The sequence below is a fragment of the Alosa alosa genome, chromosome 8 (assembly GCF_017589495.1).
Source record: "Alosa alosa isolate M-15738 ecotype Scorff River chromosome 8, AALO_Geno_1.1, whole genome shotgun sequence".
NCBI lineage: Eukaryota > Metazoa > Chordata > Actinopteri > Clupeiformes > Clupeidae > Alosa > Alosa alosa.
Genome location: NC_063196.1, coordinates 30,338,012 through 30,409,135, shown reverse-complemented (window position 1 = coordinate 30,409,135; position 71,124 = coordinate 30,338,012). Strand labels below are relative to the sequence as shown.

At 43.6% G+C, this 71,124-nt stretch overlaps 3 protein-coding genes across 6 annotated transcripts in view; 2 read left to right on the top strand and 1 right to left on the bottom strand.

Moving 5' to 3' along the window:
* The first annotated feature begins 16,199 nt into the window (after positions 1 to 16,199).
* On the top strand, positions 16,200 to 42,478 carry rnf144ab (ring finger protein 144ab). Its single transcript, XM_048251078.1, has 8 exons — positions 16,200 to 16,536; positions 32,786 to 32,972; positions 34,553 to 34,657; positions 35,094 to 35,154; positions 38,534 to 38,753; positions 39,013 to 39,160; positions 39,519 to 39,608; positions 40,241 to 42,478. Exons 2-8 carry the CDS (start codon positions 32,808 to 32,810, stop codon positions 40,370 to 40,372), a joined length of 921 nt encoding a protein of 306 aa, XP_048107035.1. The 5' UTR covers positions 16,200 to 16,536; positions 32,786 to 32,807; the 3' UTR covers positions 40,373 to 42,478.
* A 3,300-nt stretch (positions 42,479 to 45,778) lies between these two features.
* Positions 45,779 to 68,070, top strand: fbxo25 (F-box protein 25). Of its 4 annotated transcripts, XM_048251125.1 has the most exons (12): positions 45,966 to 45,984; positions 46,331 to 46,468; positions 54,487 to 54,590; positions 55,061 to 55,110; positions 55,561 to 55,653; positions 56,031 to 56,124; positions 59,639 to 59,823; positions 60,062 to 60,244; positions 61,152 to 61,295; positions 66,264 to 66,290; positions 66,488 to 66,518; positions 66,985 to 68,070. In XM_048251125.1, the coding sequence occupies exons 2-12, from the start codon at positions 46,338 to 46,340 to the stop codon at positions 67,011 to 67,013; spliced, it is 1,071 nt and encodes a 356-aa protein (XP_048107082.1). In that variant the 5' UTR covers positions 45,966 to 45,984; positions 46,331 to 46,337; the 3' UTR covers positions 67,014 to 68,070. The 4 variants fall into 4 exon arrangements, with proteins under 4 accessions (XP_048107080.1, XP_048107082.1, XP_048107079.1 ...); XM_048251123.1 differs by lacking the exons at positions 45,966 to 45,984; positions 66,488 to 66,518 and adding an exon at positions 45,779 to 45,863; XM_048251122.1 differs by lacking the exon at positions 66,488 to 66,518.
* A 977-nt stretch (positions 68,071 to 69,047) lies between these two features.
* The window catches only part of si:ch211-225h24.2 (uncharacterized protein LOC564539 homolog), a 23,769-nt gene continuing 21,692 nt past the window's right edge, over positions 69,048 to 71,124 (bottom strand). Inside the window, exon 4 of the mRNA XM_048251366.1 lies at positions 69,048 to 71,021. Within this exon, the coding sequence (XP_048107323.1) occupies positions 70,478 to 71,021 (544 nt within the window). The 3' untranslated portion in view covers positions 69,048 to 70,477. The remainder of the gene's footprint in view (positions 71,022 to 71,124) is intronic.

The window sequence follows — 71,124 nt, the reverse complement described above, 5'->3', positions numbered from 1 at the left end:
GTGAGGTGAAGCACACACTAATCCCGGCGCAGTGAGCTGCCTGCATCAATAGCGGCGCTCGGGGAGCAGTGAGGGGTTAGGTGCCTTGCTCAAGGGCACTTCAGCCGTGCCTACTGGTCGAGGTTCGAACTGGCAACCCTCCGGTTACAGGAACGAAGTGCTAACCAGTAGGCCACGGCTGCCCCTGGCAAAAGTGAAAGCCCCGGTAAGAACCAAACCAGATTTTGTTCAAATCTACACACATATGGCTACTGAAAAATGTAAATTTAATTTATCAAATGTTATTTTGAAGTATTAAAAGCATCGTTATAAAACACCAGAATAAACTTGGACATTTCTTAATTCTTGAGATCCCAAAACACACATAAGATGCCACTGAAGGATATTTTTTAGCAATATGTGTATGTTTTGTCATATTTGCAATATAGGCATTTGCTGTGTAAACAGTATGTTTTCTTTAGTTATTCCATGTTGATGTCACTAAAACTTGTCTATGTGTTCATCTTTAATGCATAAAATCCTGAGATAAGCTTTCTCTCAAAAGGCATCAGTATGACAGGATATGCTTTACTGGATGCACACAACATCCAGGACTGTAACATGTTGCGATAGAACATTTCATGTACATCTGCGCAAAACTGTGCATTTCGACCCACAATGTCAAAACAAGGTTGTTGAGTCCTTCTTATAGCATGTCTTCAGGAGGAGGTTTATATATGGGATCTGTGCATGTGGGTTCCTGTCTTCTCCTGTTGTGTCACCATCTCCATCCCAGAATTCCCTGACCTCCTCACACACGCGAACCCTCTCTCCACAATCTGGAAATAGGATCTATCAATAATTTACTTCCTGAATTGTGTTAATGCAACTGGGAGGGGAGTCCAATCCATATCATTATGTGCTCACTGAACCATCTGTTTGAACCCAGGAGTGGCTTTATGCTTTATTCCTATACGAAATGAGCACCTTTACTGTTGATGTTGCTCAGTCATGCTCAGATGTGAATTTCCACTTAGTGGATCCATTAAAATGTTAATAGGAATCAGAGCAGTTGGAAATTGTTCGGCACATTTTACTTTGCTGCTAGTTCTAGGCACCTCACATTTTTTGCATGCTACAGAATTCCTGGAAGTGATATGCAGATTATGAAAATAATTGAGCATATTTTCACAATCAGTTGAGTTATTTTTCTGTCTGTCTGGCAACACAGTCAACACTTTCTTTCTGTATGTAAGTGTTCCTTCCTTCATGTCTGTCTGAAATATGTAATGAAGAAAGATTATCACACATCTCATAGTTGGATTGTGTACTTCTCACTACACCACACTCCCAACCGTAGTCTGTAGATTAGATTTAGTTTTGCTGTCTTGATACAACCCCAAATGTACAAGAATGATGTGGCTATAACAACATATGTACATGGCTATAACTATATGCAAATCCATAGTTATAATCAGAGTTATTCAATGAATTCTACTTCTATTGCTAGAACCACATGTAAGAAGTATGCCCATTTTCATACAATCTCTAAATGAGGACATGCTTAAGTTTTTTACTCATGTAGATGTATTAACCTACGTTTACTTCTTCCTCGGAGAAGCCAACTGAGTCTACTGGTATGTGAAAGCACGCCCTCACTGTGAAAATAAAGACCATGCTGGAGTTGTAGATAGATAGATAGATACTTTATTGATCCCCAAGGGGAGATTCAAGAAGTAGTGAATTTTGAAATTTGAGTAGTGAATATTGTAGTGAATCCCAATTAGCTTCTATCCTCAGAAAACAGCACAGACCTCTTATTATTGCCTGTGCGAGTCTCACATCATACTGATGTAGTTGAATAGAGCAGCGGAGGAGAGCTGAGCTCAGGTCAGCTAGCGGCTGGCTGAGCGGACTGTGGCCCAGAGCTGGCCTGGATCTGGAATAGAGTCGGCTGCCATCTGAACTGAATCCATTTGCCCTAGTCCAGCCCACCACAGGTGATGGAGTGGGCCATTTGCAACACAGAGGTCAAAGGTTGTCGCTGGCAATGAACTAATGGAGATGCATACAGCACAAGGTAGCTTTTGGTCAGAACATCTAGCTGTGTGGCTGTGCAGTGGACACATAGCGTACATAGATTATGCAGGTATGTATAGATATTGTGCTGTGTGTGTGTATGTGTGTGTGTGTGTCTGTGATAGTTTGGGTAAAGGGCCCCTGATCCACATCAAGTAACGGCATAAATGTATGTCTGTGTGTGTGTGTGTGTGTGTGTGTGTGCAGGGGCGCCTTAATACTACCTGAGGCCCCTGGGCTATATGTATATATATAAGCCCCCCCAAACCGCAAATACTAATTATGATACCCGGCCCGCGATCTGACCCGCCTATTTACATAACGTGCGCTTTTGGTTGATATAGCCTAACATGCAGTGTAGCCTATCATTATTGAGCCTATGTAAAACATTTACATAAACAGGAACAGAAAGCCCTTAATCACGTCAGCCTACCCATGACATCGCTTATCAAAAAGGTTAGCCTACTGCACGAAAACAACAGCGTTGAACTTTTACAACACTATAGGCTAAGTTAAAAGATGGGTTACACATATGGACGTTTCAAGCTTTTCAAAAGTGCATGTGTTTGTCGTGTCGGGGGGTTCCCCAGGAGGTTTTTTGACATTCTGTCTACTTAACACACCATTCTAACACAGATTGGGAGGGACAGAAATACTTTTAGCCTACAGAACAAGCAGCTGGCTCATGTGATGTGAACATTGGCTACCTTATGCATTATCACTACACTTCCCAACATGGAGACATATCTCACGTTAACAATCAGAAAACATATAGGCTATTATTTATGCGAATATGGGTTAGCACAAACTTAGCTTTTGGTGAACGGAGATGCAGATCACTAATTCATTTCTTTGCGCAACAGCCCATGTTCTGCGTTCACTCCAGTGAGACAAGTGAAATAGGCCTACATGTTTTCCGTTTCATTGCCAGTCTATTTGCTACGATATACCTGCTATGCCTTCTGTTTTCATGGACAGTTACAGTTGACAGTTCCACGTCATTCGTTTATCGTTGCTTCAATCCAACCCACGTTATCTCCAGAGTTTGTAAATTTGTCAGTCAGTTTCAGCCTCTCCTCTAGCTCCTCTACTTTGGGATTTATTAAGTTTTGTTACATTTTGTTACACTTTAGAAGAGAAGACAAAGGGGGCCTCTGCATCGATGTCATTGTAGATCAGTGCAATGTGCTCAATTATGTAGGCTAGCTCCAGAGTAGGCTAATGACTGGCCTTGTAATCTGGGACCACGACCGTTTATTATTATTGATAATCATTATTATTATTAGGAGGCCCCTCATTGGTCGAGGCCCCTGAGCTTCAACCCAGGTAAGCCCCTGCATTAAGGCGCCAGTGTGTGTGTGTGTGTGGCATTTGGGCCGCTGATCTAAAAGGCTGCTGTCTGCTCCCTGAGGCGTGGTCTCTCTAATGGAGCACTCGGCCTCCTGCATTAATATTACAGCGGCGAGACGGGAGCCCAACCCGCATCCCTGGACATCAAATCACCTGGAGGCGGTCGCCGTGACGACAGGCGCAGAGGCCTGGGGAGCATGGAGGGGGGCAGCACCCAGCCAGCCTGACACAAACCCACATACACACACACACACACACATATCCACCTTTACCAAGCACGCAAAGCCTAAGTCTCCCGTCAGGCTCTCTGGATGCTCAGTGACACCCTGACACCACTGGCCCTGATGTCTATTGTCAGACGCGTGTGTGTGTGTGTACATGTGTGTGTGTTTGCATATGCGTGCCAGGGGACTCACAGACCATGCTTTACCTGAGGGAGTTTTGTACCCCCACCCACACACACACACACACACACACACACACCCAACCTCCATCACCACCACCACCCCCCCACACACACACACACACACACACTCCCACCCACCCTCCACCCACCCTCCACCCCCCTCGCTCTGCACACAAACCCCCGCTGGTGAACACGGCGAGGGACACGCGACCCCGTCAAGGCGGGGGGTCACGGATGGGCCATCAGCAGGGCGTATGAATAATGTAGGTTAACTGTCACATGCTGTAACTGCAGGCCCCGACTCTGAGCGGCCTGATGTGATGGGTGAGAGCAGGCCGTGGAGGGGTGGGGGCGCTTTTGAAGTCTCGTTGGGGGTTAGATGACTCGGAGGCGTGGTGGTGGTGGTGGTGGTGGATGTGTGGTGGTGGTGGTGGGGGTCTCTGATCCAGTTCAATTACTAGCTGCTTGGAGCGCTGCTGGAAATGGCGCAGGCTTAGCTGTTAGCGCGGGATGGTGTGTCGCCTGGCGAGGCACAAACTGCTCCCCCTGAGACAGACGCCTGTCTGATTTTGTAGATTGCTGTCCATATCACCCCACCCTCCTCTCCTCTCCTCTCTTCTCCTCATCCCCACTGGCATCTCCATCATGTTGGATGGATCCCTGTGTTGTGTGTGTGTGTGTGTGTGTGTGTGTGTGTGTGTGTGTGTGTGTGTGTGTGTGTGTGCAGTAAATAACTACATAAGTAAGTCAGTGGTAATTTATAAAATGCATTTTCATGCACATACACAAAGTGCAACACAAAGCACTTTACACACATAAATGAATACATAACAATCAAGTAAAACTAGTAATGTCCATGGCCAATGATGGTGATTCTTATGTGAAAGTGTATTATAATATTTGTTTTGTGTATGTGTGGGTGTGTGTTTGTGCATAGGCTACTTTTTGGAACAATGTTTGTTTGTTTCTGTATGTGTGTGTGGTTTGTGTATGTATGCATACTTTTGTGTACTATAGGTGTGTACTATATGCATCTGTTTGTGTGTGTATGTGCATTTGAGTGTGTACTGTCTATGTGATGCATGTGGGTGTGTGTGTGTGTGTGTGTGTGTGTGTTTGGCTGTGCAGTGCGTGCTTGCCTGTGTGTGTGTGTGTGTGTGTGTGTGTGTGTGTGTGTGTGTGTGTGTTTGGCTGTGCAGTGCGTGCTTGCCTGTGTGTGTGTGTGTGTGTGTGGGTGTGTGTGTGTGTGTGTGTGTGTGTGTGTGTGTTTGGCTGTGCAGTGCGTGCTTGCCTGTGTGTGTGTACTGACAGCATCAGGCTGGCATCTGCCTGAGGGTAACAGAGCAAGCTGACAGACTGGATCCAGCACTCACAGATCTGGAAGTGACACATACACGCGCACGCACATACACACACACACACACACACACACACACACAGGTGATAGGCCCCTGTTTGGCCGTCTTCATCTCTGTCTCTGTCCTCCACAGCGGGCAGGTCTGTCTCCTGCCCATCATTCTCCAGTGGCATGACCGCATTTGCAGCAATGATTCAAAAGCAATCAAGTCATTAGCAAAGAAAAGGTTATGAAGGCACACAAACAGCTTGAAGCAATGTTAGCATTCATAAATATATGAAGCAATGTTAGCATTCATAAACGAATGAAGCATTGACTGTAATTGCTAATTATAGATAGATGTTAAACAGATGAATACAAACTCAAGCTACATATGCTAGCCATTTTCATCATAGGTTTTTTGTATGTGTTGTTAGGTGGGAATCACGGCTGACCAGCTGTTCTTAGGGTTCTGACCATAGACTGTAAAAAATGAATGTCAGTGCCCTGTAGGTCGAGTCCATGCGCTAAAGGACCTCGTCGGAGCAACCCAGATGTGCCCGACTAAAATAGACATGGCCATTTAGGTGAGGCAGATATCTGACAGTTCAATTCAGTTGTGTCGTTTGACTAATCTGACATGGTATAGGCGATTGTTTGTTGTTATTGTTGTGGTAGTTTTGTTTTTGTTTGTTTACCTTTTTGATTTTTTTGTGCCCTCTCCACCTCGGCCCACACAAGTCGCAGGGGTCTCATCTGGCTGGATCCTCCATCCTGTCACTGCCACACCTACAGGGTGAAGCACAGCACTAACGCTAGCCTAGCGCGCCAAACAGGGGCTATATTTGGACCAAAGCAATGCACACACACACTTAGCCTTAACACTTATTGTCAGTGCCTAGACTGTCACTGCAGTGATAGCATTACAACAGTATTTGTCAGCTATTGACCTGCGAGTGTGTGTGTGTGTGTGTGTGTGTATGTGTGTGTGTGTGTGTGTGTGTGTGTGTGTGTGTGTGTGTGTGTGTGTGTGTGTGTGTGTGTGTGTGTGTGGAGGGGGATGAATACTCCTGGGTGACGTGACTGTCATTGCCACTGAAAGATGATGGGGAGCGATGGGAACTGACAATGTGGAAAACCTCACAGGACGTGACAGACAGCGGAGGTGAGTTTAGTCGTTTATATTATTAACAAGGTGATGGGACGACACTGGCAGCAATGGATGGGACTGTGTGATTATTCGTGGTTAATTGTGTGCTGGTATTAAAAAATAACTGAAGCCATTAAGTGAATCATTTGTTTGGCAAGCTAGCAACTGGTGATTGGTTATCTACCGCAGTGGGTAATCAGCTACTGTTCTCTCTGTCTATTTATCTTTCTCTTTTTCTCTCGGTCACTCTCTCTCTCTCTCTCTCCACTCCACAGTTTATCTGTAAATTTGCCTCACCATTTCCAATGTCTCTCTTTCCACAATTCCACAGGTATTTAGTCTTGAGCCCAGACCTCTCTCCAGACTCCCAACACACACACACACACAAACCACATCCCATCCTGCCTTTTTCTGAGCACCTGGTCCTCTCTCCAGCTGTGTAACTAGACCCGTCTCCCAGGTCTTTGACAGGGCTGCTGTGGCCGTCTCACAGCCCAGAAGTGTCAGCCAGGGGGGTCCTGTTAATGGGGCCTGTCGGGGGATAATGGAGAAGCCAAGGCTGGACAATGACCAACTTCCTGCCTCCCCGGCGAAGGGAAGAAAAGGCCCTGGCCTCTCCCTCGCCCGCAGAGGGGGTGGAGAAGGGGGATTCGATTCACCTACCTGCTTGCCTGCTTGTCTGCCCCACTCTGGGGGTAACAGAACTGGATTAGATGGGCTCGTGACGTGAGGGAGGGAGAGACAAGAACTGGGCCCCCATGCTGGCATGTCTGTAGGCCAGCTTTTCAACTCTCCCTTTCAACATCATTGTTTTTTTTACAGCGGTCAAATATAAGAAATATTAGACCTCGAATTTTGGAAAGATCCAGTCAGTGGAACTTTCAGCAGCATTCTGAAGAGCCGTAAAATAAGTAAGGGATAATGTATTGTCCTCCTGTCATTTATTGGAAAATAAGTCCTGACAGGGCACACAGGACCCCGACGCAAAGCAGAGAAATTGAAATAATGAATTTGATAAAAATACAATAGTCTCCAGTCTCTCTGGAGGCGTGGGTTCTAATCCCCCTTCTGGCAGCATCTTTACTGCATTTCGTTGTCTCTGTACTTGTACTGTACTGTACTCTGCACAATGATAAACGATAAAGTAAAATGTAATCTAATCTAAAGTATATATTTTGGACACCCAGAAAAATAACGGGTATCTTACGTCACCTATGTCATTATGAGTGACGGCTCTAGTGAATCCAGCCGGTGCTGCAGTTGACGTCTATGCGTTCTGGTGGAATTCACATCACGTAATCTGCAGAGGGAGCCAGCCTCAGCCCCAGCGGGTGGACGGGCCCGTGGCAGGGGAGCCCAGAGGGCACCTACGGGGCGCCGCAGGCCCTGCATGATGCAAGTGGGAGAAAACTGAAGAGGGGTGTCATGTCTCTGTCAGTGTGAGTATGTCAGGTCTCAGCTGTAGCCATAGCAGGTAGAGTCTTGTATGGCTGTTGATGAACAAAGATCAAAAGATTTCACCATTTCATAAAACATCAAAGACTACCGCGGTAAAATTTGTTTAATGTTTAACATTCATTTACATTCAAAATGAAAACCATTGTACAGAATGGAGACTACCTTCGCTCATATGGTAGCCTTCAACGCTTTATTTGTACATCCAACTTTTCCCTTTTTTTTGATTTTCTAGGATTTAAAAAAATATATATAAATCCATTACGCTCCCTGACTAATGTCCCTTGCATGCCACAAGGCTCGGTTTTCAAAATCACCTCTATATGTGTATGTATGTATGTACAGTTATAGAATGCGCAATGCTTTTTTTTCAACAGAATTAAACACTTGAATGTTCTGTTGACATTGCACAGAGAAAGGTCAAATACAGGCTACTTCTCAGATTCACAGAGAGCTGACTTTTAATAAGTATTCTGAACATGAGTCTATTTTTTTCGAACTACGTGCCGCTATCACGTCTGGTGTAGCTACTTCCATTAGCGGAAGCTAATTGTTGCAGCAGACGCAACACGAATGGCACGCTTTAGTTACATGCCTGATGTACCTTAGCCCTTACTGTAGGTATGTTTCTATTTTCTCTGTTTGATAAGGACGCACTGTGGGACCACCGCACTCCACCCCAGAACCCAGGCCAATGTCATGTCCTAATTTAAAAAGTAACCGCCTCTCAACTTTACACCAGCACTTCAGATAAAAATGGCTGATACATGAGCAAGTCAACCACAGGTTGTTCTACAGGACGCAAATGGAGAACAACAACAACCACCACCGTCATTTATAGACAGACACAGTGTAAATTTAAGTTAGAAGCTTAGAATCACTTAGGTCTATAGAGATTCCTATCACAAGCTCTATACATAACAGCATATAAAGACATACAAATTTAAAATAATCAACATAACTTTATGATGGTTATAGTGAAATAACCATTACGTCAGTCACATTTTCACATCCGTGAAGGAAGTAGCAGTTCTATGCATGTGGTATGTAAGTCTATGTGTGTATCCTGTAAATTCCTGTTCTCAGCTGCATGCCATGCATTGTATACAATGGCGTATAATAACAGTTCTAGCATGAACAGTACCAGCAACTTGGGGAACCAGATTGGCAGTGGTGTAATGAGTCTGTGTTTTGCATTGGGCATTCCTGGAAATATAATGACTGTTGTTTTCATATTGCGCCACTTCAAGGACAACTTCTCTCTGCATCTCATGCTAAATCTGGCAGCCTCAGACATTTTGTTTCTAATGACTCTACCAGTGTGGATCTACTATCTCCTGAATGGCTGGATATTTGGCTCTGCCTTCTGTAAGGTCCTCTTCACTCTGGGCACCATCTCCATGAACACCAGCGTGTTTACTGTAACTTTGATGAGCGTCCAGAGGTACGTGGTGGTTCTGCACCGAGACCATTGGGCCAAGCTGGGAAGGACAGGAGAGAGGGCTCTTCTGCTGTGCGTTTGGGTGCTGGCGTGTGTTCTATCAATCCCGAGTGCACTTACCGCAGACACCAGGGAAAAGGAGTCCAAACTGAAATGCCGTCGGTGGTCCAAGTCAGATGAGGAGAGACTAACAATTCTTTTATTTAAGTTTCTTTTAGGGTTTATTGTTCCATTTTCTATTTTGGTGACCTCTTACTGTCGTCTTCACACAAAAGTCAACAAGAGTGTCTTCTTCAGGAAACCGCGACTGACCAAGCTGATTACCAGAATCATGCTGGCTTTCTTCATTTTTTCATTTCCAGTGTATCTTCTGTTTCTAGTGGAGATCTTGGCACTTGCCCTCAAACCATTTCACCTCCATGTCTCTGAGAAAATAATGGCCTTCAAAGGGGCATGTGCCAACATCGCCATCAGCCTTATTTTCATCAACAGTTGTGTGAACCTTTCTCTTTATGCCTTTGCATTCAAGAATCTTTTTGCAGGTGAGAAGCCAAAAAGTAGTGACAATACTGTGTCTGTGTGTGACTGATGGTAACATAATAGGGTCATAGTTGATATGAAATTCAGTTGTGATACAAACCTATTGATACATATGTGGTGGGAAGTTATTCTTCTCTAATGTTTGTGAATATAGTGTATGGTGCATTCCTTCCAATGGTGATTACAGAGCTCAGTGCATTAGATGGACTGTTTAGTGATGTAACAATTGATCATAATGTAATAATATCAAGAATGTGTGTGGATGGTCTATTTAAGCTGTGACTGTGATGAGAACTGAAAACACAGCGACGTAGAATGTGGTTTGGACAATAGCAGAAAGTTTGTCAGAAAGAATGTCTTGAGCCGTCCTTACACCAGATTTGGGAAAGATTCTTGAAATATTGTAGCCTAGTCTTTTGAGTAAAGCATGAATGGCGCTCATTAGTTAAAAGACTCCAATCTTTCAAGAAACTGTCCCAAATCTTGTCATTCTTCTTATGTATGGGTAGCATTAGTTGACCAGAGAGAGATTTTTCTATTACTGTGCTAGTGTATAACCCACAACCTCACAGTGTGCTGTAATGCTAAGGAATGGAATGTGTGCACCACGGCTTTGCACTGATTTAATATGATGGGTTGGCATTGCCTTTATTCAGTTATTCCACTGTCAACCAAATCAGCTGTAATTTGTTGTCATTCGCCATGAAAACAAATTGCACAAACAACTGTGCAGAGAAAATATCTACCTGCCAGATTATGTGACCCTCCAATCAGACGTGGCTCCCAAGACGTTGTTGTACACCTGCCCTGCAGCCTTTAAGGAGTGTCACAGACAGTCTGAGTCATTCGCCAGGACAGCTTCAGCGCTGCTAGCGTTTATGTGCGTGAGGGCCTCGACAGCATCAGCTGGTTTAGCTGAGTGCACAGGGCTTCTTGAAAGTCATCTGGGTTTATTGGCCTGAACGTGATGAGCCATGATGTGGGTTTATGCGTGTGGTAAGCATTGACCTGCTCTGCTCTCAACATTTCACCAAGCTAATATGATGCAGAGTTAATGCTACACAGCATAGGGACTGAGATGAAGTCAAAATACTAGATGTCATCTTCAAGAAATGGTCCATTTAAAAAGGCTTTTTAAACAAGCATTAAATATGCATCTTGACTAAAATGTGGATCTTATCTTATGATACTGTTCGGACTCTACATTTGATTAATTTATGTTAAAACAACAAAACAAAGTATACATTGTGAACCTCAAATACATGTTTAGTATATATGACATTTTACAATAAAATATGATATATATTTCAGTGTACTTTGGTCGCACACCTTTTCACTAGAGGCCTAATATATCCCTCCCCTCTATGTGTGTTTTCCACTCAACTTCTTATCAACATGCAGCTGTGGCTCCCTAATAGGAGCCAGCGGTGACCTTTCACGACCCCAAATGTTTGTCTGAAAACCCCTAAAGGTCAACGTTATCAGCGACCTGAGCCAAGCACACTGCTGAAAATACATAGGTCTAATAGCCACTGGTGGCAATGGCAAACACCAGGCAAATGCAAAACACATACTCAATGCACATCGCATACTTAATGATCACCACTGTGATCACTGTGGATTATTCTCAATTTTCAAGAGGGAAATGAATATGACATTTTTTCTTGTTTCATTTATTGAATTTATTGAATTGTTTATTTTAAAAGGTCTCGATGCAGATTTAAATCACTGGCAAAGGTTTCTCAGTGTCTATAGCTCTGGTGGGAATGAAGAGGCTTGAAAAGCAAGCACCACATCCTGAAAACAAGAGTGATAGAGCTAGGAAGTAACACACACACACACACACAAAGAGACACACAGACACACACACACACACACACACACAAAAGAGACACACAGACACACACACACACACGCGCACACACACACACACACACACACACACACAAAGAGACACACACACACACACACACAGACACACACACACACACACACACACACACACACACACACACACACACACACACATGCACAGACATCCTCCCCCATCCGTAGCTTCAGGTGACGGAAACAGGCCTGCGGACTTGTCTGGACACTCTCCGCTGACAGGTCTGAACCCAGGCTCACCTCTGACCCTGAGCTTGGTGGACGCATTCGTCCAAGACCCTGATAGATGGGGAGATGAGGGGCTGGACGCGGAATGGAGGTCCAGGAAGGGCAGGGAGTGGAGGGGGAGGAGGGGGTATGGACAGATGGTGGCCCAGCGACAGGCCCTCTGTGATGGATAGCAGAGAGAGGTGTCTGGGCCTCTGTCTCCAGTAGCTGGAGGGTCAGGATCTGCAGCCAGCCCCCAGGCTTATGAGGAAGCTCCCAAACACTGGTGACGTCTTTTTTTCCCTTCATCTCTCTCTGATCTATTTATTTCCTCCTCTCTCCTTTTCTTCCCTCTCTCTCTCTCTCTCTCTTCATCTTTTTCTCTGCGATTTCTCTCTCTTTCTCTCTTTCTCATTCTCTCTCACAGGCTTTACCGATGTGTCGGAGAGTTAAACGGAGTGACTCTCTCACTCCACATGGCAGTGCTGCAAAAAATAAACACTCATCCATCACATTCCAAGAAGCCCAGATTCCCCCCTCAGCTACTCCAACATTACCCATTCAGACGCTTCCCCTATAGCACAACAGTCTGGACACTTTGTAGTGAAGTGGTCCTAGATGGCATGTGTCATTTGCACCTTCATGTCCAATGCAAGTGGGATCTTTTCTGAGCATAGGGTTTTTGTGTGGACTTTTGTTTGCAAGTGTGTGTGTGGTCATACTGTAAATGATCTTCAATTCTTTTGTATACAAACAAGTGGGGGTCAAAAAGGTCAACCCAGACCTTCTCTAATATTTTCAGAATGGATAAGGTTCTTTTTTGCTTTTCATTTCTCTTTCTTTCTGCCTTGCTTTCTTGCTTTCTATTTGCTTATATTATTGACTAATTTCTCTTTTTTTAGCTTGATCTCTGTCTCTCTTTTTTATTGAACTAAAACTATCCACATTCAACATCCCTCCCCCTGTGTGTAAAGACTGGAAAGCCATCTCTGTGTGGACCGTGTTATGCTAATAAAGCATCTCTCCTCCCCACTTCTCACAGATTCATTTCTGGCCAGAGCGCTCCTCTGGCACAACAAATAAGCACTCCTGTTGCAAAGCTGTACACACACACGTGAGAGGCAATAAACAAGCAGCGCACAATATTTCTCGGGTCCTTTCAACAATATTATTGAACCATCAAATAAAAATAAAAACTTCCACAGAATGTCTCCGTGCTGCTCGGAGAATCTTGTGGCAGTGTGTGGTTCTCGGGAGGTTTGGAGGCTTCCACTGAACCGACGTTCCAGGAATATTCAGAAGTCTTCCCTGAAGTCCCCAAAGAGAGTGTGTGTGTTTGTTGTGTCATTCCGTTCTCAATGGAATATTGTCTTGTCATGAAAACTAACAGCCCAGAATCTGCGCTGCTCCCCCTGGACTGTCATAGGAAATAACAGGAAGTTAGTGAGTTTGGGTACCCCTGCTGTAATGTTCCAATTCCAGCCATTTAGTCTCAGGGTTGGCTCGTATACTTCAGGCAAAACGGCTCTGTTCAGCTGGGGCTCAATTAAGTCAGTATATCATGACCTCTGCAGTGGCTGCCTTGACTTTCCCACACAGCTTTTCCATCCCTGTTGACCAGATGAGACGAAACAACCTCACTTTCTTCAGCGCAATTGACCACAAAGTATCACTTCTCCCACGACTCAAGTTGTGCTCAGGATTGGATTACCATGCAGAGCCCAGGGCAAAAACCCATACCCCCAAGGTGTGCCAATGACTTCCCATCTCTCTCTCTCTCTCTCTCCCTCACTCTCTCTCTCTTACTCCATTTGAGAAGGAGGCCTTGGAGAGACAGGCCCTGTCACTTGAGCTTTGAGGGGAGGTGACAGGCGCACAGCTGAAGCCTGAAACGTGCTAATGGCTTGGCATGAGTGAGGAGAGTGATGGCATCGAGAAAGTCTGGTCTCTCTCTCTCTCTCTCTCTCTCTCTCTGTCCCTCTCTCCCTCTCTCTCTCTCTCTCTCTCTCTATGTCCCTCTCTTCCACTCCACCACAACAGCACACAGTGTGTCACTGCACGCGACCACGACTGAGAACTTGACTGCTTTAAACCAGAGACTTTCTAATGAGGAGACACAGCACTCAAAAAATCCTCCACAGAAATGGAAGCTTAGCGTTAAATTCTGTCAGGAAGACTCAATGCATGCGTCACTCATTCATTCATTACTTCCGACCAATCACCAGTCTGCATCAGCCTTTATAATCACTTTACTTTGCACCTGCCCGTTGCTTTCAGGTGCCGATTTTCGATGTTCCCACCCTCCCTCCCTAACCACCACCAGTTTGGCCTTGTCCCTGCCGTCTCATACCGGCAGGATCTGAAAGGGTCGGCACACTCGGTGACCTGGACCGAGGACGGGGCCTATGCCAAAGACTGTCTTATTGTTGCTTATGCCTTTTGTATATCCTTTGATGGATTAAAACGTGTGTTAACTTTCATTGTACCTCCCTGAGTCTTTCTGATAGAAATGCAAAAAAGTAGACATGTGAATACATTGTGTCAACCATGTGGTGTGTTGTTAATACATCGTGCCAATCATGTGTTGCAATCTCGCCGCTGGAGCAAGGTTGGTGTCGTGAAGCCTTGCGCACACGACCAAAAGGCCCAAAAAGCATTACAATATGGCCACCGAGTGGAGGGACATGCCTAAAGGGGCTTTCTTTAAACCCAGTGTGAAGTGTGAAGTGTGTGTGTGTGTGTGTGTGTGTGTGTGTGTGTGTGTGTGTGTGTGTGAGTATGTGTGTGTGTGTGTGTGTGTGTGTGTGTGTGTGTGTGTGTGTGTGTGTGTGTGTGTGTGTGTTTTCATGAGTGTAAGATTGGCAGACTCCTGTACTTCTGTGTGGGGCCTGTATATCTGATTGTGTGTATGGGGTGGCAGGGATTTTACACGGTGCATTTGTGTGCATATCTGTCAGTGAACTTGTATTGTGCTGCTCTCTAGTGGTTATATTAAATAATACACACTTGGGATGGGAAAGATATTGATTACATCTGCCCTCAGAAGACCTGCCTCACTGCAACTATTCATTATGCGCCTTTTCAAATCTGCTTTATTTTCTCATGTCTGCAGATTATTGATTCTTGTCTGTGCTTTGCAGTGTTGTGTATCTTCCAGGCAACAGTGGATGTGGGCAGGTCCTGTTACTGACATATCTCCTCTGAGATTTCCTCTCTCTTTCTATCCCTCTCTCTCTCTCTCTCACACACACACACTCACTCTCTCTCTCACACACACACACACACACACACACACACACACACACACACACACACACACACACACACACACACGCACATTCTCTCTCTCACACACACACACACACACTCACATTCTCTCTCGTTCATTATGCACACATCTTCCCTTCTCTCCCTGACAGACCCTCCCTCTCTCTAGCCGTTCAGGCTAAGCATGCAGGTTGTATCCCCAATGGGGCTGTACAAGTTGTGTGAGGGCTGTGAAGGAAAGAGTGCGAGAGAGAGAGAGAGACAGAGAGAGAGAGAGAGAGAGAGGGCACTGATCCACATCTCCATGCCCCCTCTTCCCCTCTGATTTATCAGCCTCTGCTGTCAGCTCTGAAAGGCTTTGCCTCTGGTGATGAGGGGAATCAATGCTACTTAGTTTCAGAAGACAAACACTGGAGGTCATCCATCAACGCCATTGCAAACACACACCTGTTCTGCTGACACCTTGACAGAGGTCACGCAGGCGGTGCACAAACACTGTGCTGAAAAGAAGTCATAAATATTAAACACAGCCTTCTGTTTTTTTTTTTTAGTGTTTGAGGCTCAGTGTGAGAGGAATAACTGATTATAATAGACAAGAACACTGTCTACAATGGGGGCAGCCGTGGCCTACTGGTTAGCGCTTCGGACTTGTAACCGGAGGGTTGCCGGTTCGAACTCCGACCAGTAGGCACGGCTGAAGTGTCCTTGAGCAAGGCACCTGTTGTTGCAGGCAGCTCACTGCGCAGGGATTAGTGTGTGCTTCACCTCAATGTGTGTTCACTGTGTGCAGTGTGTTTCACGGATTGGGATAAATGCAGAGACCAAATTTCCCTCACGGGATCAAAAGAGTATACTTATACTATATACAAGACATTGTTGCCTATTGATTTTTCTGAATTAGAAAGTAGGCTACACAATATGTTTTGAAGCATGCAGGCCTGATAGTTTTCAAAGAAACAAACAAACAAAGAACAAGATTTTCTCTTTCGGATAGCCTACTGATGTACCAGGAGGTGGCAGCACTGTCACTTCCTCTTGACGGGGCTGTTTGGTTCCTCGTTTGGTCTCCTGGCCCCGTGAGGTTTCACACAGACCGCGGAGTTATTTCGCCTTCAGGAAGCACCACACATTTGACATTAGCCAGCAGAGGGCGTTCACTGACATCTGACGAAAAACAAAAATCGGTCGCGTCTCTTGAGTTCCTCTCACATCCTCACATCCAGCGCAATCTAATGGCGTTGGTCCAACCCTTCGTGCCGAGCGGTTGGTTTTAGGAAGTGCAGAGGGTCTTTCAATTTTGTTACGCACTCAAGACACCCCGGAATAACCAGTCATGTCAACGCGCTGCTGCTGCGCCCTTCTTCTGTAGTGCACAGAGAGGGTAGCCTACACTCATGTTGGTGTCATAACAGGCTGACAGCCGATACCTTCGTTTCAAGGTAAGACTGCTTGTTTAGTCTCCACACGTTCTCTGTGCCTTTGTGGACATTCATGAGATCATCTGGAATTTGTTTCCCCATGTCGACCTACTGATTTCTTGTCGTAAAGGGCTGGTAAACCAAGCCAGTGTTTCTGTCTGTTTTAGTGTGTTTCTATGAGTTCAGTTGATCTTCATGAGGAAAGACAACATGCGTTTTGTTCTCTGCATATGGGATTGGTGCCTGCCAGTTTGGCAGCATAGCCTAATGCTATTGTGAATACATAATTAACGTGTGACAGAACTGAACGTTTACTTGTCAGTTCCCCGCATAGCCTACTGCATGTTGTAATCGGATTTAGCGTTACAGTTTCTCTATTTAGTCGAACCGAACCTCATTTCCATTTCCATAGCCTACAATATGAGGGCCCGCCCCCTATTTGCTGTCAACTGTTCATTGTAGTCTTTCTGACTATTTGTAGCCTACATAATACCCGGTGGTGTGTAGATAATCTAAGATGATGTCTGGTGATGTGAAAGCATAGGCTATGGAAAAAAGTGGTTTGTTGCAGCTCTCTGCCTCTCTGATGTCACCGTGTTAGCATTTGTCAACCTACTGCAGTTCTCTCACTGCAGGTTCAGATCAAAGTATTGCATTGTAGCGTAGTGTCATCCTGAAACATTGTACATCAGCCATAAGCCGTTTAACTCACCTTTATAATGTAGGCTATTGATTTGACACTGGAGTCTCAAGGGAGGCAGACGCACTGAAATGACTGCAGTTCCGTACACGAGTGGTTTTAGTGCACAAAATGAAAGAGAGTGAGCTCAGCTAAAAGGGTCCTAGGCAGAACAAATTATGTAAACTCCTAGGTCATAGCCGACTCATCTAGGGTTCGCTCATTGCCAAGAGAGTTGTTGAGCTTGGCTTTTCTGTCTCAGCATATTAAATGCCTTTAGCTTGCACTGTGCTGAACTGTTGGGTCATCATACCTTTTTATGCTGAACCACTGGGAAAGAATGTCTCATGTACAATCCACAAGGTTCTTTGCTGTGCTTATTGGACCCATAGAATTAGTACTTTCTAAAACCCTAGATGTTTTTCCTCTTTTTCATCTTTATATCAGTCTAAATTGTGCATCCGTTTTTTTTAGTGTCTAATGATTTCAGCATCATCCTACAATGTGAAGATGTGAAGACTCTAATGAACTCTATGAATTATGATCTCTGATGAATTCCCTATACCCAAACAGTAGAGCAGATCTGTGTTCAGTTTGGAAAGAGTCTGTTGGATGGTGATGTTTGGGTGGGGCTCCTCTTCAACATGAACCACAAGAGCTGGAAAACCTGTTGGCTTACAGACCCTCTTTAGAGATTCAGGTGCAAGGTGAAGCTGATTGGTCTACTGCTAATGACCTAGATTAGTCTATAACTGACTGTAAAGACAGTTCTCTCTCTCTTTCACTCCCCTATCTATCTATCTATCTATCTATCTATCTTTTCTCTTTCTTCATTCTCTTTTTTTTTACTTCAAATTCTGTCAAAATGGAGTCAGTTCAGCTCAGTGGAGGAGGTATTTGTATGTGATTGTGTCTAGGAGTTTGCTTTGTGTTGTGGAAGCTAAAACGGCCACTTGAATTCTCAGCAGGCTTAATTGTTTACCCCTACTTCTTTGTCTGGATCCCACCACTTCTTCAAAGCCAGTGGCCAGGGACTCTCACCTTTCTGTGGGTGTGAACATTGTGTGAATAATGAAGATAGGGAGAGAGTGATGCTTACATCTACGTCTGAAAGATATAGAGATATAGAGTCCAAATGTACAGTCAAGCAGAAGCATGTATTGTGTTCTTGCTTACACACACACACACACACACACACACACACATACACATGCCTCAGCCTGTTACTGTGCAGCCTAATGTGACTAAATGGAGGAGAATGTTTCTTTCATGAGTGTTGCTGGGATGGTCCAGCGTCCGGAACATTCTGTACCTGCCAACTCCTCTTCTTCCTGTTCCTCTCCTGCTCTCTGTCTCTCGATCTGTCTTCTAAACACATTCCCTCCCCTCCCTCTCCCCTTTCTTCACACTTCTCTCTCTCTCTTTTCCATAGATGTATCCTTCCTCTCATGCTGTCTTCTGTCTCCTGGTCTCCTTCTCTGTCTCCATGTTACATTCTATTATTTAATTTCTCATTCATTCTCTCTCTCCCTCTCTCTCTCTCTCTCTCTCTCTCACACACACACACACACACACACACACACACACACACACACACACACACACACACACACACACACACACACTGCCTTTTCAGGTGCTCTTTATCTGTTTAAGTAAGATTGAGATAAGTAGTGGCAGCATTGGGAGGATACCTGTTCCCAACACTTTGGCAGCTTAACAACTTATGGACAGCCATCCACTCAATATAGGCAAATATAAGACTGACAGACACATATGTATGGCCTTGTAGGGGCCATGTTACACTACAGGACACCTAGACTGAGTGCTAGAAACATGTCACCACTCTGAGATAGTTCTGTCTTATATCACTGATAGTCTGTCCTCTGTCAGGTATCAGCTTGATGGCACTGGTCTGGTAGAGTCTTAGGTAATCTTTCAAGCTTGGCTCTAATGATCTGGATTGTGTCAGCATTCATAATGGCATGAGACACTGGTTTAGAATCCAGAGTCAGTCATTCCAGGACAAATTAAGTTAATTCAGACAGATACTGGATTCAGACTGGAACTAGAGTAGTAACCAGTGTCGGTTTTCTTGACAGTGAGCTGTTTTGTTGTTCTTTATGCTTTGGCAATACTGTATCTCACCATCATGCTAATAAAGCAACATTGAATTTGTAGGAGCAGTACCTGATTCAGACTGGATTAAGAAAAGTGTTTGGTTCAGACTGGAACTAGAGTTAGACCAGTGTCTCATTCAGACTGGAAATAGTTAGACCAGTGTTTAATTCAGACTGGAACTAGAGTGTCTGATTCAGACTGGAACTAAAGTTAGACCAGTGTTTAATTCAGACTGGAAATAGTTAGTGTTTAATTCAGACGGGAACTAGAGTGTCTGATTCAGGCTGGAACTAGTTAGACCAGTGTTTAATTCAGACTGGAACTAGAGTGTCTGATTCATACTGGAACTAGAGTTAGACCAATGTCTGATTCCAACTGCCTAATGCTGACTGATACATGTGCTGGGAAGCTTAGATTTGGGCGTGCAGGCCGCCAGTGAACAGTGGAACACGGCTAAGCAGCTTAGGACGTCTGTGACCCCGATGCCATAAATAAACAAAAGGGGGGAAAAATGGGCTCCTGCTGTGCTGAGCGTTTGATATCTGTCAATCTTATTCTCCCCCTCTACCCTCCCAATGGTGCGCTCTGCTCTCTCTCTCTCTCTCTCTCTCTCTCTCTCTTCTCTCTTTCTCTCTCCTCTCCCCCCTTTAGTGAAAATACCGCAGTGTTATTCCTCTCTTCTCTTGTTTCATCTCCACTTGTTTTGCTCTCCCCATCTCTCACTGCCTTCCTATCTGCTTGTCCATCTGTCCTGTTCTTGTCTTTCTCACTCCTTCCATCTCTTTTTCACTCCCAAGGTTATTTTAAGCCCCCTTTAATTAAGGCCAGAACTTTTAGATGATAAAATTCAGAACATTTAAAATGGAGAGTTGCTTGTTAGACAGGATTCACATGAGGCTAAGGTATATGGTTATGTCTGTATACTTTTTTCAGCTCAGCTGCTTTTTATAGTCTTGAAACAGGTAATTCCATTCATAGCTGTGGTTCAGATCCACAACCTCTTTCTATGATAGAGAACCCTGACTTTCCAACCAAGGAATGTGTTCATATTTCTTTGTCGTGTGTTCTTTGAGAAGCCATGGACATAACGGCTCTGAAGATGTAGGTGCCTAAGGGTTTACAGTAATAGACACTAGATTACAGTAAGGGTTGATCTAAGGCAGGGTTGATCAGTAAGGGTTGATGGCATAGGATATCAAACTATGGGAGTCAGGCCTGAACAGGGACACAGAACCAATGACACTGTAAACCAATTACCTGTCCCAATTACATTGTACTTCCGATTAATTTCTGACACACACACACACACACACACACACACACACACACACACACACACACACACACACACATACCATAACATCCAGTAGGTTACCCTTGGGATGCAGTAATGAAATTATTCAATTAAAGACTTCCCTACTGGTAGTGATGCCCAGCAGTAACAATGCAAGTTACATGATCTACAGCTCCAATGACCATCAGTGCCAAGATGCTAACAAGCTGTCATCGGGCAGTGGCCAGATATATTGATATATTGTGTTAAATGCTCCAAATGTAAAGCACTTTGAGCTGCGTTATGCGTATGAAAGGTGCTATACAAATAAAGCTTATTAGTAGTATTATTAAGATGCTAACAGCTAGCTATCATTAGTGCCAAAGTGCTAACAGCTAGCTATCATTAGTGCCAAGATGCTAACAGCTAGCTATCATCAGTGCCAAGATGCTAACAGCAGCACACTATGTGTCGGAATGTCAAGTGTATAGCTTCATAATAAAATGATTAATCATGAACCCTTTAATGTTGAATCTATGTGTAATAGATTAGTCAGAAAGGGAGTATTACACTCAGAGATGCTTAGGCCTACTTATCTTAATGGGGAGTACCCGTTCGGTGGGGATCACATAGCCACCCAATACTGCATTTTTTATTAAATCAGGTTGCACTTGCAATCAGTTGCAGAAAATGAGACATGGCTGTGTGACCTCAGGCAAGTTCAGGCAAACAACCCTCCTTGGGTTGCACATTACTAAACAACAGTGACTATGGCTAGTTAATGAAGACTGGAGAATGTCCAAAACTGACTTGACCCAAAAGGCCAGGGGCCATGGGGATGGAGCTTGGAGTGCTCAGGTATTTATGCTGAGCTCTGGCTCTGTCTTCCCCCGAGAGAGAGAGAGAGAGATGGGCAACGAGCTAATCCTCCTGCTGGACATCCCGGCCAATCCATTCAGGTTGACCCTGCGACCGAGCCTGAAGATTCGCAACACACACACACACACACACACACACTTACACACACACACACACACACACACACACACACACGTGTGAATGCTCAAACATACGCATAGATATTTCTATTGATATGCAGATTCATGCACACAGCCTTTAATAACACATAATGTGCCTCATTCATATGCACACACAGACTGCCTTTTTCATGCATACTACACGCATTTAAACAAAACACACAGACACACACACACACAGACATACTGCCTTTTTCATGCATACTACAACACACATTAAAAAACAAACACACACACACACATACTGCCTTTTTCATGCATACTACACACACTCATTTACAAAGGCAAAGCATTTATTCAAGCAACCACACACACTCCCACACATATACAAACACACAGAGACATACACTGTTCAACCTAGTGTCCATCGGTTCAGATCCTCACTTGACATCCATCTCCAATTACAGTGAGCTTGTCTTTGCCTCCTGAATGGAAAGCAGATCCCCATGCAAATCCCCTCATCTCTTCTATTCATGTAATCTGCTAAGTGCTCATAGGCTCATCGCTCAGCTGAGACGAGATGAGAGAGATATGCAGAGAGAGAGACACCTTGTTTCCCTTCACCGACAGAGTTTGGCCACAAACAAGCACACCCCAAATCTTCCACCTCCTCCTCCCACTATCTCCTTCCCTCTCTCCTTTCACTGCCTCCAGCTTCTCCATCATCGTTCTCTTCTGCAGCTCTCTCTCTCTCTCATCAGTTGGAATTTCAGTCATCACGAACGCTGCAATTACTGGAATTCCTGGCACGGAAAGGAGATGTAAACTTGTTTTTGTTCGAATTTGGGGAAACCTCCCACTGCATTGTTGTGTGATGTGGGTGTGTGTTTTTTTGTCTTTTGTAGAACTGTGCCCAGAGGGGTGTGTTTTATGGCCTAGATAGTTCTGCCCAGTCCCTGCAGATCTGCACAGGAAGTTTACTAAGCCTTGGCTCTTTGACTTCCTCTGTTCCTGATTAAGTTGTTGTTGAAAGCAACTCTGCTTGTAAAGGGTTCTGGACAAGACAGGCTACAGGGTGAAGACCCGCTGCATCATTTGCTGCACCAGACAGTGATTTTGTAAGAAGCTCAATCCCATGTTTTCCATCAACAGTAAACAACAATGTATCTTGCGATCTCACTTTCTGTGCGTGACTAATGGGTGTTGAAGCATGTTAGTGGAGGTCAAACCTCAGACTCCTAGCACTGCTGTTTGCAGATGAATTGAAGGGCAGTGGCCAGTGGCCTCTCTCTGTCCCAATGTTTAAATATGTAGTGGGAAAGGTGTGATAAGCACAAGGGTGTCATAAAAGGCGTGGGCGAGGTCTTTTCCTGTCAGCCTGACAAACACACTAGGCACTTGTGTTGTGGGATTTCTTATTTTTTCACAGACAAAGAGTGGGCAGTTTTTTGAAGGCTAGACTTTCTGTAGTTTTGCTACAAAACTGCCTTGCCTATAAAAGTGATGTAAAGGAAGGACTAGCCTTAATGCTGCGTGATAGCATGAAGAGTAGTGACTGACTTTTTCCCTGACGCACTGTAAAGGACATAGGCCAAAACATTTGTTTTTTTACTTGTGTGAGCAGGCTCTGCCACATCCACGTAGGCCATCATTTAATATGTACACCTAACCCAATTATGTAAGTGGAAGAGCGTCCACTTCACTCTCATCTCAACCTTAGATTTAGTGGTCATGGCTCTGATCGTCCATGTCTCTTTCTCCTCCCACAACTCCCTCACTGTGGAAAGCTTGACTGAGATTCTGCAGAGTATGTAGGCTTTCTCTCTCTCTCTCTCTCTCTCTCTCTCTCTCTCCTTTCATTCACTTGTAAGTACTGACAATTCTCTCTGGGGACAAAGACAATGGCTCTGTGGCACAGTCAGAGTACTTAGCATTATGGACCATCTCATAATATGGACCATATAGTAGTGTGCAAAACAGAGGCCTTCTCTCTCTCTCTCTCTCTCTCTCTCTTCTTTCATTCACCCCCTCTATTTTCCTTTGCCGTTTACTTTTCCTCCCCGATGACCTTAAATATCACTGTCTGAGGTTTCAGTTATGTAATGGACAGTGCCCTGGGAAAAGATCAGCTTTCCGTGGACCTGAATGAAATGATTGTTTCTCTCTTTCTGACATTTTTTCCCTCTTGTATCAAACACTCTATCTGGCTCCTTAAAGCGATGGTTCGGAGTAATTTCACTCTAGGGTCCTTTGCACCATGACCCCGAGCCAAACCCCCTCCCAGAACCTGTTTTCTCTTGGTCGAACCCTGGTCGAGTAGCGCTGTCAGAAACTAATGACTTTCTGCAGAGGTAATGGAACCAACTTTTATCTCGTAAATTACCCCACTAATAATGCCCTGAATGGTACGAAACGTCTACAGTAGTACAACTATGTTCTTTACTCATAAAACAAGGCATTGAAAAGTTTGTAAGTACACCAGGAGTTTATTATGACCGCCCGGCACTTAGCCCGGCGTCATCATATAGGTTTAGTCAGATTTTTTTTTTTTTTTTTTTTTTTTTTTTTTTTTTTTTTTTCTTTTTCGCATGTCCAAATTTCCGTCAATGATTCCCGGGACACTGAAAGACGGGGTAGACAAAACTTGGTGGGCATGTAACCCCATATGGATAGCATGGAACCATCGTTTTTTCGTTTTGATCTGTAGCCCCAGCTGGACTGCACCCCGAAGGAGGGTAGGGCAGACACAGTTTTCTGTGAATATCTCGAGAACCGTAAGTTTTAGGAGGACCATTATTTTTTGTATGTTGATCTCAAGGGGCCATGTCAACGCATTCCATAACCACTCATTTCATGTATAGCGCCACCTAGTTAAACACAAAAAGTAAAAATGAGGTGGTGTAATTGAAGGTATCTGTGACCTAACATAGTCAAAACTGCACGAAATTGGAAGTGTAGGATCATTATGACACCCTCTGTATGCACGCCAAGTTTTGTGGAATTCCGTTCATGGGGGCCACACAATAAATTAATTTATGTTACTATACACCAACTGGCCTGTAGGTGGCGGGAGACAGTTTTCTGTGAATATCTCGATAACCGTGGGGCCTAGGAGGTCCACCTTTTTTGTATGTTGGTCTTAAGGGGCATGTCAACCCATCCCATTACCACTTATTTCATGTATAGCGCCACCTAGTTAAAAATTAAAAGCATAAAATTAGGTGTTTTTTTCATCTCAATGTCTCTGGCTGACAAGGTCAAAACTGCACAAAATTAAAAGTGTAGGATCATTATGACACCCTCTGAATGCATGCCAAGTTTTGTGTACTTTTCGTTCATGGGGGGCCTTACAATAAAATAATTTATGTGTACATTTAGTGGCGTACACCAACAAGGATTCGGGACACTGAAAGACCGGGGTACACAAAAACTTGGTGAGCATGTACCCCCACATGGATAGCATGGAACCGTCATTTTTTTAGTTTTCATCTGCAGCCCCAGCTGGACTGGACCCCGAAAAGGAGGGTAGGGCAGACCTGAGTTCTCTGTGAATCTTTTTATGGTATGTTGGTCTCAAGGGCCCACATAAACCTGGCTCATAATCACTCATTTGTGATTTGCCCCGGTAAAAAATGAAAATCAGTAGGATTAAAAGAAAGCCAAAATAAATATTCATCATCATCATCATGGCTGCATTTTCAGTATTGGCGAGAAGTAGTCGTTTGTCCACTAGATGGCGCGCACGTTGCAGTGAGGCGTAATTTTGTTGGAAGTTAAAAGGGGTTGGAAAAAACAATGGGCCGGCTTCATACAAGGACTGTAATTTACCGCCTTGAACATCTAATAAGGATAGGGCGATGTTCACATGAAGTGTAATTCCCATTTCTTCTTGAAGCGAAATAAATCTGAGGATGTTTATCGGACATGCTTGGTTTTACTGCAGATGCGTTAATCTTGTAATATCAATAAGGACCTAGGTAATGTTACCGTTAGCGTTGGTTGAGTGATGGAGGCATTTGATTTATTGCATTTGTAGAAAACTATAAATGCGGTTATACCAAACAAATGTATAGCAGCACTGTTTGTATCTTTCGACTGTCATTTTATTGCGTGCTACAAAATCATTCTGTGCAATGGAAGATTTACCAACGTTACACGGTCTGATGCAGTTTTGCCTATACATGCGTGAGACTGAGGCGCCTGTTTATTTTGTTTTTAAGTCGTGCAGGGTGTGAGAGGGGAATCGATGTGCTTTGATTACAGCTTGGTAGTTGTAGTCTGTGAAATTAAAAAACGCGTGTGTGTGAAGTATCAAACAATGACACCTTCATTTCATTATGGCTGTTTTAGCAAAACACCTTAAGCTACTGTGTAGTAGGTCCCATTTAGAAGTGGCTACTTCATTTTAGCTTTCCTTGACTCATGGAGCTGCGTGAATGTTATTACAACTTTTAAGCCCGCGATATGACAGTTTAAGTCCGCTTGATACTGTAAGGCGTAAGCCATTGGTTTCAAAGGAGATTTTATTTGTGTAAGCCAGCATAGCCTATTGACAATTTATGTTGTCAATAGGCCTACCTTATAATCCTACCTGTAGCTTAGGGAAGCTAACAACTTTCTATTAGGATCTAGTTTGTTAGTTACCGTTTTGTCATAACTCCCTGATGCATTTTGCATTTAGAATAGCCAGAGCGTGTATATCTCAATCGGAAAATTAAACAATATCGGGTGCCTATGGACTAGGCTGGGTGAACCCAGCCTGATCTGCCAGCTATTTATTTTTGATTTCTTAAAAGATTGAGCTTGGTCTGATGAAAGCCAGACTAGCCATGGACCTCAGTTAAACAATGCAAGGGAACATGAATCAGCCTATATTTGCACTAACAATAACGGACAAAAGCTCTTCAACTTTGGCCCGTTAAAATGTGTATGAACAGTCTAGCGGCGCATTTCATCAAGGCCCATTTGGACATGTCAGTTATTTGCACCACTGGTTAGATGTAAAACAGCACGCCGTTTCAGACTAGGCTACTGTTACTTAATTTGTGCATTAACAATAGCGTTTCAGACTACTGTTACTTAATTTGTGCATTGACAATAAAGTATTACATGAACTAAAGATGACTAAAATCTTATGTAGAAGAAGAAACATTCACAAAAAATCCATCCATCCAAAATGACCTTTGTTTTTGATAGCTGTTGAAAACGGCATGGAACTGACAGATGTTTTTGTTTATAAATACATAAAAAAATAAATAAATAAATAACATTATGCTGATACCTTTTGCTTTTCCCAAATACAATGTAGCCTACAGGTGTAAGTGACCTTTCATCAATCCAGTTGCAATGGATGAACTGTGATGAACTGCCCTACTTGTGATTGTTTAGAGATTTTAAAGGTTTTATAACAATTCTACATCTTCTTTGGCTATTCTACAATCTATTCACCTTTTCAGCACCAGTAGGGTACTTTCTGTGCAGCCGCACACACACACTCAGGCATGCCAAACAAGCATACACAAAAGTTTCAAGAGTGGGGGATGGAGTAAAATATGGAGACAAATTGAAGTGTGATTTATTTTCGCGGAACGGATGTACAGGACTGAGCGGCGGTCATATTTTGTACCGCTATGCGGTACATCTAGTTTAAATAACACTTGCCTGATGGATGCTACTATCTGCTACTATCTACCGCTGCGTCGACGTTACTTCCGTGATTTGGGAAAAGCCTGTAAACATTTACGAGATACTAAGTTGGTTCCATTACACCTGCAGAAAGTCATTCGTTTCTGACAGCGCTACTCGACCAGGGTTCGACCAAGGGAAAACAGGTTCTCGGAGGGGGTTTGGCTCGGGGTCATGGTGCAAAGGACCCTAGGGTGAAATTACTCCGAACCATCGCTTTACTGTAACTAATTTGTCATATTCTTCTGAAGAGTTGTAAACTCAATTCTTGCCTATATGAAGAGTAGCCACACTCTCCTTTATCTGTTAACCGGCATTTGGTCAGACAGCCTTCATCAGGGTTCGGCTACCGCTCGTAACCAACACCTCAGTGTGGGTGTTATTTTATTATTTTATTTTATTTTCCCTTATTTAGGGGCGGTCATATTGAGATAATAGTCTCTTTTTCAAATGGTCCCTGGCCAAGAAAGGCCACACTTAAAAATGTAAATAAAAATAGAGAAACCTCATCTACAAAAAGAGAAGCAGTGGACCAACAACAAACAAACAAACCGTGCACACATAAACAGCAGCAAACACTAGTTAGTACAGACAAAGAACACAAAAAAACAAACAACAAACAGAGCAGCCCACATTACACAACAACATAACATGTTGTATGTTTTCTCTTTTCTTTCTTCACAACTATTGTCTTGCTATTGATATCAGTCGAGGCACCTTGACTTTGTCTTCAGAGGGGAGGCTACCCTGTCTTGTGTCCTTCATCCCAGCACACCTGCTGCCAGGGCAGTGGTCAGAGTGAAGGTGGACTTCAGGAGATATAAACTAGTGAGGCCAGTTCCCTGTCACATGTATGGTTACATTTACATGTATTCACTTAGCTGACACTTTTGTCCAAAGTGACTTACAAACAGGAGAACAATAGGATACATTAGTGTACCAATAAGTACTGCTTTGCATAAGAAAATAGAATGACTTCAGAGACAAGTGCAGTATTTCCCACAGAATTAAATTCTATTTGTGGTGGTAGGTGACGGGGGTGTTCACAGTTTTGAACAAATTTGCACAACATGGTTATGATGCTAACCGGATTTAATCACGATTTAGCAGTCGTCTTCTATGCCAACAAATAGATTCTGTGCATGCAGGTTCATTGAGAGACAGAGACACAAGGAGAGGCTGTGCAAAGGGCACACATAGCTCTACAATGACATGATCCAATTTCATCCAATTTAAGTAGTACAATATAGAAAACACTGGTGTGTGTGTGTGTGTGTGTGTGTGTGTGTGTGTGTGTGTGTGTGTGTGTGTGTGATGATGATGAGGGGCGAAAATATCCTCTCACGGCTTCTGATCCTGTTAAGTGCTGACAAATCCCTCAGTGGTAATGACCCAGCAGCAGTTGTGCTGATTCAAGTGTCCATTCACAATCTGACATGGCCGAAACAAATGACATCCACACAGCAGTTTTCAAACTCAATTTCCCCTCTCTCACACACACACACACACACACACACACACACACACACAGAGTAACATAGAGTGACAGTCTTATTGGCCTTAACCTACATAGAGTATAAATAGAGATCACGTAAGCTGTGGTATGGTATTATGCAACATTTCTGCCATCTATTTATATGTGATGTTATTGAAATGAAAGTGCAGGCAAAGGGCTGAGGAGGGCCTGTGGTTCCTCTAAGCTTGTCAGCGAGCGAGAGAGCGAGAAAGAGAGAGAGAGTATGAGAAAGAGAGAGAGCGAGAGTGGTTGAAAAAGAGAGAGAGAAAGAGAGAGCGAGTAAGAAAGAGAGAGAGAGCGAGAGTGGTTGAAAAAGAGAGAGAAAGAGAAAGAGAGAGTAAGAAAGAGAGAGAGAGTGGTTGAGAAAGAGAGAGGGAGGGAGGTCTATCAGGGGAGATGTGTGCATAATGAAGGGCTGCTATCTGCAGTGACGCACGGGTGCACGCTCATACTCTTGCCAGGGCTAATTTAAGCAACCTCCTTCATGAGAGGGCATCCAGGTGTGTCTGTCTGTGTCTTTGTGTGTGCATGTGTGAGAGGGAGTGCGAAACACACACACACACACACAGACACACACACACATCAGGGCTCTACAGTGCGCCCATTTCAAATGATGGCGTGCGAGTACAAAAAAATATTTAGGCGCACTGGTGCGAATGACTTCTATCCATGTCAATGTTTGTCTACAAAATACACATAACATTAAGAAACATTACTGGTGCAAACCATAGAATCGCGTCCTTGAATGCAGCATAAAAACTACACCTCCCATCAGCGTTAGCAGTTTGGCGTTGTGACTTCGCTAGTAGTCGCTTCTATCAAATCCAAGAGCACGCCAGAAAAGTGGAAAGATAGACTAGCCAGCCAAGATGCAAAGATTAAAGAAGTTAGTTCTTATATCCACCGAATTCATCGGATATCGGAGGAACAGGATAAGATTCTGAGAATGCAGTGAGAGAAGAAAAGGTAACCTAACATGTCTTTTAGCCCAGTTGACGTATTGGCTGCAATATGCAAAATATAGCTGTAGCGAACAGGCACAAAAGCTTCCCATAATACTCCCATTTTATTCAAAGGTAGAACGCTACTGACAACTCCTGGCTTCCACGAATGCTTGTTTGTTTACACCGAATACAAGCTGAAGTGCAAAACGAAAGTAGGCCTAACGTTTGCCTACTGCCCCCATCAATGCAGATATTTCAAATAAAAAGTAAAAGTATAACAAATATATATATCCTTGATTAGCCTATGTTGGGTTTTGTGGAAGAGAAACTGGAATGTTTTATTAGTAGTATTAGGCAGTATGCAGTCAGATACTGTAGGTCACCATGGGCATATTTGGATTAGCTACAGATGGATTCACAAATAAATAAATTAGCCTACATTTGGCAGGATACTTAATATACAGGCTAAATGCAAATATGGCAATGTATTATACTATTTTACATTAACAAAATGTAGGAAAATAAAACAGACTGAAAATAAAGTAGGCACTGATCTTTAAAATCCTATTTCCTATAGCCTAAATGTTGTCAGTCATTCTTAATATTCGCAATTGGTGCACTGGCATGTTTAAGTGTTAGCTGCAGTGTAATGTTAGATTATGTTTAAGTTAAGTACAGAACTGACTGTGCGCCCAAATTTTTGTCTGTGCTCCTAAATTTTTTAACTTGGGCGCACAAGTGCTCCTGGAAAAAAATGTTAGTGTAGAGCCCTGCACACAGTCTGATGCCCTAGCTCCGCCAGCTAAGTTGGTTCCACCTGCCCAGCTTCTGTTCCAGCTGTGAGGTGCAGTGAGTTGGAAACGAAGAGACACGTCTGGGTATGTCTGGCCAGTGAAAATCCTACCATTTTCTCTCTGTCTCATTTCATACTAGTCTTTATCCTCTCTCACTCCCTCTTTTTTTTCTCTCTCTCTCTCTCCCTCTTTTTATCTTTTTTTTTTCTCTCGCTCACTCACATAGATGTTGCACATGTTCAGTTCCAGATGTTGCATCCTGGTTGATGCACGTGTGCAATGGAGGTCTAAATGCAGCAGGAGAGGTGTGGTCAGCACTTTAGAGGACACAGCAGGACCACCATGTTTAAAGATGTCCATTCTTCAGTCTCTGCCCGTCTGAAGCTTCTTAAACGTCACACAGTTTCATTGCACAAACACACACGGGGGAATTAATAAACCTCTGCGATGAGTTCCTATGTGTCACAGAAGGGAGGTGGAGGTGGAGGAGGAGATGGCCAGTTTGACTTCTCTGCCTTACTTGTGAAGCATGTTGGTCAACTCCTGTTGTTTTGAAATGTGCTATACAAATAAAATGACTTGACTTGAAAAGCAAACAAACATATTCTTCCTTTGCCAGATTTGTTTGTTGTTTCGAACAGCATTGTTCAATTCTGGTTTGTTTGTTGTTCCTACTTTGTGTGTGTGTGTGTGTGTGTGTGTGTGTGTGTTTGCGCAAGTGTGTTTTTATCTTGTGTGTGTGTGTATGTGTGTGTGTGTGTGTTAGCCTGAGTTGTTGGTTGTCTGTGAGAGGATGCACTCTGTTAGGAAGTCTAGCATCTCTATTAGTGTGTGTTTGTGTGTGTGTGTGTGTGTGTGTGTGTGTGTGTGTGTGTGTGTGTGTGTCTTAGCCTGAGTTGTGGGTTGTCTGTGAGAGGATGCACTCTGTTGGGAAGTCTACCATCTCTATTAGTGTGTGTGTGTGTGTGTGTGTGTGTGTGTGTGTGTGTGTGTGTGTGTGTGTGTGTTCGTGTTCATGTGTGTGTGTGTGTGTGTTAGCCTGAGTTGTGGGTTGTCTGTGAGAGGATGCACTCTGTTGGGAAGTTTACCATCTCGTGTGTACTGTGAGACGCAAGTACTGTGTGTCTCAGAGGACACAGCTGGGATGTCTGAATGGCCTATCACTAAAAGCAGCCTCCCACAGAAGCAGATTCTTACATCATTATTTAATGGGCCATGCCGGAATATCGGCAGACTGTTTGTGTATCTGGTGGTAATTCCGAGCTTGGTTTTCTATTTTTAACTCGCGCAATTCATATGCCTCCGTGGATAAAATCCTTTGCTTGTTCAGGGTAGATCATCTGTGTGTGTGTGTGTGTGTGTGTGTGTGTGTGTGTGTGTGTGTGTGCGTGCGTGTGTTCCACTCTGATGGGCTTTTCGTCTATCAGCAGTCTAATGAGATTTATGTGTGCTAACACCATTCAGACAGCACAAACTCCCCATCTCTCACAGACATACAGTACATCCATTCATAATGCTGCAACACACGCAAACACTTAACTGACTTTCACACATTTTGTCTATGAAATTTACTGTAGTATGCCACAGTTTGATATATGTAATGTTGGTATTGATATTCATAAATCACTTGTGAAATTGATGTATTATTGACCCTTGCTCCTCATACAAAGGAAGGCCATGTTTCCCTCGACTTATCAGTCCTTACTCAGTTCTGCCCCCTTGTGGTTGTGTTTCAGTATGAGTGTTTATTTTTCTCTGTAATGGTCTCAATCTAGTGCTTAATGGGGAGACTACTGTAAGCTTACTCACATTTGCATTATGTAATTGTTTTTGTTTTGAAATGAGCTCAAAAGCTTATGATTATGTCGACATGAATTTCCCCAAAGTCTTGTCTCTGAGCCATGACCAATGAATAGCCTGACAGAACCCCTTCTGAATCTAGTCAGACAGCCTCAGCTTCCACAAGGTATATTAAAATCATAATATACTCAAAGTTAGTGATCGGACGTCAACCATGTCAATCAATAAGATTACCAGTGATTTTTGGACCAGAACAGAGAAGGAGGGAGAGAGGTTATTTCTCAAATCTGTGGCAAGACTTTGCTGAGGTTGTAGGTCTTGCATGACGTAGACTTATTAATTAATTATGAATTCCATGAATTATACCAAGAAAGTACATTCAGGCGACGTGCCAAATGATGAAAATGAAGTACAATTGTCCGCTTTTAGTCCTTGACCCCTCCTTCCTCAGTATGTGACTGACCAGTGTTGTCATCCGCAGGCGCCGTGAGTGACGGAGCACCATGACAACCGACACCATGGCGATGGAGCCCACCGCGAGGGCGGAGGACATCAGCAGCAGAGAGCTGTCGCTGGAGCCGCTGCAGTCCTGCAAGCTGTGCCTGGGGGAGTTCACCCCCGAACACATGACCGCCCTCACACACTGCCACTGCGTCTTCTGCACGGTGGTGAGCATAGACACACACACACACACACACACACACACACATACACACACACACACACAGAGGTGCATAGATATGCAGACACACACACATGCAGAGACACAAACACACGTATTCAGACATACATTCACATTCACACACAAACACACACACACACACACACATATATAGAGATACACACACATATTCACACACACACACCCATGCTGTATACACATATGCAGAGAGAGACACACTCTCATGCACACACCCACAAGTTTTCTTTTACTGTATTATTTGTAGACTGTAGTAGAGGACACCTCCTTACTAAAGTTGGCTCTCTCTCTTCGACATGGCTTGCTTCCAGACTCAGATTAATGTGTGTGGGTGTTTCATGTTCCGTGTTCCAAGTTCCATATTCTATTAAATCCCAGTGTTCCATTCTGGAGAACAGAACCAATGATCTACAGTATCTCCCTAGAGTTCTCGTTTGTATCATACATAATAATTGCACAGCTAGATGGCATGCTGTGTTCATACACACTGTAGATGCTTTTGTGATGGTAATCAGTGGCACACCCAAAACCCTTACAGCACAGAGCCTATGTACGTCACATATGTACGTCATGATTCAACCCAGATGTGTAGAGGCTGTGTGTAGAGTCACACAGCCTGTGACCCCACTGGTCTCCCTCCAGCCAGGCTGATTAGGGGGATGATGATGATCCTGTTCCCTGTCCCACTGCAGGCGTTGGTTCTCTAAGTGAATGGAAGAGTCCTGGGAGGGAGGGAGGTTAAAGTCCTGGCGTCTGTGTAAATTAACATATGGCGAGAACATTCCAGTGGCAGAGGGTTATGTCAGATGCTTTCACAACTCAAAAAGATCCCTACTTTCCTCCAAAAGTTTTTTTCATCTACTTACAACTAGTGTTGTCTTGCTACTCACTTTGTAAATTGTTTCATTTCAAAGTCTGAACTACCACACAATGCACAGACCGGTGGTGTAGTCTACGTGATACGCAGGACTATGCAGTATACCCAATTGAAAAGCATCGCCATCTCAGTATACCCACTAAAAATAGGCAAGGATTTGTATTAACATTTGGGGTTGATCACAGTATACCCACTACAGTTAACAAGACTACATCACAGTATACCCACAACAGCTATCTAGACTAGACCACTGGCACAGACCTATGTTGTGTTGCAACCTAAAACCAGCTCAGGAAAGTCAGAAACACTGAAGGTGTCCTCTTAAGCTCCTGCATACCTGCACATTATCGTCTTTCTTTATTCATGTAGTAGAGGGCAGCCGTGGTACTGGTTAGGGCTCCGGGCTTGTAACTGAAGGGTTGCTGGTTCGATCCCCGACCAAGTAGGAAAAATGTGGGCGGGGGAAGTGGTTGAGCACTGCTCTCCCATGCCCACATCCACGGCTGAAGTGCCCTTGAGCAAGGCACCTAACCCCTCACTCCTCACTAATTCACAGGATCAAAAGAGTATACTTATACTTACTTACTTTTATTAATCCAACTGAGGGGGTCTATCTAGTGGTTTTATTCACCATCTTCCTCCTGTGTGTTGTGTTGTCTGTGCTGCCCCAGTGTCTGAAGCAGTATGTGGAGCTCCTGATCAAAGAGGGCCTGCAGACGGACATCGGCTGCCCGGACTCGGCCTGTCCGCAGCAGGGACTCCTGACGGAGAGCGAGGTGAACACTTTTACTGAACATGGAACATTGTTTGAATGTTTTATCGCAGTCCACAACGCTGACATGAAAAACAATATTTTATTTTTTGAAGGTGTGGTTGATTGAATTATGTATTGTCACTGTATATTGTTTTTTTTTTTTTTTGGGGCTTTTATGCCTTTTAATGCGACAGGATAGTGGAGAGTGACAGGAAATGAGTAAGAGAGAGAGAGTGGGGGTGGGATCCGAAAAGGCCCACGGGGCAGGAATCGATCCCGGGTCGCCGGCGTACGGTGCAGGTGCCCCAGCCAGTTACGCCACAGCTGTCACTGTATATTGTTGAGGCCTGTCAGATTGGGTTTCGGTTTAGATTGGGTTTCAGTTTAGTGAGAGTTGTTTGAGCTCACCGGCCAGGTGAGGTCAGTACTAATGTGTCCACTGCTCTCTCTCTCCCCAGGTGGAGCTCCTGGTGCCTTCAGAAGTGCTACAGCGGTATCAGCGGCTTCGCTTTGAAAGAGGTGAGCAGCCCATGCAACCAGGTGTCATGAGTAGACTATGTACTATACTCTAGACCATGGGTCGCCAAACAGCCCCTCTGCCCCCCACTACTTGAACCGGCCCTATGAGGCAATCCCCAAAAGTCGTCATGGCCTATTTTTTTAAATTGCTTTTTGGAAAATAATAACATGTCTGCATCTGGTATTTTGTTGTTTTTTGTCTGCAGTGACAGAAAACTCATGCGCACAGAACTGTCAGTGTTCAGGACCGCAAAATGGCTAGTGTTAAACGAAAACTTGATAGAGAGTGCAGAGTTTTCAAAGAACAGTGGACCAACAATTATTTTTTGTTCAGTGTAAGGACTGTGCAGTTTGTATTATATGTAAAGAAAGTGTGGCAGTTTTCAAAGAATATAATCTGCGTCGCCACCACGAAACCCGCCACATCTAGTATGCTAGCTTGCGAGGGGAAGCAAGAGAAGACAGGATTCGGAGGATGAAAGGCGGACTGGCTGCACAACAGAATATATTCCTTCGCCAAACTCCGGTCAACCAGGCTGCTGTCCGAGCTAGCTATAAGGTAGCTCACCTACTAGCTATCCATGGAAAGCCGTTTACTGATGGGGACTTTGTTAAAGAATGCATGCGGATGACACACCTAGTATGGTTGCCAGGACTCAAGTGTTGATATAGTAGTGGGGATAGCTGTGCCAGGCTAGTAATCTCTACTACACAATTTTGGTCTGGGTCATACAATTCTACGTTATATAGCTGCCCCCCATCACAGTCAGGAACGATAATGTGGCCCCCCCAGAGACCCCTGCTCTAGACCACTAGGGGATGGTGGTAATGTAGTGGAGTGCAGTAGCCCGAAAAGTCATGAGTTTGATTCCCGGCTGCCAGCATTGTGCTCTAGAGCGAGGCACTTAACCCCGAGTTTCTTCAGGGAAACTGGCCCTGCAGTGAACTAACATCTGTAAGTAGCTTTGGATAAAAAAAGCATTAACCTAATAAATAAATAAAAGATGTAAACCCACAAGATGGATGAGCATGCATTAACACACCACACGTGGGGCAATCACACATAGGCTACCAGAAGGAAGTCCACACAAACACACACAGCAACACAAACACACACACCAGGGGCGGTGGTAGTGTAGTGGTTAAGGAGCTGGGCTAGTGTGCAGTAGCCTGAAAGTTCAATCGGTTCAGTCGGTTCAATTCCCAGCTTCCACCGTTGTGCCCTTGAGCAAGGCACTTAACCCCAAGTTGCTCCGGGACAATGTGATCCCTTGTAATATAGCTGACATATGTAAGTCACTTTGGTCAAGAAGTGTCTGCTAAATGTAATGTAATGTAATGTAATGTAATGCAATGTAAGATGACACAGGCAAGTGCATAAGACTAAAGTGGCCCTGGGGTCAGTCAGGGCTCTGTGAGCAAGTCTCTTAGGCCCCCGTTTAGATGCTCTCGCTCATTCCTCTCACCACGGCCCAGCGGTTCCCAAAATAGCCTCAGCACCAGAGGGATGCTGCTGCTGACAGCACATCAGAGTCCTCTTATCCAGCACAGGCTTTCTAGAAAGATCTGAGATTGTATTTGTTTTTCTTTTATGGTCTTATGTTATTGTGTGTTATGTCGTATGTAACAATAGCTTTGGCAACACTGTTCCCAATACAGTCATGCTAATAAAGCAACTTGAATTTGAATTTGAATTTGATCTCTTAACCAGCACAGGCTTTCTAGAAACATCTCTCCCTCTGTGTGCACTGGCACTGTTTCTCTGAGAGACAGAGAGAGAAAGAGAGAGAGAGAAAGAGAGAGAGAGAGAGACACCAGCAACACACTGGAAGAGGAGGCATTTAGTCTAATGAATTATGTGTGGTGTCACATTTGGATAAAGATCTGTGTGTGTGTGTGAGAGAGGAATTTATATAACAGAGCAGAAGATGAAGCATGTAGTCTAATGAAGTCACATTTGTAGAAAGATCTGTGAAGTATGTGTGGTGTCACATTTGTAGAAAGATCTGTATGTGTGTGAGAGAAAGGAAGTTCATATGACAGGGTGGAAGATGAGGCATGTAGTCTAATGAATTATGTGTGGTGTCACATTTGTAGAAGCATCTCTGTGTGAGAGAGGAAAACTGTCATATAACGAGCAAGAAGATGAGGTGCTGAGCCTAATGAATGACGTGGGGTCTGTCGCATTTGACTAATATTAGGGCCTCCCACAGGGTCTCAGAGACCAGACCAGGCTGTCAGGGAAACGGATGCAGTCCAGCCGGTGTCCTCACCAAAGGGGTCATCCGAGCTATTTTTAGCCTCGCCGAGCGTCTTAAAAATAGAATTGAGAGGAACGGCAGCGTGCGCTGAGAGAGGGAGAGAGAAAGAGACACTCATTAGATTGATTCCTCATCTCATAACTGCATAGGTTGCTGTTTTTTTAGTAAATCGTCTCTCAAGACTAACAATAGTATATTGATGTGTCTTAGAAGCAACCATTAAAAGCTGATGTTCTCCATGCCATCCTTTTCCATGATCAAGGCTTGTACAATCTTAAATAGGAGTGAATTATTTATAATCTGGAGCAAAGCATTGTCCAAGAAAGGGAGCGCAGTCTTCAGAAGATGGGTAGGAATAGGATCTAGTAGACTAGTTGTAGATTTTGATGAAGAGATTGTGGAAGTGAGGTCTAAAATGTCGATAGGTGTAAATGAATTCAACGTTGTTCGTCTCATCTGTGATTCAATTATGTTTTCGCTACCGTTCAGCAATGGAGTATGAATATTTGGTGAGACTGATTGGTTATTAATCTTATCTCTAATTGTTTCAATTTTGTCATTTTGTCAAGTTCATGAAGTCGTTACTGTTTAGGCAAATAGGGATAGATTCGGTTACTTCTGTGTGGCTCTTCGTCAGGCGGGAGATTGTGGTAAAGAGAAATTTTGTACTATTTTTGTTTTCTTCGATCAGCGAGGAATAGTAGGTTGACTTAGCTTCGTTGAGTGCTTTTTTGTAGGTGATAAGGCTATCTTTCCATGCTTGGCGAGAAACTTCCAAGTTAGTGGTACGCCTTTTTTTTTTCAAGTTTACGCGCTGTTTGTTTGAGGGTTTTTGTCTGTGTGGTATACCATGGAGCACGCCTTACTTGTTTTCTTATTCTCTTTTTGAGTGGTGCTACTGAATCAAGGGTTGAGCGTAATGAGTTCATCACATTATCAGGTAACAAGTCGACCTAGAAGAATGAAGAAATACATTCCCATGTACAGCATACCTTGCCCCTGTGCATTAATTTCATAGCTGATGAAATTTTACAAAATCAATGTATACACCTTGGTTAATAGGCGGGGGAATTGCGGCATTTTTTTGGGTATATCATCTCCGTGTTGCTGTGCTGCAGAGGTGCTGCTGGATCCCTGGCGGACGTGGTGCCCGTCCTCCTCGTGCCAGGCCGTGTGCCAGCTTCAGAAGGATGGCGTGCAGGACGTGCCCTCCGTGCAGCGTGTGCGCTGCCTCGTCTGCAGCACTGAATTCTGCTCGGCCTGCCGGACCCAGTGGCACCAGGACCAGCCGTGCCAGGAGAGCGGGCTGATCACCAGCCTCCTACCGGGGGATATCAGGTACAGGGACCTGCTATGCTAAGTTTGAAGTTAGTATGAAGTTTGCCTTCAACCTTACTCGCATTGCCACTGTTCCAACTTGTCTACTTGGTTCTCCATAGATATATGACTAAAAAGTTCAAATTCAAAACAATTTAATGCAAATTAACAGTGTATTATTCCTGAAAACAGACCCTAGCTCCCTAGGTATTTTTTTAATGACATTTTACGTTTTTCACCAAACTGTTAAGACACCTGCCTGGTGTTTATCTCCCATCAGCCCTTTCTGTAAGATTGAGGATGAGGACGCCCCCATCAAGCGCTGCCCCAGGTGTAAGGTGTACATCGAGAGGGATGAAGGCTGCGCGCAGATGATGTGCAAAAGCTGTAAGCACGCCTTCTGCTGGTACTGCCTGGAATCACTGGATGTGAGCATTTCCATCAGCTTCTCTGACAAAAAAGGGTTACACTTGACAGTATCGACATAAGAGTGACAGGACACTGTCATGAACGTGTGATAAACAAGTCATAAACGTTTATGACATAACGCTTCTGTTATTAAGTGTCACTCGGTTTTTGTCATAACAAGTTAGGGTTAGGGTTAGGGTCAGAGTTAGGTGAGGGGAGGTTAGGATTAGGGTTAGGGTTCATGTGTCATGACAGTGTCATGTGTTCATGACAGGATCATGTCACTCTTATGTCAATACTGTCAAGTAAAGTGTTACCAAAAAAAAGTTTGTTCAAAAAACTGTGGAACAAACTGTGCAACTGTCCATATATTTTCAGGACGACTTCCTCCTGATCCATTATGACAAAGGGCCGTGCCGGAACAAGCTTGGCCACTCTAGAGCTTCCGTCATCTGGCATCGCACTCAGGTATACATGGGAACATCCATATGAATATTATGCATAATCATACTCATATCTTTATATACTGTTATCAACAGTGATTGAAAACAAGTCTGAGCAATGCTTAGTTGGATTATATTTGCAATGTGTATGGTAAATGCTGCCTCCTGTGGTGATAAAGGAAATAGGTGGCTCACAGCCAGAAGTACTCAAGTGATTTATATTGATCCTATGAAGTGTATTATTTTTTTAACATAACTCAACTTTTTCATAGACTCATATCTATTGGTTTGCCCTGTTACTGAGAATGTCACTTATTCTAATAATATACTGTATCTACTACACTTATTCTAATAATATACTGTATCTACTACACTTACTGTAATACATGTAATATACTGTTTCTACTGCACTTACTCTAATAAAATACTGTATTTACTGCACTTACTCTAATAATATACTGTATGTTATACCTTTTTTCTGTCCTCCATTGTCTGTGTCATCTCTCCTCCTCTGTCTGCTTCTCCCACACATTCCTGTTATCTCTCCTTCCTTTCTCTTCTGCTCATGCCCTGATCTCTCTATGTCTCTCTCTCTCTCTCTCTCTCTCTCTCTCTCTCTCTCCCTCTCTCTGTCCTTTCTCTCTCTCTCGTTCACAGGTGGTGGGGATATTTGCTGGCTTCGGTTTGCTGCTGCTGGTTGCCTCCCCTTTCCTGCTCTTGGCCACGCCCTTCGTGTTGTGCTGCAAGTGCAGGTGTCGCCGTGGCGACGACGACCCGCTGCCCACTTAATGGGTCACAGGTCACCATTTAGGTCAAAGGTCACATCAGGACCGCCTCCGCACCTCTTGAAACCGCCGGAACCGAGCTCCACCAAGAGCGGACTGCGACCAGCGCCGCAAACCGACAGGAAGCAGGAAGTCCCATTTCCTGTGCAGCTTGGTGGTTACCGTAGTTAACAGCCTCTCTCCTCTATAGAAGCTGATTTTGATGGAAGGAGGGACCACAGAGAGATGGAGGGAGGGAGAGAAAGAGAAAGAGAGAAAAGTTGTAAGGGAAGTAAAGCATGTAGCAAAGAATTATGTCCTTGTAAAGGGGGTGTTTTGCTTCAAATTCTCAAATTGTTTTAAATTCTCTTTTCTGTTATTCTCTTCTAAGTCCACTAAAGAGACGTTTATGTGCTCCACCCAAAAAGGAGGAAAGCTTGTATGTAATTTGTTTAGTCTTTTCATCATGTTAGTATTTGGTATGTAGGAGTTTTTTCTCCCTTTTGTGGAATTGCGGTCATCCCAAACAACTTCCTCATTATTATCCCAGCATCTACACTCATGATTTTGTGCAATGTATTTTCCACACACAGGTCTCATGCTCATTTCATGCTGGTGAGGTATGAGTGTATCAGTGGGTAGCAGGCAATATGTTTGCAAATGCCAAAGCAGAACTTACCTCCAGGCCTGTTCACAGGCCACCAATTCACCTCCAGTCTGCCATCCCCAGTCTTCTGTCATGAGGTCAAGATGTGGCCAATCCACTTTCCTTTTTTAGTTTATTAGTATTAGTCAATCTGCTGGTCAGGAAGGGTGATTCAGAGGTGCAATACCCAAAACACCTCCCAGTAGCAACCAGACCGGCTCCTCTAGACGTTAGACGAAATGGCCTGTATGTTTGAACCACTGATCTTCTTCGTCTTCTATGTCCTACTGCCAGTGCTCCTCACTGAGGTTAAGGTGGCAAATTACATGATGATATGGCTCACTCAAGCAACAAAGCAGTGTTATATTTGTCCACTAGGGGTCAGTCTTATAGCTTTGTGGCCTGATGCCTGTATTATGATTGGTGGTGACAGGACTGAGCATAACCTTTCTAGGTGCATCAGATCTGTAGTGTAAGAGGGAGCTATTGAACCAGATCCTGAAAAAAATACTGAATTATCTACCTAAGTAGATGCAGGACAAACAAGAAGAGGCATGTTGCAGCAGAATATTATTAAGTTAGACAGGTAAGAAGAATATTATTGCCACAAGAAATTTTAAATGAAAGAATTACATTTCATGATGAGCTACCTGTACAGACTCTGGTCTGTATAGTGTCTTTTAAGAATATTAATGTAACTGATTACAGATTACATTCATTTCTCAGCAGGTAGATCAGATTGCAATTGTGTTGTTTTAAGCCTGGTTAAATAGCCACCAATAGCCGATATTACAACTAAGGTTATGTTACTTGACTTGGTCATTTGTGCTAACTGTGGCAGGTAAAGCAGATGTTATAGTTTCATTACTTTCACCGGCCAATATATCTGTTCTAAGATGTGATACACTAGAAAGGATAGCTTTTAAAAAATAAGTCATCACTTTGGATTATTATCATAAGGCTTATATCAGTAGATGCCAGGTAGGACAGGAATGTTATAGAGTTCAGAAAAAGTTTCAGTTGTAGTGTTTTTCATTGTTTGCTCAGAAACTATGACCTGTTCTGGATTTATATGAGTTTCAAGGTCTGGGGGTTAACAGGGTCCAAGAGGTGCCTAATGAGCTTCTTTTTCAGCTTCACCAGTAAGGTTAGAATCATATATTTGCCAAATCTGAGGTAATGGCCAAGTTGTGCAATTCTCAGAGATTCTAAGATTTTCTTTCTTTTTGCTTTCTTTGAACAGCTGTTGTTTATTAAACAGAGGAGTACTGTTTATTGAGTGAAACCTCAATCTGTATTTGTATTAGATCACACATTATTGGCCTGTTTTCTATTTTGTAATTTACATTACTGTATCCTTGACCCAGATAAGATATATGAATGGTTTGGAGATGGTACACAATGCTGATGTACTCTTTCAGAAGGTTTTTGTCTTGTAAGGTTCCTTCTGTTTGTGGAATAAAAAAAGTTGAGCATTCACTTTTACCTTTTTTCTTGTATATTTCAGTAGTTTTACCTTAAACAAGTTTGATAGACACACAGATACTTGGTAGTTATTTGTACATCATCTTTTTAATGATTTTTAAGGCTGAACCTGAACATATTAAAACAATACTGTGTTTTCCTTGCATGACCTACATCTAATATGCGCTTCGGACTTGTAACCGGAGGGTTGCCGATTCAAACCCCGACCAGTAGGCACGGCTGAAGTGCCCTTGAGCAAGGCACCTAACCCCTCACAGCTCCCCTCACTGATTGTGGACTTGAATCCTCTAGACTAACCCCTCACTGATTGTGGACTTGAATCCTCTAGAAGTAACCTACATTTCAGATGTTACTTTAATAACATGGCAAAATCAATGTCCTAATTCAATAAGAAATATCCAAAACACAGACATAGGTGTGTCAGCTCATTGTCCCCACACATGTACATGTGCATGGATTCATTTGGAAGACTCGTTTTGACAGCTTTATATACATGAGGGACTTTGCCCACCATTTAAATTAGGGCCTTTAGAGTTTAAATTAGGGCCTGTTGGCCCATAGAGTTTAAATTAGAGCCCACTAACTCCACCATAGACACAAAAGCAAGTTTCTTCTTGTCCTGGATCACCTCTGCTGAAACCTGCCAGGTGTCACTGGTCGTTTGGCCTCCCAGCTGTGCAGGTGTTATTGGTAGCTTGAGGTGGGCCTAGTGTTGTAGGCTACTGAATGCTTGCTACATTGATGCCAGGGCAGCATCCTCCTGTATAAATATATCTCTTAAAGACTTTTGTGGCATTTTAAGTTAATGATTAATAGATAGGCAAACAGTAGGCCTAATAGCAGATAAGAGCATAGAAGGGCAGTAGTCAAAGAATCATTTAAAATGTAGCCTAAAGAATAAAAAAAAAAAACATAAAATATAGGGCTGAAACGATTCATCGAATTACTCGAATAACTCGATTACAAAAATTACTCGAGGCAAAAACCCTGCCTCGAAGCCTCGTTAAATTCCTATGACGCTTTACTTTTACGGCGCGGGGATCTGATTGTTCCACACGGACCGTTGTTCAGGAAGCACACCACTAGCGCGTGAATCGTGATACATTCTGAATTCAGCTGGCGCGATGGCGGAGTCAAGATATCCATAAATGGCAGAGAATGTCTAAAGTTTTGGGATCGTTACATACTCAAAAAGGAAAAGAACAAGCATCTGAACCTAAATATCCACTCCATGCTGTTTCACCAAGCGTCAATAAAGTAGGCTAGGCTATTTATCAATCTATCTAGCCTATCTATCATCTATCTACGTAGGCTATAGCCTACATTGATGTTGGCAGATTTTAATCACATACTGTATTTGTAGCGATGTCGTGATGGCTTGTTTAGCTTTGATGTTTTTAAGTAAGTAAACTCATTCACGTTCAATTGCAAGACAGTATGCCTAAAAAAGAACCCCTCACACACATGCATGCACCCTCATCTTTCCTCACGCACCGCACGCGTGCATACATACACACACACACACACAGGCTGCTAGGTTACCATAGCAAAGGCTCACCCCAGAAATTATTTTTTAGTAGCCTAATGGTAAAATTATTTGTTAGTAGCCTAATGGTAAATGCTGCAGGTGTAGACATCTACATAAAACAGATATTTATGTTGATGTCAGGTCTAGATTACAGCATGAAACTTGTAGGCTATAATACATTAAATTGCTTTCCCTCTTCTCCCTCCCAGCACTTCACAACCTATTTTTTACAGTCTATGTTCACAACATAGTATGGACAGCTTTGTTCGCCCAGTTAAGTCATGCACAAGAGGCTGCAATTTTACAGAGAGCATTTTGAACATTATTTCATGGATGGCACTGGCACTTAAAAACACTAAATGGGTAAATTGCAATAAATGGGCTTAGTTTTGTAGCCTAATCTTGTAGTTAGAATAAATACCTCTGTGCCAATTGCTTGATCATTTTACAGCCATGTCATTTTCGTTATGAATTATGTGTTTTGGTTGTTTAAAAATGCAAAAAAACATTTTTATCCGATTAATCGATTGATAAAGTGCTAGATTAATCAATTACAAGAAGAATCGATAGCTGCAGCCCTAAATACACAAGGTACGTTGAAGCATAAAAGGGCAACTGTTTAAAAAAAGTAATAAATAAAAGACATAAAAACAACATAGAATGATGTTGTAGAAAGTTCAAAAAACAAATTACTGAAACACCGCCAACAACTTAAACTGTGCTTTATAGTCTAGTCAGCCAACAACTTAACTCAGTGATAGTGATCCAAACACCCAGGGAACAACAGCACTTTATATGGAGATTATTAAAGTAGCCCCTGACTGTGCACAGATTTCCTTTCAGGGCCAAAAATGCCAGACCAATAGGGCCCGATAGTCCCCCCTGGTAGTTAACACCCAAATAGTTAACACTCGTTTCAGAGAAACCCGTAGCGCTGTAACGCCCGAGCCGTAAAAAAACAACCATAGCCTACTCTCAAACTATTTGGCTACCCGTTCTTCACAGGTGAAGTGCACTGTCCTCACAGGTGAAAGGTAATTAGTGACATACATGACTGATTCTACCAGCATATATCGTGTCTTTGATGTTCTTTCTAGGGAGCAAGATGTCAAGGAATTATCTGACGCGAGTTTAAAATAGTCATGCTGTGACAAAGGTGTGTTTAAGCATAGCCTGTGGAAAATGTGAATGACGGCAATTCCTCAGATAGGGAGTGTGGCGTGCAAAGGCAAAATGCATAACAAAAACATTATCCTAAACACGTGTGAAGACATGAAAGTAAAACAAAAGTAAATTCTAGTTTTCTTCTTCACTGATAGCCATATGGCAACAGACACTGAATTTAAGTTAGGCTTGAAATAATATGAATATGAAATTACATTACACACGGGGAATTTGTCCTCGAATGTGGAGATTATTATTGGAATTTCCTGTTGAGCAACAGGATCGCTTGTGCTATATTGTCAGCCTGTTACGGCTATAGCCTAGGCTACTAGTTGGTGATCTATTCACCAGAGATACGATGATTCTTCACATGAATGGTAGACATTCATACCTCTTGCTTAGTAACTCGAAGCGCCCTCCCCCAACGCCAAACCAAAACACGAGAACATGTGCAAGCCCCTCTGTCACGTGTAAGAAGAAGCCCTGACAAAACACAGCGGATCAAATCTTTTGTGATCGGCAGCTCTTTCAACCAATCAGCGACGAAATTCCGGGTAGCAACAATATAAATAAAAACAAATCATCCAATCACCGCACACTAAGAGGCGGCTCACATTCCACTCTACGGGCTGTTTACTTCCGTCAATATTCTGAGCAAAACTGAATTTTATTATAACAAAGGACTCGCTGCTGGTAAGGTTACGCTTTTGACGTGTGGTCCAAAACGTATCTGTATATCTTATTGTTGTGTTTGAATGTGGTTTCTCTTTCAGTCACTTTGTTGTTGGCGTTGTCTTTGAAAGGACTTTTGTCCGTAGGTAACATTGAAAATAACGATGAATTTTCTCCAATAGCCTAATAAATAAAACGCCGTGGTGCACAGTGTCAACCGAGAGCGCATTTAATAAATAAACATATCTAACTATCGTCATTGTATAGAAGTCAACGTTTCACTGGTTATTAAAACGTGACAGGTTTTCAACATTCAGCTGCTAGACCTTATGTTTAGATGCTTTGTTCAATCCCTGATTAACCTTAATTTATCGACAAAATATGGCGTGGCAGTGCGAAAATTGCGTAGTATGTTCTTGCTGTAATAACGCAATGTGAGGCATATGGAGTGAGAGATCTATTGTCAGTTTTATTTTTGGAATAACCAGGTGGAGAATGCCGTTCTTGGGGCAGGACTGGAGGTCTCCGGGATGGAGCTGGATTAAGACCGAAGACGGCTGGAAACGCTTCGAATTTTTCGGCCACGATTTGGGAGATGACAACAATAACGAGCTCGACTTGGAAGAGTGAGTAGGCTTCCGTACTACCATAATCTGACACACAAACAGCTGTTCTCTTCCTGCGTTAATAATTCACACCGAACCTCATTAACCTATAAAACCTATGATGCCCTGGAGCATCATTTAATCATTTTACCTTTAATGATGACGTAAGAGCAAACACAGGTTAGGCTGTCAAATAAAGGCTATACTGTTCTGTTCTTGTCAAGGACCTTTCCTTGCATGTCACAGCCAGCAGACCAAGGCATTAAAAGTACAGCTGGCTTCACTATTAGTCTTGGCTTGTGTCGATTGATGATAACCTTCACTGGTATAATTGGTGAATGGACATCAAGCTTGTGTATGAACTTGTACTCTATCCAATGTTCCTTAGCACTGTGACCACAGCACCATCCACGCCACAGTGATAAATAATGGCCCACAACTGTTTGCATGACGTAGGTTTGCTGCTGTCTATTTTTTTTCTCTCTCTATCTCAGTACTCATGATCATGTGATACTACAGGCCTAATAACAGATTGATCAGTTTGGTTGCTGGATCGGCAGAATGACATGATTGCCTCACATCTGAACCATGTGTGTCTGTGTTGACATTGCCCCTGCACATGCTCTGTATCATGTTATATAATTGTCTGACCAGTGGCACACAGGAGCCAGTCAGCCCGGTAGTCATGGGAACTCGTGTGGACTCATAATACCCACAGGGGAGCTGACTTGGGATCAGCCAGGCTCAGGTCAAATCTCATCTCTCATGATGATTATGCCCATCACAGTCTCCTGCCCCTGTATGGCATTATAGCTGTATCAAGTTCATGTGCAGTAAATGTGCCTTGGGCGCTAAACGTCTGTATAATTACTGACGTTATGCTATTGGAAGAGTCTTTGGTCTGGTACATAACTGCATGTAATTGGCAGTTTGAATGCGAGATGAGATCAGCAGGTCTTATCCCTTTGAAGCGGCATGAGGGTGGATTTCTGGTTTCCAGGAGCAGTGGCGACAGCTGGATTTGATTTCTGCTTGCCTGGGGGGGTATTCCAAGTACGTGGTTTAGTGACAAACCTGGGTAAGTGGTAAACCTCCTACAACAAGAGCCCTATGGCATTGTTTTGTTAGGAGAATGAAGCCATACAGCTCTTCTATTAGGAGGTTTACCCCTTACTCTGAGGTAAAATACCCAGGTTTGTCACTAAACCACGTACTTGGAATACACCCTGGTCTCTTTACCTGAAAAGGCTTCAGGAGATATACACAAATACAAATAGGGGTGGGAATCATTATGAGAAAGTCTTGGAGCAGTCAGCCTCTCACAGGAGATTCGGAGAGACAGTCTCATTTTCTGCCATTTGCAGCAAGACTTGCAGTTGTCAGTGTTTATGTGTGTGTGTGTTTGTGTGAATAAAGTGCGACTGTGCACCTCCTCCCCCTGTATTAAAGCTGTCGGCTGTACTGCCATACAGAGAGATAAGATGCTATAACATATTTACCGCTGTGCAATGTCAGTTTGAACTACCTGATTTTTCTGTCCAATCGCGGGATTAGGCCAGCCAGTGTGGATTATGTCATTGTGGGGAGTGGGGGGTATTTCAGTCGCAGGCTTCCGGTCTCGGTACAGCAGCTCTGATGTAACACTGGCTGGAAAAAGCTGACATGGGCTTTTCTTGCAGAACCAGTCGCCCCCCCCCCCCCCCCCCCCCCCCCCCCCAAGGAAAGTCGTATGCACTCAGGCCTGTGATCTTAGCCAACCCGTCACGGGTCAGAACCCCTGCTCCGGGTCATGCTCATTAAGGAAGAACACCTGTGCTTGGAAAGGGCCGAAACAGTGGAGATGAAAAGAACAAGAAAGAATAGGGATGTCAGGAGCGAGGGATCAAGATGAGAGACGGAAGAGAGGAAGAATTGGAAAAAGTGGATGGAATCGTAAGGGAACGAGAACAGACAACATGGAGGATAAAAATGATGGATGTAGGGTTCCGTCGACACATATCATTCCGCCAGGGATGGAAAATTCCAGAGTGCTTCCTTAAACTAATGCATATGGGATGGATATGTCCATGAGAAGCACTGCAGGTTCTAAAGGTTAGCTTACTTTGTTGTAATCACACAACTGACAGACAGCGTGGAGATGATATTTAAGTTTGTGTAAGGTTGTCTGACAGAGAGTGAGGAGTACAAAGCAATGGCAGTGGCCTGACCAGGAAGTGCTGGTCAGTAGGGTTGTGGAACAGGAAGTTTGTGGGTGAGGGGACAGGAAGTTATTTTAGAGTCAGTGATGCAGGAGAAAAAGGGGAGGTGAACCATATCTTCAGAGAAACCAGGTCAGTCTGATAACAAAACACAAACAAACACACACACTGTACACTTTTGAACCTCTGCTGGTCGAAGGACTGAAGAGCTGAAAAGTGCTTTTCCTCTCGCCAGAATTGCTTCCTTTTTTGTTCAACTCTAAGGGGTGTGAGGGCAGAATCCACCCCATAATTACTGTCTGCCTTTTGCCGTGGCGTCATGGAAACCGGCCACGGAGACTGAAAAGCTGTGTGGTTGAATGGAGAGAAAAAAAACCTCACGGGAGCTAGGTGCATGAACTTCAGAAGAGGGAGGGGGAGTAAGAGATGATTGAGATGCAGGGATGAGGTGTGTGTGTGTGTGTGTGTGTGTGTGTGTGTGTGTGTGTGTGTGTGTGTGTGTGTGTGTGTGTGTGTGTGTGTGTGTGAGTGACAGAGAGAGAGAGAGAATGCAAAGAGAAAGCTCAGAATCCTGAAGATATAGAGAAGATATATCTATGAGAGAGAGGCACACATAAACACAGACATACACACATGCAATTGAGAGCATAGACAGTACACTATACACCAATAGAAAAGTCTTAATGACTGCAGATAATAAAGTATCTATCTATCTATCTAGATGACACACACACACATTCACAAATACTTTCAGCTGACACTGAAACTGTCATCTGTCATATTTCAGCTAACACTAACTCACTCTCTCAATTCAATTCAATTCAATTCATTGTGCTTTATTGGCATGACTGTTCAAGTTACAATATTACCAAAGCATTAAGAACAAACAAACTAAATAAAACATGGAATAATCAAAATAGGAGAAATTAATAATAATTACACCATTAAAAACAATAAGATGATAATGTAAATAATAGAGAGAAGAAAAAGTAGGTTAATAGAATAGTGAAATTGGTCTCTCTCTCTCTCTCTCTCTCTCTCTCTCTTATCCTTTCACTTTCCCCCTCTTTTCTTCTATCCCTCTTTTTCTCTCTTCTCTCTCTGCCCTCCTGTCGCCCTCTCGCCTCTCGGATGTCAGGCAGTGCCCTTATCTGCCCTCATCACTAACTGGGTTGCGTCTCATATGTTTCAATTTACCCCCCCATTTATTTATTTATTCTTCCCTTTCATAAAGCACCCTGGAATTTCCCATCTGTCGAAATGAGATGTGTCGACTGATGTTGTCCCCCCAAACTCAAACAAATGTGGAAGCTCCGAATCCACTGGCCACCCTGAGTCCCACCGCACATGGTCTTCTAAAGAGGCTTACAGTGGTGTGCTGCTGGCCTCTCTGGAGTTCTTTGTGTGTTCAGAAATCGTGGTTTTGTTGTTCAGATTCAATTCAGCTTGTCTGCTTCATTTCCTTGCCAACTAGGCCATCACAAAGGTGCCTCTAAGCAACAAGGGACTCAGGCCTTCTTGTGCTTTTGCTTAGGTCAGAGTATATTCCCCATTGCAATGGACCTCATGCCAAAACACAAGAATGTTCTGTTTTATTTATGATGCGCTGTATGTATATTTACAATATATTATTTGCAGTTGTTGACATTTTTGGTCAATGGTCCACATTTTAAAAAAAAGTAAGTGAACAAATCATTCACTTCTTTTCACATCACTTTCTCTTGTTGTTATGGCTCCAATGATGGCAACACTGACAATTATTAACTCTATTATTCTAACACAATACCCTCTTGTGGTGTGCCAGTAACCACAGTGGCAATGACATCATGCCAGTCCCATTGTGGGTTACATCATGAGCAATGAGCAATCAGGTCGTGCCCTCGCATGTGCAAAACAAAAGCCCATCAGGTCGTGCCCTCGCACGTCTTGCGTGGCTGGATGACCTCACGCCGTGTCTCTCAATGGCTGGTAGAAAGCAGGCAGCTGAGCCTACACACTGCTGTTTGTGGCTCACTGAAAAGAGGTCCAGAATATCTAGATGACACGTTTGTTGCTCCCCCACGGACAAATTGGTGTGAGTGGTGAGCAGGCTCGGAGGTGTGGGCTGCTTGCTTTACATATACTTTGTCTGGCCTGGCATCCTGTGTAGGAATAGAACAAATATACAGATGATTTGTCCTGATGCCCAGGACATGTTCTCAGAATGAAATGTTATGCTGCTGCTTTTCTGTTCTCGTCTTTTGTGAAGCGTCAGTGGTTTGCCTGCACAACGTTGAAAGGTGGCAGCCTTGAAGTGTAAATTAGACAGCTACAGTATTTAACTCTGTGAAAACTCCTTAAGATGTGTATTGTTTATTGTACTGGAGTAGTCGTGCATACATTTAGAGCTGTTTTCATTTTAGCCATCCCAATCCAGTGAGCCACATCTTCTAACATCTTCTGCTTACTGGGAAAAACAATGGTATGACAGGGAAAAAACAGCAGTCATTTTGCTGGTGGCTGCGGTGGGCCTCAGCTTTAAATTACAGCCAGTCAGGTGAGAGATGGGATCTCAAGTTCACCTCCTTAATTGGGAAAGATTTGTTTGAAGAAGGATGGGACCGTATTTTCTTACCTGGCGCCCTGACATCCAGTCATTTCAAAAGCATGCAGTGAATCCATTAAATGTTGAATAGAGCCCAAAGGCCAGACAGATAGGAATGTTGAATCTCTCTCTTTCCCCCCATGTGTGTGTGTGTGTGTTTGACTGATTCCTCTGTGTGGATGCAGTAGACGGTGTCTGGTCTTTTGCTGTTGTGCTGGGGAGAGAGTGATGATGTGTGGCTTTAGTGGAACTGCAGTGAGACGCCCACCTGCTTTTATTTAGTCTGGGGAATCACCTCCCAGATCCCACCGGCAAACGCACTCTTATTGCATTCCACAGTGGAGGCATCAGCAGCAGCAGCAGCAGTGTGTGTGTGTGTGTGTGTGTGTGTGTGTGTGTGTGTGTGTGTGTGTGTGTGTGTGTGTGTGTGTGTGTGTGTGTGTCTCTGTATCTGTGTGTGTGTCTCTGTATCTGTGTGTGTGTGTGTGTGTGTGTGTGTGTGTCTCTGTATCTGTGTGTGTGTCTCTGTATCTGTGTGTGTGTGTGTGTCTCTGTATCTGTGTGTGTGTCTCTGTATCTGTGTGTGTGTGTTTGTCTCTGTATCTGTGTGTGTGTCTCTGTATCTGTGTGTGTCTGTGTGTGTGTGTGTGTATCTGTGTGTGTGTGTGTGTCTCTGTATCTGTGTGTGTGTGTGTGTGTGTGTGTGTGTGTGTGTGTGTGTGTGTGTCTGTGTATCTGTGTGTGTGTCTCTGTATCTGTGTGTGTGTGTGTGTGTGTGTCTCTGTATCTGTATATATGTGTGTGTGTGTGTGTGTGTCTCTGTATCTGTGTGTGTGTGTGTGTGTGTGTCTCTTTCTCTTTCTCTTTCTCATCCTTCCTGCCCCCCTTCTCTCTGTCTGTCTGTATGAGAGTGAGAGAGAGAGCGAGAGAATGAGAGATAGAAACACTGTGGACCTGTAATGTTCAGATCATCTATTTTCACGCTGAGAGACACATTTCTCTGAGACGAGCCACGGCTATGTGTGTCTGGCTGACTAGGCCCCTGAAGGAGGACCAACTAGAAAATCATGCTCAGAAGATGGAGAATGAGGTTCCACCTCACTGTAGCAACTTTTGAACTACTAATTATGTCTAATAAGCACTTGTCATGCTCACATCTCAAGAGCCCGCTGGAACACACCCACACGGACCCACACTCACACATTGACACAGAAACACACACACACACACACACACACATACACACACACACACATGCACTCACAGACATAGGCTGATGCACTGATGCAGTCATATTTTTTCAAGTATATTGATGGGTACAAAATGTCTTCTTTCATGGATGTGAAAAGCAGCATAATCCCCCCCCACCTTCAAACTGCTAAATTTGGGAAAAAATCCCTCCCCCTAATCTTCAGTCTCAGGCTCCAGTGCCGTGCCAGCCAGCCCTGAAAACTGCCTGCTTGGGTGTCAATGGGAGGAGTGTGACTAGATGGAGATCAGGGTTTTTTGGTTTGGTTCTAGAATCCTTCATGAGTCATAAGTCTTCCAGTGCACCCAGTGATGCCAGCTGGTAGGGCCTAGTCTACAAATCCCCATCCCCAAGCGCAGACAGAGAGAGGGCCAAGCGCAGCATCCATAACCAACCACAGGCTGTTTCACCCACGCTACTCCGTGCTGCCTTGTTTTAACTGTGTTCTGATCAAAGGCATCAGCAAACTGGCTTGAGCAGAAACAAACATTGGGTGTTTGGAGACATCAAAGAGTCAACCAGTGGCGTCATGTGCTGTATAGCCATTAGGAGAGTGATGCAAAGAAGGCCATTTGATCAAAGGAATCCTTGCTATGTTTATGCCACAATTTAGGCAGAGGCTCTTTGAACTTGGGAACATGTTCATTTCAGTGATGGAGGGGATAAAGGGCCGGATCTGCGGTCAGAATTTAACTTGTGAGTGAGCTTAATCCTGGTTTCCACATGTGGTCCAACATGCCTAAACACTGTCTCCATCTGTCAGATGCATTCATCCCAGTAGATTTATGTTCCATTTAAGTCAAAGACATTTAGGAAATAGGGTCCCCTTTTTGCTAAAATAATTTCATTCAAGTGGAACCACTACTCAACTAATGTCCAGATTTTGTCACACTGAGACAAAATGATATTCCCTTCCATGTACATATATTGCATGTTTAAATATATTTAATGACTTCATTTCCTGTCCTTGACTCAGCATGTGCTGGTCAGAATGAGGAAAGGTGAGCTCATTAGAACGTGCTGTTGTGTTTCCGAGCTTCATGAGAGGTTTTGCGAAGGGTAGGCCACTCTGGGTCAGATGCAGCCGTCGGCTGGACGTGACGGTCCTCAGTTCCCAGTTTTGCCCTCTCTGATACAGAGATAGCTTCATGTGTGTTGGGTGTGATGCCTTGGTCTTGTGAGTGGCGATGTGTTGGTGTGCTGCAAGGTCAGCTGTAAATTAACTTCTCTGTTCCATATGAAACACTCCTGCATGGGTCTGTCACACATACCCACACACACACATAAACAGTCACACACACTTCAGAGCCGTGACCTCACTGGGTTACATAATCTAATTCAGCTAATGCTCTACCTGCTGGCCCAAACCCCCTTATACCCTCTTCACACACACACACACACACACACACACACACACACACACACACACACACAGACAGACATGAATGCATGCATACATACACATGTGCACACCAGCTCAGGAGTACCAGCAGACACTTTGATGACTTGTGAAAGACTCACATACACACAGAAACGCTCATGCAAGAACAGCCCAGTAAAAATAGCCTCCTACAGACTGCATGCCGTGTGACTGCTGTTCTCTCACAGGTCTCATGACACAGACTGCCGCTATAAGAAAGACAAGCCGTATGATTCAACTTTGAGTAATATTTACCATCTCATGTTGGGCTGGCTGGGACAGACCAATAGCATTCCACCGCTGAAGACCCAAACACTGAGAATAATGGGGGATGCAGTGATGGGCCATCACCACATAATTACAGTTTATATTATTATATTGTAATCAATAACTGAACACTTCAGTGTTTGAGCTGAGTTGTTATTAAAGTGTGTGTGTGTGTGAGCGTGAGTGTGAGTTGTTTTTTTATGTTTTCTTTATCATGTCTGACACATTGTCTCTCTCTTTTCATCCTCTCTTTCTCTCTCTCTCTCTCTCTCTCTCTCTCTCTCTCTCTCTCTCTCTCCCCTCCTCCTATCTCTCCATCAGGCTGTGTGATGAAAACAAAGAAAACATGTACGTGGGAAACGTCTGTGAAGTCGTTGCCAAGAAAAGGAAGAAGGACTTTGTCAACAACAACACAAAGACGCAGTGTAAGTGTGCTTTTGGCAATCGTGCCCTTCCCATCATGTCTGTGTGCCTCGGAGGGGATTTCCGTGGCGTCTCCCCCGGGCCAGAGGCCTCAGCTCTCGGGCAGAGAGGCCAGGCTGCCCAGGGAGCAAACACACACTTTAATAAACAGCTGGCTCTGGCTGTTTATTTTTTTGTGGTGTGGCTGTGGTCTGGAAGCATATTATTGATCATATTTCTCCTCTTTTCTCTCTCCCTCCCTCCCTCTCTCGCTGTCTGTCTGTCTGTCGCTCTCTCTCTCCCTCCCTCTCTCTGTCTGTCTGTCGCTCTCTCTCTCTCTCTCCCTCTGTCTGTCTGTCTCTCTCTCTCTCTCTCCCTCTCTCTGTCTGTCTGTCTGTCTCACACTTCCTTTCTTTGTCTGTCTGTCTCTTTTTCTCTTTCTTTCTGTCTCTCATTTTCTCTCTCCTTTTGTCTTTCTCTCATGCTTGCACAGTTTTCTACCAGGAAAAGTGGATCTATGTGCAGAAGGAGAGTACCAGAGAGGTGAGTTGAGGAACATCCTGTTCCTAGAATCACTTGTGTGTGTGTGTGTGTGTGTGTGTGTGTGTGTGTGTGTGTGTGTGTGTGTGTGTGTGTGTGTGTGCGCCATTGGCGGCTGTAGTTTGTCATGGCCTTGGCTTGAGAGTGCAATCTGTAGAGGTCACTGGGTTTCTGCGATAGGAGTTTTATGTGGAGTGGAGTATTATGCTGTTCTAATCCAGAAAGGGAGGGCTGGTTTCTGCGATAGCTAGAGGAGTAGTATTATGTTGTTCTGGTTCAGCGAGGGAGGGTTGATTTCTCCGAAAGGGTCATTTCATTCTGCTCAGACATGATTAGAATGATTGCCATAACCACTGGCTATTTTGTTCCCCTCACCACTTGTTGTGCTTTCGGCCTCTCTCTCCTTCTCTCCGAGGATAATTGCTCCGTTTGTTTTGCCTCTGGTTTCTATAGAGACATGGCTACTGTACGCTGGGAGAGGCCTTCAATCGGTTAGATTTCTCCAGCGCCATCCAGGACGTGCGACGCTTCAACTATGTGGTGAAGGTAGCCATGATGGAGCGCACATAATTACTCTACCTCCTCTTCCTCTGTGGCTTGCCTGCTTCCTCTCTATCAATCTGAGAAATGATGTGAACTATGTCTCTGACGAAACACACAAGTCGTGTGTTTCACTAGAATCTATTAGAGAGGAGCATTAACTGTTAAATCTCTCTCTTTCTCTCTCTGTTTTAGCTTTAGTGGCATGACCATTCACAAAGAAAGTGTTGCCAAAGCATACAGCATATACGTTTAGAAAACATCAGACCATAAAATAACATAGAATCATAAAACAGTATCTGTCTTTCTCTCTCTCTCTCTCTCTCTCTCTCTCTCTCTCTCTTTTTTTTTTTTTTGTTTTTCTCTCTCTCTCTCTCACACAGCTCCTGCAACTGATAGCTCGTTCCCAGCTAACGTCCCTGAGTGGTGCAGCACAGAAGAACTACTTCAATGTGCTGGAGAAGATCATCAACAAAGGTAAGATCCCTCGCTGGCATCAGTGACATTCCTGATGACGCCGCACACACACTAGCACTATTATGATGTTTAATAACAACAAGGGTGTGGATGATAATGTAAAAGGCCAATAAATACTTCTGGTGCAGTCAGGTGTTTGCAAACACAGTAGCCTTCCAGAAAAGGCATAGAAGAGAACCGGCGGAGTATCTAAGAGAGAGGGAGAGATGGAGAGAGGGAGAGATGGAGAGATGGAGAGAGGGAGAGATGGAGAGGAGGAGGGAGAGATGGAGAGAGGGAGGGAGAGATGGAGGGATGGAGAGATGGATAGAAAGAGAGATGGATGGATGGAGGGAGGGAGGAGATGGAGAGAAAGAGAGATGGAGAGAGGGAGGGATGGAGGGATGGAGGGAGAGATGGAGAGAGGGATGGAGGGAGGGAGAGAGGGAGAGATGGAGAGAGGGAGGGAGAGATGGATGGATGGAGGGAGGGAGAGATGGATAGAAAGAGATGGATGGAGGGAGGGAGGGAGAGATGGATAGAAAGAGAGATAGATGGATGGATGGAGGGAGGGAGAGATGGATAGAAAGAGAGATAGATGGATGGATGGAGGGAGGGAGAGATGGATAGAAAGAGATAGATGGATGGATGGAGGGAGGGAGATGGATAGAAAGAGAGATAGATGGATGGATGGAGGGAGGGAGAGAGAGAGATGGATGGATGGATGGAGGGAGGGGAGAGAGGGATAGAAAGAGAGATGGATGGATGGATGGAGGGAGGGAGAGATGGATAGAAAGAGAGATAGATGGATGGATGGAGAGAGGGAGAGATGGATAGAAAGAGAGATGGATGGATGGATGGAGGGAGGGAGAGATGGAGAGAAAGAGAGATAGATGGATGGATGGAGGGAGGGAGAGATGGATAGAAAGCAGATTAGAAAGATGACTGCAGCCGGGGGACTGTAGCCGGAGGAGTGTTGTCGTTGGCCGGTGGCGGAGCAGCATTAATCCCTAGGCACCTCTGGTCTGACGGCATGCCCATGATTGAGGCGTCTTTGCGGGGGCTTAGGGGAGGGGTGGACCCGGCTGAACCCACAGGCACGACTGCTGGCCCCCTTCCCAGTGATGAAACCCACCAGGCGACGTCAACCAGCCTCCACACCACAGCATTCCAGCCAGGCTACTGCTATCTCCCTCTCCCTCCCTCCAACCAGGCGACTGATATCCCCCTCTCCTCTCCTCCTTCCCTCCAGCCAGGCTACTGCTATCTCCCTCTCCCTCCCTCCAACCAGGCTACTGCTATCTCCCTCTCCTCTCCTCCTCTCTCTCCCCCACTCTCTCATCTCTCTGTGCTCGTATCTCTCTATAGACTGCCTTTATCTACATCCAATCTGTATAGTGTCTGTTAGAGTACATGTGCGTTTGCAGTCAGGGCTTGTGGGTCCTCCCTTCCTTCCTTCCTTCATGTTTGCTCCGTCTTCTTTTCTCTGTAGATCTCTTTTCTTTCTGTCTTCTCTTACTCCCTCTCTCTCTCACTCTTCTTTCTGTCTTCTCTTACTCCCTCTCTCTCTCACTCTTTTCTTTCTGTCTTCTCTTACTCCCTCTCTCTCTCACTCTTCTTTCTGTCTTCTCTTACTCCCTCTCTCTCTCACTCTTCTTTCTGTCTTCTCTTACTCCCTCTCTCTCTCACTCTTTTCTTCCTCTCTTCGTCCCTGTCTTCCCCACTCTTTCTCCTCCCCTCTGACGTGAGAAGTGATTGTGTAATTAGTGAGGTTCTCGGGGTTAGGCCTGACCATGCCATTGGTTCACCATGCCGCTGGCCCCGGGCCAGCGTGAGCTTCAGGCCACAGTGGCCTCAGACCCCAAAGTATTATTATGGTCTGTCTCTTATGTGATTGCTGGGTTCTGAATACTGGGCGTATAAAAGTGGCGGACCCGTCTCGGCCAATCTCATTCATGCCTTCATTCCGATCGGGTGAGAGGGTTTCGTATGTGATCATTAACATTTCACCCTCACTGTCCTTTGCCGTCTCTTTAGAACTCTGAATGTGTGTGAGTGAGACCTCAGAATATGCATACAACCCCAAAACAGAAGATTTTGGGACATGTGAAATGTGTGAAAATTGTGAATAAAAACAGAAAGTAATAATCTGCAAATCTCTTATACTTATATTTGGTTGCAAAAAGGACACAGACAACTTATCAAATGTTGAATTTGACTATTTTATGGAAAATATATGTTAATTTTGAATTTGATACCAGCAGCATGATCCAAAAAAAGTTGGGAGGGGGGTAACAAACTGCTGGAACATTTGTGTAATGATAACAAACAAAAGGAAGAATGTTTCACAACTAATTAGGGCAACTGCCAACATGATTGGGTATGAAAAAGAGCATCCCAGAGAGGCAGGGTCTCTTAGAAGGAAAGATGTAGGGGTATTCATCACTCTGTGTAAACCTTTGTACACAAATGATGAAACAATGTCATTTTAATGCCTCTTAACATGAAATTGTGACGTATTTAGGGAGTTCATCATCTACAGGACATAATATTATTAAAACATTCAGAGAATCCAGAGAAAGGGCCTGAGCTTGTTTAAAATGGACTGAGGTAACATAGAAAAAGGTCCTGTGGTTAGACCAGTCAAAGTTTGCCATTCTTTTTGGAAATCATGGACTCATCTGGGCTAAAGAGGAGAGGGCCTATTCAAGTATTCAACCTATCCAACTCGTTTTAGTACTCAGTTCAAAACCCAACATCTATGACGGTGTGGAGGAGCATTAGTGCCTACAGCATGGGCATCTTGCACATCTGGCAAAGCACAATCAATTCTCAATGATGTATATAGGTTTTGAGCAATATATACTGCCATTCAGGCAATGTCTTTTCCAGGGACGACCTTGAATATTTCAGGAAAAGCAGCAGAGGCGAAGTAGCAGAGTGGTAAACATGCTTCCGTCCCAACTTTTTTTTAAACATGTTGCTGGCATCAAATTCAAAATTAACATATACATATACATTTTCATTTTCAACATTTGATATGTTGTCTATGTCCTATGGTCTATGGGTTTACGAGACTTGTATATTATGACATTCTGATTTTACACAACGTCCCAACTTTTTCTGTTTTGGGGTTGTATTTAAAAACAGAATGTACTGTATATTCAAACAACCATATCTCTGACTGTGATACTAGATGTATTTGTCTGGATCCTTTTAAAACATGAGCCAGCAACAAGTCAAAAACCCAGGAAGCTTAAAACCATCAAACCATGAAACTCAAAGCCACCAGTAATGACACACCCCACTTATCTCTGACTGGGTATTTGTGGACATGCAGTGGGAAGCCAAAAAGGTCCAGTCAGGCTAGAAATCAGCTCAACTTCTCTATCGCCTGCTTGTTGCTTGCTTTTCTATGATGGCCCTATTTTAAGACCTTATTGCTTGACAGCAAAGTTGCTGCACAGTTTAGCTGACTCAAATGGGAAGGGAATGAAGGCAGTTTTTTTTTTTTTTTTTTTTTGATCGGGCACAGTGCTGGACGACCAGCAGAACCCGCGGCTGATTAAGGACCTGCTGCAGGACCTCAGCTCCACGCTGTGCACGCTCATCAGGGAGGTGGGCAAGTCGGTGTTGGTGGGGAACATCAACATCTGGGTCTGTCGCCTGGAGACCATTCTCACATGGCAACAGCAGCTCAACAACCTGCAAATCCCAAAGGTACCACAGGGCTCCTCTACACTGTACTACCCATATGTGTTTGTCCTTCTGTCTGTCCGTTAAACTACTGTATGTTTAAATCTATCCACCTTTACTTGTGTTTGTGTAGACATTTGTACATTTAATTTATGCATGTATTTAGTTAACTGTATGAGAGCAGTCATCTTGGTCTATGTGAAGAATGACTTATAACAGACCTATAACAGCTAACATTACGTTCTATGTTCTGTCTTTCTAGCAACTGACCAATGGGATGACCCTCAGTGACCTCCCGCTACACATGCAGAACAACATCCTGTACAAATTCTCAGATGCCTCTGACATTATCAACCTGGGCCAGGCCACACCCACTCTGCGCGTGCTCAGTGAGGACCGGCATCTGTGGAAGAAGCTGTGCCAGTTTCACTTCGCTGAGAAACAGGTAGGAATCGCAGCGGTGTGTGTGTGTGTGTGTGTGTGGTAGGAATCGCAGTAGGAGTAGGAATCGCAGCATTTTCAGCCGGTTTCCCATGCATGGATTAACCATAGTCCTGGACTGATCGCTTTTTTTGTCCAGAGGAAATCTCTATTGAAGTTTTCTTTTGTAGTGCAGGACTAGGATTAATCCATGTATAGAAAACCAGCCCATTGTAAGGATACAACTGTCTGTTGTTAACACAAGGTATGAATGAGGTGTTCAGAATGTCAGAACACAATTCTATTTGAGTGTGGGTGTCGGCGTGTGTTTGTGTTTGTGTGTGCATGGATGTGTGTGTGTATTTGTGCTTGTGTGTGTGTATTTGTGCTTGTGTGGTGTGTGTGTGTGTGTGTGTGTGTGTTTAAATGATGATGATCCAAGCCTTTTCCCCACATATGGCTTCTCAGGTGTGTGACAGGGATCAATATCTGTGTCACAATAGTGATGGTTCTCATGAGATCATGAGAAGTCGGTGCTGCCGTTTCATTTGGTCATCCGTAATAAATTAAGAAGTCTTGCATCAGCAGCAAAGCAAAACTCACAAAGGCAATAACCTCTAATTCCAACACTGGCTGTACTCCAGGCATTACTAAAGTGGTCATTCTCAGTTTGACCACCAGAGAGCTCTGTACGCACGCAGGAGTTTTCCTCAGCCTGAGGTGTTGAAGTGTGATCAAGCTTTTGAAACAATGGGACCTGACCCAGACATGAATATTTAGGCAAGTTAGAATACACAGATTGACCCTTAATCTCACTAGTTCAAGCTTGGTCATTGAGTTTGAGTAACAAATGGTTTTGTTTTGAAAAGGTCCTGGGGTGTTTTGTCTGAAGTCCCACTGTGTTGACTGGTGTCCCCTGTGTTGTGGTGCAGTTTTGTAGACACCTGGTACTGTCAGAGAAAGGGCACGTGGACTGGAAGCTCATGTATTTCACACTGCAGAAGTATTACCCCAAGAAGGAGCAGTATGGCGACACCCTACATTTCTGCAAACACTGCAGCATCCTCTTCTGGAAGGTACTCTCTCTGTCACACACCTCTCATCTCTTTTTACTTTTTTTATCTCTTCAAATTCTCTTCTCTCGCTCTGTACTTTCCTCCCCTCTCTCTCTCTCTCTCTCTCTCTCTCCTTTTTTCCCCTCTCTTTCTCTCTCTCCCCCCCCCTCTCTCTCTCTCTCTCTTCTCTCCTTTTTTCCTCTCTCTCTCCCCTCTCTCTCTCTCTTTCTCTCTCTCCCCTCTCTCTCTCTCTCTCTTCTCCCTTTCTCTCTCTCTCTCTCTCTCTCTCTCTCTCTCTCCCCTGCTCTTCAGCACCTCCTCTTTTGGCCTCCTCATCTCTCCTCTGACCTCCTTCCTCACCTCTCCGCTGTTTCCTGCTCATATCCCCCTTTCCTCTCAGCTTCTTCTCTTCTTTACTAGTCCCTCTGTTTCCTTCCTTTCTGCTCCGCTCTCCTTGACTGTTCCCCTTCTGCATCCATCTCTTTTGCTGTTAGCGCTCGGGCTAAGTCTCTTTACAATGCATTCCTTATGTGTGGAAGGCTAGCTCTCATGACGCACGTAGCGGATTACCTGCTAAGGCTACGGCTAATAATCGTGTGCTAATAATCTTAATGAAATTCCTCATGGCCAGCCAAGGATTAAAAGAAGGGGGGGCAAACACCAGCAAATCAGAGCTCTCTCTCTCTCTCTCATTCTCTCTCTTTCTCTCTCTCATTCTCTCTCTCTCACTCTCTATCCTTTTGCTCTTTTATTTTTTTCTCCCTCTTTCCTTCTACAGCCACAGAGGGCAGAGGGTCATGTCCAGAGGTGGAAAGTAACGAAATACATTTACTCACGTTACTGTAGAGTAGTTTTTCTGTGTATTTTGTATTTTTTAAGTAGTTTATAAAATCGGTATTTTACATTTTACTTGATTACATTTTGAGTTAAGTATTGTACTTCGCTACATAAAAAATCCCATACGTTACTTGAGTAAAACAAAATTACAGGACATGAATCAAGCTGGCGCCATGCAGTCTTTCTGAAAGTGATTTTAGCAAGGGAGAGTGAGAGTGACCTTAGACAGTTTTCACTATGTTTTGTATACAAAATCCAGTCAGTCAAACTTTAAATTTCGTCTGACATTCATTTTGACATTTATGAAGTTAAAATATCCAGGTAAAATAAATATATGGTGGACATATATATATATATATATATATATATATATATATATATATATATATATATATATATATATATATATAATGTCTATTCAATATATATATATATATTCGTCTATTCGAAATTTTCACCACACATTATATTAACACACATATAAAAAATCCAAACATAAGAGTTATGTGTATTAAAGCATGGCATGACACAGGAAAAAAGTGTTGAACGTGCCTACTGAAATTTCTTCAATACTTTGTGGAAAAGCCTTTGTTTGTAAAGAAAGCTTCAAGACATTTCCTGTATGACAAAACGTATTAGTCACAGTATCAGGTGTGATTTTGGCCCATTGTTCTAAACAGATTCCAGGGGTCCCTCTTGTGAATCCTGATCTTTAGTTATTTCCAGAACTGTTTAATTGAATTGGCTGCCTTCAAGTCTTTCTGGAGCTTTCTCCGAGTGGTCCTTGGCTCTTGGAATTGACTATCCTTCTGACTCCCTGGTCAGAAATATTGCGAGGACATCCTGCATGGCAGTGATGTTTCTTCCACTAGCAGATAATGGCTCCCATGCTGCTTACTGAAAATTCTGAAGTTTTGAAATGCATCTGTAACCAGTTTCATTGATATGTTTTGCCACAATAAGGTTGCAAAGGTCTTGGGAGAGCTTTTTGCTTTTTATCCATCATGAAATGTTTCTTGTGTGACACCTTGGTAATGAAAAACCTTTTATAGCCCATCAATATACTAACCAAGCTTATATTAATTTGCACAGATAGAAAGGATAACTACTCTAACTACTTACAGATTCCAGCTCGTTCCTTCCCTTTCCTTGCCTTAGTGCTTTTTTTTAGCTTGTTCAATACTTTTTCCCTGTGTTATTCCACTTCATTACACATGACTCTACTTATGGAGTTGTTTGGATTTTTATGTGTGTATTACCTGAGTTATTACTAATGCCTGGTGAAAATGTTGTACCCCATATTCCACTTTTTCAAGGGCCCTCTCCTCCATTGGGGCCCTATACTTCCCATTCCCCCAGTTTGACGCCCTAATCTGCTGAACCTTCTGCTCGTTTCCAAATATAAAAAAACTCTCTGCAACTCAACATTGGCCTGCCTCAGCTGCCTGTGAGGGGCTTTTCAGTTGTGCTGGATTACTATTCACTGCAAAGCGACACAAGGATGAGTGCAACTAACTTTGAAAATCAACTACTGCTCTTAAAGGAGAACTCCAGTGATTTTTCACATAGATCTCCATTTCTCAACGCCACCGAAAATACTGTCGGTATGAAAAACTGAAACAATCGGTTTTACCTAGCTCGAGTTGCTGCAGCTACAGCGCTACACACTGGGAGCATGAACATGGCTGCCTTAGCTGCTGGCTGCAGCAACTCGAGCTAGGACCAAAGTCCTTTTCAGGCAAGTACCTCCACTACATTGAGCCAATCATGTGGTGTGTTGTAAAATACATTGAGCCAATCATGTGGTGTGCTGTGAAGACATCGTGCCAATCATCTGTTGTGATCTCGCTGCTGGAGCAAGATTGGTGTCGTGAAGCCTTACGCACATGCATTTCTGCCGAAATAGATGCACGATAAGTGCCCAAAAAGTGTTGCAATATGGCCGCCGAGTGGAGGTACTTGCCTGATAAGGATGTTGAGAAATGAAGATCTATGTGAAAAATCACCGGAATTCTCCTTTAAGTTTGAGCAGTAGTTGATTTTCAAAGTTAGTTGCACACATCCTTGGGTCGCTTTGCAGTGAACAGTAATCCAGCACAACTGAGAAGCCCCTCACAGGCAGCTGAGGCAGGCAGGCCAATGTTGAGTTGCAGAGAGTTTTTTTTTTTATTTGGAAACGAGCAGAAGGTTCAGCAGATTAAAGGGCGTCGAACTGGGGGGGGGAAGTGGGAAGTATAGGGCAATGGAGGAGAGGGCCCTTGAAAAGTGGAATACAGGGGGCACAACATTTTCATCAGGCATTAGTAATAACTCAGCTAATCCTCACATAAAAAATCCAAACAACTCCATAAGTAGAGTCATGTGTAATGAAGTGGAATAACACAGGGAAAAAGTATTGAACACGCTAAGAAAAAGCACTAAGGAAAGGGAAGGAAAGAGCTGGAATCTGTAAGTAGTTAGAGAGTAGTTATCCTTTCTATCTGCGCAAATTAATATAAGCTTGGTTAGTAGCTTACATATTGATGGGCTATAAAAAGGTTTTTCATTACCAAGGTGTCACGCAAGAAACATTTCATGATGGATAAAAGCAAAAAGCTCAAACAGTTCTGTTAAGTAAGTTTTGTCATACAGGAAATGTCTTGAAGCTGTCTTTACAAACAAAGGCTTTTCCACAAAGTATTGAAGAAATTTCAGTAGGCACGTTCAATACTTTTTTCCTGTGTCATTCCACTTTAATACACAAAACTCTTATGTTTGGATTTTTTATATGTGTGTTAATATAATGTGTGGTGAATAGATTCACTGGAAGTTTAGGCTAATTACTGAAAAAAAAAAAAAAAAGCTCAATACTTATTTCCACCATATATTTATTTTACCTGAATATTTTAACTTCCAAATTAAATGTAAAAATGAATGTCAGACGAAATGTAAAGTTTGACTGACTGGATTTTGTATACAAAACATAGTGAAAACTGTCTAAGGTCACTCTCACTCTCCCTTGCTAAAGAGCTAAATGGTTTAGTCTGCCTGCACGATTTATAAGGTAGTCTATCTTTTGTTTATTTAGTTGAGCATCGCAAGTAGTGGACCGCTAATTGTTGTGCTGCTGGTGCAATGTCTTTCTCCAAGAAAGCCAAGTCAGGTTACTAAAAACAAAGGCCAAAACAGGAAAAAAGAGAGACATCAAAATGAGGGGAAACAACTGCTAATAAACTTCTTTCCAAAGAAAGGTGAGCACAAACGTCAAAACACGAAATCCCATGGTGTTTGCTTGAATATCTCCGCAATCATTGGTGCTAAAACGAACTGAGACAACCCATTGGAATAGCGGAAAATACACTTTCATAGGTTAGGCTAATCTGATGCATCTCGTGATCCAGCTCCATCTCCATCACTTTCAGAAAGACTGCATGGCGTCAGCTCCATTCATGTCCTGTTGTAGGCTACATGCTGATCATTATCACTAGGCTAGTGGTTTAGGGCGCGATTTTTTTTCTCTCCCTTTGTTTTTGTAAGTCTTAACTTTTTTTTTACTCAAGTAACGGATGGGATTTTTGATGTAGCGAAGTACAATACTTCACTCAAAAAGTAATCAAGTAAAATTTAAAATACCGATTTTATAAACTACTTAAAAAATACACAGAAAAACTACTCAATACAGTAACGTGAGTAAATGTATTTCGTTACTTTCCACCTCTGCTTTTTACTTTTACTTAAGTACATTTTCAGATCGGTATTTTAACTTGTACTTGAGTAATATTTCATCAAGGTATTGGTACTTTTACTTGAGTACAATATTTTTGTACTTTTTCCACCTCTGGTCATGTCCCTCATTGATTAATCTCTGGCAGGAAGCATTAGCTACAGTATGGGGACTTATGGCACATTTAGCCAACAAACACATTTTTCCAGTCAAGGCAAACAAGATCATACATGAGTAAAAAAAGGCTAATAAATGACTATTAATGTAATTTTTGACACATCCTAAATCAATGTTAAGAATATTAATATGTGGTGTTAATGTGGTAATTCGCTCATTAGCCCCCCCCCCCCATGCTTATAGACACTCCCTCCTTTTTCCCTTATAACCTTTGACCTCTCCCATCCATGTTACTTCCTTCCTTCCTGTTCCTCCCCCTGATGTCCGATCAGGACCGGCACCTGGCTTTGCTCTTCAAGGTACTCACTCAGTCCTCTCTCTCTCTCTTTTCTTTGACCTTTTTTCTCTCCATCCATGTTCTTCCGCCGTTTCATCCTTTTTTTCTCTCTCTCCACCAACCTCCACCTGTCCACCAACCTCAACCTGTCCACCAACCTCCACCTGTCCACCAACCTCCACCTGTCCACCAACCTCATTTTTATGATGACCATTTCAGGTTTCATCAGGTCAATTCATCCAGTGTTTAGGTTAGGCATGTCGTATGGGTCAGTGGTTCACATGAGAGTAATCCGTGTATGACACCTAATCCCTCATCCATCCTGTCCTTTACTTACCCACATATGTTATGTTGTCGCCCATTCAAACGCTCTCACACCTGCTTCAGTCCCATTCTTGCGTGACTTACGTTTCCTGTACATTAGATTTGTTCATTATTTCATAATAATATCTTCTCAATGATCAATATTCTCACCCAAATAATAAATACCATACAATGTCTAGACAGATAATACACACTAATGATGGTTATGGTTATTGTATTTAGCAGTCACTTTTAATACTGTACATGCTTGCACACACACACACACACACACACACACACACACACACACACACACACACACACACACACACACACACACACATACACGCGCGCGCACACACACACACATACACACACAGAAGTATGTCTAACTATGTGTCTCTCTCTGCCAGGACTCCGGACATCCGTGCACGGCCAATGACCCAGACAACTGCCTCATGCCAGTGTCACCTCAGCACTTCATAGACCTCTTCAAGTTCTAGAGGCTTCCAGAATGTGCTTCAAAACAAAAACAAACAAAAAAAAAAAACTGCCTAGGACTGTTCTGATCTCCCTTCTAGAACCTTCTCTCACCTCTTCCTACACATGTCCATGGACAGGGGAGAAAACAAGAAGCCTTTTTTTCTGTGTCGAATGTGTGTCCATGTGTGGTGTTTGTTTGTGTGTGTGTGTGTGTGTGTGTGTGTGTCGGTGCTTATGAGTGTGAGTGTTATGCGTTTTTCTTTCTCCCAAACTTCTAAGGGCTCACTAGAATGATGTCATTTGGGATCACTGATACGATTGTGTTCCACACACCACATCATGTAACCTGACACTGAGCAAGGAGGAGGAAAGGACACAAGAGATGGGAAAAAGAGGAGAAGGACTTCAGAATGTGTACGTCTGGACTGGAGGGATATCGCTACGGCAACAGCTGGATTTCTAACGAGGAGTCTCATTTGAGAGAGATGATTCTTTCATATTGCTGCACGGCAGATCCTTACCAGCAGTGTCACTTGGCCGACACTGAGTATGTTAAATGTTATTATACTTATTATAATTATTGTTATTATGACTATTTTTTTGTTTCCATTAGTAACTGAATGCACGTAGAAAGGGTAGCTGGTAGGTCTATGTTTACGTTCGGTTTTTTTTTCCTGTAGACTGTTGCTGGGCTGAGCAAGAAGCCGTCAACACTAAATACAAAAAACTGAAAACGTTTGTGCGTTTGCCATACAAAAGCAAAAGCCACAATGCTGAAACTTTCATACACTTTTTTTTTTCATATCCGTTTGTGGAGGTAAAGAAAACAAACTGAAACGGCACTATTTATGAAACCGAGTATTTTATATCCTTGTTCTGGGTTTTGTAATGTACCTTTATCATTCCAATTATTGATGCTTACCTGTATGGGGAAAAAAATATGACGGAACATGTTGGTAAAGTCATGCATTTGCATGAACATGGTTTACTATAGTAATTAAAAAACTCTGATTGCTGAGCAGACTCTGTTGTATGGATACAGTGGAGATTCCCCTTTAACAGCCAAGGCTGTCGCTCACTGAGGAATCAAATCTTTTGTAAAATCGTGTATATATGGCTGTTTATGGACACTTCTGTTCTGCCCTGTGTACAGACACAGAGAGGCATCGAGTGGAGTTTTGTGAAAAATATCAACATGTGACATACCTGATATTATAGTTGGTTTTTGTAAGCAAAACACAACTTATTGATGAACTTTATACATTAACTATATATATATATATATATATATATATATATCAAGAAACATACTGCTATATATTCAAGCTGTATTTCAAAGGCTCAGTTGGTAAGTGCATGCAAAAAGGACATAGTGCTGTTTTCAACATCCAAGCACCCAATGACATGAACGTCTGGGCAGAACTCTGCCTGCAGTGTGAGTATATTTGAAAGTGGTGCTTGAGCACACATGAAATATGTAATCATATCAACAGCTTCACACTGAGCAAGTGCCACCATTCGTCAACTGCTTGGCATGAAGGGCCCATAATTCTACAGCAATTACATTTTTGTGTAATTTTAAGCGCTATGTGTGTTATTACCCACAGTCCTCAGCGGCAGCCCCCCCATGTTGAGCCAACTTGAGCTCATAGATCTGAAGTTTGCCAACAAAAAGGACCCAAATAAAACCAGATCTCCTTATATGGGCAAAGATGGTACCCAGATCCCAGATGGGCAAAGATGGCAGCTTTGGGGTCCTTGTTGTAAGCAAACCTCAGAGGTCTATGAGAACCGTGCTAACTGGCTCCAGATCAGTTTAACCACTAGCACCACAATGCTGCAGGTAAGGATGTGGATGACCAGACAGCTGATTCTGGATCAGAGTAAGTGGTCATCTACACCCTCGCATCTGAGGGACAGGGCCAGGGCGGAACAGGTGAAGCTGTGTTTTACAAGAGTGCTGTTGAGTATGAATGACGACACCAAGCAGGGCTAAAGAATTGGACTTTATTTGACAATCTGTCTCAAAACAACCCCTGATTTAAGACCAGGATCTGCCTCTGCCCTTAACAAAACCAGTGCCAAGAAGAGAAATGAACACAAAAAAATAGAAAGTAGACCAAATGAGAAACAGTGTAACTGTTTGAAAAATATGCTGAGAATGAAGGTCAGAGTTTGAAACTTTCTCAGACGTAGAAAAAATGAAGTACTGACAGTTGTCTTGCACTCATTTTGTATTACAGGTCACCAGCAAGGTGCTGAAGTTGTTCATTTATTCGCTCTCCATTATACATTTGAAGTTTTATAAAATAGCTCTCTCAAACAGTACACACATCATCATACATTTACATTTCATGATTGTAATAAAACAGTGAGGATAATCAAAATTGCTGAAGGACATGGACAACACAACCGCTCATCCTAAGGCCAATTGCCCAAACGCTGCATTAAGGCCTACATGATGAGTGAACAGTTGAAAATACTGTCACAAGCTTGATGAAACCGCCATCAACTGATGAAGTCCGCAAAAACTAGAACAGGAGAATGCACAGCCAGACTGAGCTAAACAAACTACATCTCATGTCATGACAATGTTCTGCAAATATAGCTTAAATGAACATTTTGAATAATAAACACTAAATCAGCTTATCTAATATTCTCACATTCATTCTAATCTGTGTGGATATTTGTCAACAAAAGACCTCTCTTTCGGATAGTCATTTTATAGGCCATTGGGGGACTGTCTGTATGTTTGGTTTGGTTGTTTATCGTTTTGATTGTCCCATCTTCTTCCCCATAGCTGGCCTTTAAAGTCAGTCCAGTGTACACACAGAGTTTTACTTCAGCTCCCGTGTGTCAGTTTTGACATGAGACAATAACACAAAACTATGTAAAGATTACTTCAGTGTTTAATACTACGTCCCAACCCCCTATTCACACACACACACTTATTCACTCGCCCAGTCTCAACTGCCAGTCCCAGCAACACTTGTGTCCTGATCTTAAGAGGCCCCTTTTCCAAAGTGTCCCACCCGACATCTCTGTAGTCGCTTCAGACCCCCCTGGTGAGTCGGCTGCAGCTAAGGCACTTCTCCCCACCGCCACCACCAAGGCATCGGGAATAGGTTTGGCCAAAAGCTCCATTGCAAAAGGGGCCCCCAACCAAGAACTGGAGCTTGCCATGTAAGACTCTGTGATAGGTGCTTAGCCAGAGCAAACCTTTTCAACTTCAAGTTCAGACACACATGTATCCCGCTACAGTACAAGCAGAGTACTGTGTGTGTGTGTGTGTGTGTGTGTGTGTGTGTGTACATGATTTGTGTGTGTGTGTACATGATTTGTGTGTGTGTGTGAGTGTGTGAGAGAGAGTGAGTGTGTGTGTGTGTGTGTGTGGGGGGGGTGGTGTTGTCCCACCCTGTCCATTCACTTAAGCCCCTCCCACATGTTCTCCGACACATTTCCGTGACTCCTCCTCCTGATGCCCGCCAGCTTGCCCCTGGCGCGCGCTGCCCACTGGACGGCGCTGCCCTTTGCCAGGCCTGCCCCGGAGCCCTTGCGCTGGCCACCTGCGGGGGCGGCGGTGGCCGTGCAGTCTGCCAGGCTGGCATAGCGCCAGTCCTCCAGAGTCACGCCAGCCCTCCAGGAGGGCAGCGAGAGAGACAGAGGAGAGGAGAGGGGCGAGGAGAGAGGAGGGGGGGACAGGGAGAGGGCAGGGAGGGCAGAGATGGCAGGGGCAACAGGGGCAGTAGTGGCGGTGGTGGGTGAAGTGTCTTTCTTCGCCTCGGCCTTCTGCGGCTCGTTCTCGTCTCCTGGCTCGCCAGGCAGCTGTGGCGGCTCCCAGCCCTCCATCTTGTCCATCTTGCGGGTGGGGGTGATCTGCCGCATCGTCATGGTGATGCTGTCCCAGAATCCTTTGTCCTTCTCCCGGTCCAGAGGCTTGGCGCTCCTCTCCTCCTCCTTGTTCTTTCTGTGCAGGACAAAACACAAACGGGACATCAGACCTCCCGGACAATCTGTCGCAATTCCCAAAACATCAGAAATCATAGATTAAAGTGTAGAAAAGGAAAAAT

Bases quoted from the DNA above. Each gene is read 5' to 3' on its own strand.
- rnf144ab (XM_048251078.1), top strand. From the start codon at position 32,808: ATGACAACCGACACCATGGCGATGGAGCCCACCGCGAGGGCGGAGGAC. The intron at 39,161-39,518 runs GTGAGCATTTCC...ATATATTTTCAG, and splicing joins ACTGCCTGGAATCACTGGAT to GACGACTTCCTCCTGATCCA. The intron at 39,609-40,240 runs GTATACATGGGA...TCTCGTTCACAG, and splicing joins TCATCTGGCATCGCACTCAG to GTGGTGGGGATATTTGCTGG.
- fbxo25 (XM_048251123.1), top strand. From the start codon at position 46,338: ATGCCGTTCTTGGGGCAGGACTGGAGGTCTCCGGGATGGAGCTGGATT. The intron at 46,469-54,486 runs GTGAGTAGGCTT...TCTCTCCATCAG, and splicing joins AACGAGCTCGACTTGGAAGA to GCTGTGTGATGAAAACAAAG. The intron at 55,654-56,030 runs GTAGCCATGATG...TCTCTCACACAG, and splicing joins GCTTCAACTATGTGGTGAAG to CTCCTGCAACTGATAGCTCG.